At 43.7% G+C, this 72,089-nt stretch overlaps 1 protein-coding gene across 4 annotated transcripts; it reads right to left on the bottom strand.

Moving 5' to 3' along the window:
• Positions 1-8,455: 8,455 nt before the first annotated feature.
• LOC127624939 (elastin-like) lies at positions 8,456-56,711 on the bottom strand. Of its 4 annotated transcripts, XM_052099870.1 has the most exons (55): positions 56,563-56,711; positions 54,746-54,964; positions 54,378-54,419; positions 54,027-54,191; positions 53,893-53,919; positions 53,562-53,780; positions 52,842-52,868; positions 52,530-52,706; positions 52,209-52,328; positions 52,098-52,124; positions 51,801-51,995; positions 51,673-51,699; positions 51,335-51,457; positions 51,009-51,083; positions 50,749-50,901; positions 50,573-50,665; positions 50,419-50,466; positions 50,275-50,325; positions 50,146-50,178; positions 49,980-50,054; positions 49,753-49,794; positions 49,300-49,647; positions 49,170-49,196; positions 48,684-48,857; positions 48,544-48,573; positions 46,536-46,670; positions 46,239-46,271; positions 45,889-46,110; positions 44,462-44,493; positions 38,972-39,110; positions 38,842-38,874; positions 38,626-38,748; positions 38,447-38,536; positions 34,837-34,920; positions 34,697-34,729; positions 34,537-34,614; positions 34,311-34,415; positions 34,157-34,210; positions 31,438-31,461; positions 30,439-30,495; positions 30,236-30,316; positions 23,253-23,306; positions 22,865-23,092; positions 22,603-22,734; positions 22,140-22,190; positions 21,975-22,022; positions 21,750-21,881; positions 21,352-21,498; positions 19,954-20,061; positions 19,781-19,816; positions 19,457-19,522; positions 19,200-19,256; positions 18,958-19,014; positions 10,395-10,434; positions 8,456-10,260 (listed from the first exon to the last, which is right to left on the bottom strand). In XM_052099870.1, exons 1-54 carry the CDS (start codon positions 56,636-56,638, stop codon positions 10,397-10,399), a joined length of 5,070 nt encoding a protein of 1,689 aa, XP_051955830.1. In that variant the 5' UTR covers positions 56,639-56,711; the 3' UTR covers positions 8,456-10,260; positions 10,395-10,396. The 4 variants fall into 4 exon arrangements, with proteins under 4 accessions (XP_051955830.1, XP_051955829.1, XP_051955831.1 ...); XM_052099869.1 differs by lacking the exon at positions 10,395-10,434 and having other exon boundaries at positions 8,456-10,263; positions 38,972-39,106; positions 44,464-44,493; XM_052099871.1 differs by lacking the exons at positions 10,395-10,434; positions 44,462-44,493 and having other exon boundaries at positions 8,456-10,263; positions 38,972-39,106.
• Positions 56,712-72,089: the final 15,378 nt, after the last annotated feature.

Here is a 72,089-nt window from a genome sequence, read left to right on the forward strand (position 1 = left end):
TTGTGCGTGGATACCACGGAGAATAGAGTGAAGCCCCACATGCCCTAGGTATCCGTGGTAACGCGCTCAACAAGCCACATGATAAGATGCTTGGACTGACGTCTCAGACATGGAGGCAACTGAGATTCGTCCTCTGCCACCCGGATTGAAGTGAGTCACTACCCCACCACGAGGACTTAGAGTGCATTGGGAATTGGTTATGCCAAATTGGGGAGAAAAGAGGATAAAATCCCCCAAAAAAGAATGCTGCATTGAAACCTTCTGGTAATAACATGAGAAGAAAGCGAGTAATACGGAAATCAGTTAAAAGAGACAATCAAGATGAAATTGCAGATCTATAATAATTATGTAAGAGTACATTTGACAAGAAATGGTTCTTGTGTTAGTTTCTGAAACCAACCAGTATAAATTGGTATAATCATCTAGAGTGAATGAATCTCTATCCCTGATGTACATGCTGCAACTTTCACAAAGGAAACACTCTGGATGATATTTATGCTTCCCAGCCACCTGAAGGTATCAAAGGAAGAGGCAACATCAGCCTATTTATTATTTCCCAGTACAGTTTATCTTGAAATCAACACAGAGAGAATGGAGGCAGGTATTGGGGTGGGGACTGGGCGGATGACATCAGGGCAGCAGAAGTGAAGCTGCACAATGGAAGGAAGCTAGATATTAAGTGTGTGTGGCTTTTTGACCTCAGGTCAAAATAATGACAACAAAACAAAACACTCCAAACTAATCTTCACATGATATAAATGATCAGATTACTTCCAGCTAATCTATTACTTCAAAGCAATGCATGTATTCATATGAATCCATTGGGTTTACGCCCAGTGTTCAATTCAGTAACTCCTCAGAAAGCTAGACTTATAGATTTGGATGATATAATTTGCTGCTCTAGTAAATAAACCAGCATAAATGCATTTAGTTTAATGGCAACATGTTCTTCTTTATTTGTTTAAGTGCACTCAGTTTGCAACAGGTTGTCATAGAGTAGAACGTCTCGGGTTATGACTATAACCCTTGTTCCCTGAGAAGGGAACGAGACACTGCGTCGTTGAAAACAACTCTTTGGGGAACGCTCCTTAGCGTGCGCCTCTGAAGTATGAATGAAACTATTCCAATCTTGATTGGTGTTGCGTCATGACGTAACATGTGACGGCATAACCGGATGCATAAAAGTGACGCCGGCACACACACACATTAGCCTAGCGATGAAGCAAGCCACTCTCAGGCCTTGAGGGGCGTGGCAGGACGACGCAGTGTTTCATTCCCTTCTCAGGGAACAAGGGTTATAGTCATAACCCGAGACGTTCCCTTCCGAGGGAACTCGCACTGCGTCGTTGAAAACGACTCTTTGGGGAACGAATGCCCACTAGGTCACGCACCGAAAAAAGGCCTGCCCTAGGGTGAAACTGAACTCAGGCACTCAGCTAGGACGAGAGCACACGCGTCGCCAGGCGTACTAGGGAGGTGCAGACTATAAAACCTGATGAAAGTGTGCGGGGTAGCCCAACCGGCTGCCTCACAGATCTCCTGGAGGGTACTCCCGATAAGAGAGCCCTAGAGGAAGCCATGCCTCTAGTTGAATGAGCCCTTACGGCCAAAGGTGAAGGCAAATTGTGCACCTTGTAGGCCGAGATAATAGCCTGAACAATCCAATTACTAATGGTTTGTTTCGAGGCAGGAGCCCCTTCCTAGGTGACCCAAAACACACTAACAGTTGGTCCGACCTCCTCCAGGAAGAGGACCTCTCGAGGTAAACGCTCAAAGCTCTGACAGGGCAGAGCAAATGGAACCTCTCTTCTTCTGCCGACACATGAGGTGGAGGATGAAATGCCTGCAGGACCGTAGACCGTGCCGTGTTAGACGGCACCTTAGGCACATAGCCAGGTCTCGGGTGCAAAATGGCTTTAACTCCGCCAGGGGCAAACTCCAAGCAAGCTGGCGTCACTGCCAGGGCTTGAAGATCACCCACCCTCTTTAGAGAGGTAATAGCTAAGAGAAAAGCCATCTTGAACGTCAGGTCCTTGGGCTGAAGCCGACTGAAGGGGTTCGAAGGGGGCCAGGGATAACCCTTCGAGAACCACCGCCAGGTCCCAGGCAGGAACCCTGGACCTGGTTGCCGGTCTCATCCTCCATGTACCACGGAGAAAACGAATGACCAGCTGGTGCCTCCCCAGAGGCCCATCACTCAGTGGTGCATGGAACGCCGAAATGGCAGCCACTTACACCTTAAGTGTGGAAGGGAGAGACCAGCAGAGAAACAATCTTGAAGAAACTCCAGAACTGAAGCCACCGGGCAGTTAACTGGATCTAATTCATGTTCTCTACACCAAGTGGAGAACACATTCCACTTGAGGCCATATAATCTCCTAGTAGACGGAGCCCTAGAGCTAAGTATGGTTTCAACCACCCCCGCTGATAGACTAGCATTTAGGTACTGAACCCCTCAGGGGCCAGACCCACAGTTTCCACAGCTCTGGACGAGGGTGGAAGACTGTGCCCCTGCCTGAGACAACAGATCCCTCCTCAGAGGAATCTGCCATGGCGGAGCTATCAGGAGTGAAATTATGTCTGAGAACCATACTCGGGCCGGCCACATCGGGGCAACCAGAAGAAGACTGATGCCCTCTTGGCGGACCCTTTCCAGGACTCTCGGCAGCAGAGCGATCGGGGGAAATGCGTACAGGCGAAGCCTCGGCCAAGCCTGTACCATGGCGTCCAACCCCAGTGGGGCTGGATGTGAGAGGGAGAACCAAAGTGGACAATGGGACGCTCTCGAGATGCTGAATAGATCCACTTCCGATGGTCCAAATTTGTCCCACATCAACTTCACCACCTCTGGATGAAGTCTCCATTCCCGGGCCTCAGCCCCTGCCTCGACAGGATGTCTGCTCCCTGATTCTGAACCCCGGAATATATATTGCTCTGATAGACAGTATTTTCCCTTGGGACCAAAGAATTATCTGATGCGCCAGTCTGCACAGAGGGCGCGATCTGAGTCCTCCTTGTCGGTTCAGATAAGCTACCACTGATGTATTGTCCGAACGTACTAGGACATGGTAACCTTTGATGTCTGGAAGGAAGCTCCTCAGAGCCCTGAACACAGCCAACATCTCTAGACAGTTTATGTGCCAAGAATGATGATGGTCCTGCCACAGACCCCTGGCAAAGCGGCCGTCCATGACCGCGCCCCAGCCAGTGAGGGAGGCGTCTGTCAAAACGGTTTTCTGGCGACATGACGCTCCCAACACTGGCCCTTGGGACAGGAACCAAGGTTTCTTCCATATTAGCAGAGAACGAAGGCATCTGCGCGTTACTCTGATTATACGAAATGGATTCCCCTTGGGGGAAAACCCCTTGGTTTTCAGCCACCACTGGAGGGGCCTCATGTGTAGAAGGCCCAAAGGTACAATGTTGGATGCCGCTGCCATGAGGCCCAGCATTCTTTGAAATTGCTTTACAGTGATGGCCTGGCCTAGCTTTAACCCGGCCACCATCGCCATAAGGGACTCGATACGTGCAGGAGACATGCGTGCCTGCATCGTAACCGAAGTTCCACACAACGCCAGAAACGTTGTGCACTGGGATGGTTGTAACACACTCTTTTTTTGTGTTGAGTCTCAACCCCAAACTTCGAATGTGGCCAAGAACGACATCTCGATGCCGAACCGCCATTTCTCGAGACTGGGCTAGAATGAGCCAGTCGTCGATATAATTCAGTATACGGATGCCCTGAAGTCTCAGTGGAGCAAGAGCTGCATCCATACATTTGGTGAATGTGCGGGGAGATAGTGCTAGGCCGAACGGAAGAACCCGATATTGGTAAGCTTCAGCCCCGAGCGAACCTCAGGAACCTCCTGTGACATGGAAGGATGGATACATGAAAATAGGCGTCTTTTAGATCTATCGTGACAAACCAGTCCTCGGATCTGATCTGACTCACGATGACAGGAATAGTAAGCATTTTGAACCTGAACCTCCTCAGAGACCGGTTCAAAACTCTGAGATCTAAAATCGGCCTCAACCCCCCATCCTTTTTTGGAACTATAAAGTACCGGCTGTAAAAACCGGACTCCCTGAATGAGGAACACGTTCTATGGCCTCCTTCAGCAGCAGAGATTGCACTTCTTGTTCCATCACCTGAGCCTGCCCCGGAACCACTGTAGTCTGCACCACCCCAGAGAATTTGGGGGGGCGGTGCCCGAACTGCAGTCTGTACCCTGATTTTATTATATGCAGGACCCATGCAGATATGTTGGGAAGATGATTCCATGCCGCTACAAAATCTACTAAGGGAACCAGCCTCTCGGGTGTTTTTCGCGCACTGTTCTCGACCTCCTGAAGCGGGATACCGGCAGGATTTGGTCGATACAGTTCTTGTGACCACAATTGATGTGTGTTTTTTATCTTTTGACGCGAACGGCACGGTGTGCGTTCGCTGGAAATTGGTGTGGCCCGAAGCGTCAGAGACGGTGGGAAATCGACACCGATTTCCTGAGGGCTCCGCTGCGAGAACAACCTCTGTTGCTCTGCACCAGGGGGGTTGGGGGGGGGGCAGCCCTCCGAGGTTCTACCACCCCGGTTAGGACCTCTTCCCCGAAGCCCTGCTAGCCTTAAGGACGTCCCTCAGGTCGGCCCCCTGGTTGGAGGGCTTCCGCTGGGAGCGTTTCCTCTGTTGCCAAGCTCCTGGAGGAGGGGCTCTAGAGGAAACGCTCTCCTTTTGCTCTGCGTGGTGCGAGGAGCTGACTGAAGGCTGGGGCTGATCTGTTTGCCCCACCCTACTTGATTTAGACTTGGATTTACGGGGGAGAAACTGCTTGAACGCCACAGATTGTTTCCTCGTCTCCTGAAACCTGTCGACGACCGATGTAACGGCGTCGCCAAACAGGCCAGAGGGCGAGAGCGGGGCATCAAGCAAAAAAGCTCTGTCTTTTTCTTTTATTCCCGACAAATTTAGCCACAGATGCCTCTCCATGGTCACCATAGCTGCCATAGAGCGGCCAATAGCGCGGGCCGTCTCTTTAGTGGCCCGGAGAGACAGAGAGCTCTGCTCAACTCCGCGATATCTTCGGGAGTTGGCCCCTCCCCCTCGTCTAAATCTTTCAGGAGATCGGCCTGGTACGCCTGCAAAATCGCCATTGAGTGCAGGCATGAACCAGCCCGACCTGCCGCCATGTAAGCCCTGCTTATTAATGCAGATGTATCTCTGCAGGGCTTACTAGGCAGCGCCGGGGTTTTAAGGGAAGATGCCGACTCAGGAGAGAGGTAACCGGCTAAAGCCTCCTCCACACCAGGCATCTTCCCATAGCCCATATCCCATGCCCCTAAAACATAGCTGTAATCGACCACACTGGGGGTGGAGACACGGGACGAATGTGGTTTATCCCACGATCTCGAGATCTCTTTGTGGAGATCGGGAAAAAACGGCAAACCCCGCGCTGGGGTTGTGACGTGTGCTGCAGGAAACGCTCGTCTAATTTGCTTCCGACGTGCGTTCCCTACTCATTTTGTGGCCAGCTAATGTTAAGTCTGGCCACAGCACGCGTCACAACCTGAACCAGCTCCTCATAAGCCTGGCCGAAACCCGGCGTGCTTGGCTCACGGTCGTCCACATCAATGCTGAGCATTTCCACTTCCTCGGAAGCAGAGAGCTCGAGCATTGGGACCTGATCGTGGGCAAAAGAAGCCGCGACGCGGGCTTCTGCACCACTCACAGTAGGCTCGGGATCCTCAAACGAAGAATGAGAAAGTGCCGGAGCAGTCTCATTCTCGTCTGCAAGATCCCGCTGCGAACCCCACGATCTCAATCGCCACGCTGCCTCAACAGACGCGGGACCAGAACCGTGGGGAACGCGAGCCTGACCGTGCTCATCAAAGCACGCCAACCGGGAGCGCAGCACTCTCAGGGGTAGTGCTTCACAGCTTTCACAGGCAGATCCCTCGAGAGCTGCCTGTGCGTGCTGCGCTCCCAAACAGTTCACACACAAATCGTGCGTGTCCCTACCCGTAATAAAACGAGGGCAGGGGTGCACGCACTTCTTGAACTGTTCGGTGGCCATAATTCTTATAAATAGGACAAACAACACCAAATAAGACAAACAATATACATAGAGCACTTGCTGAAGAGCGAAAGCTAATGTGTGTGTGTGCCGGCGTCACTTTTATGCATCCGGTTATGCCGTCACATGTTACGTCATGACGCAACACCAATCAAGATTGGAATAGTTTCATTCATACTTCAGAGGCGCATGCTAAGGAGCGTTCCCCAAAGAGTCGTTTTCAACGACGCAGTGCGAGTTCCCTCGGAAGGGAACTAAGAGTTCTCCATTACACCAAATCACAAACATTCAGTGTTCTCATGAACTGATTTGATAGCATTATATGCTTACCATAATGAAACCAGAAGTGATGGACTCTGAGCATCCATGACACTGTTCTCCAAATCTTGACCAGTAATCTTTTTTACAGAAGAACTGTCCATCTCTTTCATAATACAAGTGAGAAAGAACACAATTACTTTCACAACAACCTAATAAAGGAAGAGAGAGAGAGAGAGAGAGAGAGAGAGAGAGAACTTTTTGTTTCATCTGATTTGTGTATGCATACATTTTATTGGATAAACTATCAATTTTATTTAAAGAGAACATCTGTTATGCCTCTCTAGTTTACAGCATACATAATTTCAATTAATAGCTTTAGATTGGAGTCTTTTAACAGGAAGAGATAGCAGGCAACCATGAAGGAAGTCATAGGGCTAATATAAAACATAATGGATAAATATTTCTAACAGTCAACTATAATTTGACCTCTGTGGAATAACACAATATGTATAACTGTGTAAGACTTTTCTCTTTACAGTCAGAGTATCCAGTTTCATTTTTGGTCATTTCAATGCAAGTGAATGGTGTCCAAACATTTGAAGCTCCAAAAAGCATATAAATGCAGCATAAACATAATCCATCAAAATCCAGTGGTTTAATCCATGTCTTCTGAAGTGATCCAGTTGGTTAATAACTCCTTTTTCACTATAAATATAAAAAAAACAGTCTCCTTGGCGATCATGATTTCAATCTCGATTACACTTCTTAGCGCCATCTAGCACTCTGTGCATGCGTCAAGCACTAGGAAGTGTAATTAAGCTTGAAATCATAATCTTGCCTGGAGACTGCAATGGCAAGATGTACAGAGAAAAAGGAAATATATTTTTGTCTGTTCTCACCCAAAAACAACTGGATTTCTTCAGAAGACATGGATTAAACCACTGAAGATTTATAGATTAACTTATGTAACGGGAGCCAGCTGGTAGATAGCTGTGCAATGTGTAAAACCTCACTCTCCTTACCTCAAGTGGTGCATTAGCGACTGAAGCTAGCGACTGTAGCCTTTATCCTCCTTGTTAGCGCACCCCCCTCCCACGCTGGAGACGCTGGTTTGAGTCCTGTTTGGAGCGGGGCGAGAAGGGCTGGTTACATTGGTGCCGTGACCCGGATGGGAGTGAGGTTTAGGGGGTGAGTGTAACGGGAACCAGCTGGTAGATAGCTGTGCAGTGTGTAAACCTCACTCTCCTGACCTCAAGAGGTGCACTAGCGACTGATGCTAGAGGCTGTAGCCTTTAGCCTCCTCTTTAGCGCACCTACCTCCCACACTGGAGACGTCGGTTCGAGTCCCGTTCGGAGCGGGGCGAGAAGGGTGGTTACATTTATGCTGTCATTATCTAATTTTGGACCTTCTGAGTTCTGGTCACCATTCACATGCATTGCGGGCTGAAATATTCTTCTAAAAATCTTGGTATGTGTTCTGCAGAAGAAATAAAGATGAGTAAATTATGAGAGACCTGTCATTTTGAACTATGGGGGGGGGGGGGACTTGAGCATAGCAGCAACGGTAGAGATGTACCAGTCTTTTACTGTCACCACTCGTTTCAGGGGAGGAGTGAAGGAGTGTAATGCAGGGAGAGGAAACCAGGATAACCATTGCAAATCGGATATAGTTTCATTTCATATATGCAAATGAAGCATAGAGCTGCACAGCATTTATTTCCTTCCAAATCTGAAAGAACTATGAAACTCTGATCGCTCCCACTCCTCCTAACTTTAGCCCACCTTCAGACTGCTTTAGTAGGCAGAATGAATGCACAGTCAGAGGATAGATTTACCCAACCAGTGTCACCTGCAGATGGCCCTCATGAACTACATGACCAGACAGGGACTTGCATTTCAATCAAACTCTTTTCATGAAGGGAGGTTTAGTGTAAGTGTATTCAAGGGGAATGTTGAAAGGATCTTCTTCCCAAACATTTGATTCTGGTCAGCCAATCCATGCAAGTAGAGTGGATACAAACAGCTATTTCTGACCCTTTTGTGTGTCATGAATTAGTGCCCCTTTTGTGCATTTAGAAGGTAGATGTACACAGTATTGTGCATGGAAACAAAAAAAGATTAAAAGATTTTGTAAGTTTTTACAAATTATTTAATGTATGATGGATAAAGGGTAAAACTGAAGGTCATACAAAAACGTGAACTGGATGAAAATTCACAAAATTCAGAGTAACAAGTGCACAAAAGTGAAGAGCAAGGTAAACAGTGCAAAAAGATTCACTTGATGCATTGCCGTTATCAAACGTTCAGGTCACATTTGAATTCATTATTATAGCACTTATACAACCACAGATACACTATTCAAAACAAACATTGCTTACAACCCGCAAAACTAGTTACTATAGGTTAAATGCAGCCTTACAAAACAACATTAAAGGAATAGTTCACCCAAAAATTAAACATTTCTCATAACATCCTGGCATCCCAGATTTGTATGACTTTCTTCTACTGAACAAAAATGAAGCTTTTATTTTGAAGAATATTTCAGGTCTGTAGATCCATACTGTGCAAGTAAATGGTGAACAAAACATTGAAGCTTCAAAAAGGTCATAAAGCCAGAATAAATGTAATTCTAAATGTCTTCAGAAGCTACTTTATACAATAGGTGTGGGTGAGAAACAGATCAATATTTAAGTCCTTTTTTTACTATTAATCTTCACTTTCACTACTTTTTTTCTTTTTGTGGGTGATTGATATTCTTTGTGAATATCGCCACTAGCTGGTCAGGGCTGGTCAAAGGTGGACATTTATAAAAAAAAAAGGACTGTAATATTGATCTGTTTCTCAAACACAGCCATCGTATTCCTTCTGAAGACACAGATTAAACCACTGGAGTCACATGCATTACTTTTAAGATGCCTTTATATGCTTTTTGTAGTTTCAAATTTTGGTCACCATTCACTTGCATTGTATGGACCTACAGAGCTGAAATATTCTTCTAAAAATCTTCATTTGTGTTCTGCAGAAGAAAGAAAATCATACACATCTGGGATGGAGTAAATTATGAGAGAGTTTTCATTTTTGTGTGAACTATCCTTTAACATAATTTAAAACATTAAACAAACAAGATTTTACTGGGGTCAGGATAAAATAAACTGCTTCAAGTTCCTGAGGTATCTTTGAAGACAGCTAGTAATCCTCAGTTCTAATAAACTGTCTCAGCCAGTACTGTCAAATGCAGCAATTACAAAAAGACTTTGCATCTAATTTCTTTGTATGACTTATTTCACTGTATGAAGAAAAAAAATATAAAACTAAATGAGGATTCATGCACTCATACACAAACAGTTGTAAAGAGAGGAGGCCTCTTTTACTTTATAATAGCAGAGAGAAATGCATAGTGTTGGCTAGAACATATACAGTACGGTAGCTTAATGACACTGCTTCCTCCACTGACACAGTTCATCCTGAATTAGCAGCGTCACGTCCCAAAATGACATATGTCTGAATATACAGCTACTGAATTGAGTGTGAGCAACTCACCCAACCATAATGTTATGCTGGGTTTAATGTGTTAGAATGCAACATTAACTGATTTGGTAAGACTTGATTAAACATGATCATCTGTAAAGGAAATTTAGAGTGACATGGTTATTAAGTAAAGTAAAGGGAGCGTAGGCAGTGCAAAGAGTGCCCTGTGAGGTTCACATCACACCTATTCAGGTCACATATAATCATAGCTAAAAAATACTTAATGTTGCAAATCTCTCTCACATATTACACAAGGCACTTTTTTAATCAACTGTAAAAAAAAAGAAAAAAAAAGTGCATTTGAGATCAGGTAGTAGCACCACTTGTTTATGAGGTCACATCTTTCCGATGGAAACTCACTTCCTTCTCCTTCCACAGTATTTGCCTTGACATCCTGCGCCCCCTACTGGAAAAAACACAGCTAAGTCACCAGCACCTCTACTAAAAAGTTATGTGTTCAAAACAACTTTTATAACTTTATAACAACTTTTTGGGATAGTTCATCCAAAAATGAAAATTCTCTCAACATTTACTCACCCTCACACCATCCCAGATGTAAATGACTGTCTTTCTTCTACTGAACACAAACAGAGATTTTTAGAGGAATATCTCAGATCTGTAGGTCCATACAATACCAAAACTTTGAAGCTCCAAAAAGCACATAAAGGCAGCATAAAAACATAAATTAATTGCGGTCGCTCGGACAACAGAACACATTCACACAACGACGTTACACCCTACGCCAATGCAGTGACATCTATTGATAGGTTTGTCATATTGGGGTGCAAATAGTTGCACTGTGTGGCAGATGCTATTCACAGCGGGGTGCAAATAGACACTGTAAAAATAATTAATATGACTCATATAAAAATGTTTTTTTTCTTTTTTTTTTTTGGATCCAAGATGGCGGCGCGGTAGCACGCAGCGGCCACATCGGATCCACAATGGTGCTATTTTTATTAAAAAAGCCCGACTTTTGCAACACATGGACATCGGATCAACCGGTGTTCGTGTCTACCATCGCCAGACACTACTGACATATAAGACTCATGCAAAAACCAAGCTGCATGATGACCTGCAGGAGGCGCTACGTGTACTCGGCTTGCTGCGGAGACCAGGCCTCCAGTCCTCGGCGTCGCCTGATGCCGGTGGCCGGGGGAGAGGACGTCGTAAGCGGCGTCGCGAAAGCGAAGCGGAAAGAGGGCGGGGGTCCATGCTAGGCTAAAAACAAACCCTAGCCGGCCGGCTCTCCGTCTATCCTGCTCTCAAATGTTTGCTCCCTGGACAATAAACTGGACTATATCCGACTCCAGCAGGCTACGCAGCGTGAGTTTAAAGACTGCTGCGTCTTTGTTTTCACGGAGACGTAGCTCAGCGACAGAGTTCCGGATGCCGCCATTCAGCTAGACGGGCTCGCCTGCGTTTCGTGCCGACAGAAATACAGCTCTCTGCGGTAAGACTCGCGGTGGTGGCTTGTGTGTTTACATCAACACGAATGGTGCAAGAACACTATGCTAGTCTCTAGTTACTGTTCATCGCTGTTGGAGCTTGTGACTGTTAGATGCAGACCTTTTATCTACCACGGAATTCACCACTGTTTGCATAACCGGAGTTTACATTCCCCCCAGCGCTAATGCTAAGGAAGCGCTCTGTGAACTGTATGGGGCTATGAGCGAACGCTCACCCCGACGGACTGTTTATTGTCGCCGGAGATTTCAACCATGCGAATCTCAAGACAGTGCTCCCTAAATTCCATCAGTATGTGGACTTTGCAACGAGAGGGGCGAAAGTGCTTGATCTTGTTTACACAAACATCCCAGGCGCGTACCGGGCGGAGTCCCGCCCCCACCTCGGCTACTCAGACCACATCTCTGTTATGTTAATTCCAGCATACAGACCGCTCGTCAGACGCACAAAACCGCTTCAGAAGCAGGTGAAAACCTGTCCAGCAGGAGCCATCTCTGCTCTTCAGGACTGTTTTGAGTGTACTGACTGGCACATGTTCAGGGAGTTTGCAACATATGGCGATTCTACCAACTTGGAGGAATACACAGCATCAGTGACCAGCTACATCAGCAAGTGCATTGATGATGTCACTTTCTCCAAGACCATCACCACACGCTCCAAAAAGAAGCCGTGGATGACTGCGGAGGTGCGCACGCTGCTGAGGTCCCGAGACTCCGCCTTCAGAGCAGGCGATAAGGCAGCCCTAAGAACAGCTAGGGCCAAACTGTCACGGGCAATCAGAGAGGCAAAGCGCGCACACACCCAGAGAATCCACAGTCATTTCCAGTACAGCGGTGACACACGGCGCATGTGGCAGGGCATTCAGGCCATCACCAACTACAGGACAACATCAGTTGCCTGTGACAAAGATGCCTCCCTTCCAGATGCGCTGAACGACTTCTACGCTCGGTTTGAAGTGCAGAATGACATGATGGCGAGGAAGACCACCCCTCCTCCCAACGACCAGGTGCTCTGTCATACCACGGCAGATGTGAGGAAAACTCTACGTAGAGTCAACCCACGGAAGGCTGCTGGACCAGACAACATTCCTGGCAGAGTGCTCAGAGGATGTGCAGACCAGCTAGCAGATGTTCTTACCGACATCTTCAACATCTCTCTGAGCAGCGCTGTCGTTCCAACGTGCTTCAAGGCCACCACCATCATCCCCATGCCAAATAAGTCTTCAGTGTCCTGCCTCAACGACTACCGTCCCGTCGCACTTACACCCATCATCATCATGAAGTGCTTCGAGAGGCTCCTCATGAGGCACATAAAGAGCCAGCTGCCCCCCTCACTAGACCCACTGCAGTTTGCGTATCGTTCAAACCGTTCAACGGACGATGCCATCGCCACAACCCTCCATCTGGCCCTCACCCACCTAGACAATAAGGACTCATACGTTCGAATGCTGTTCATAGATTTCAGCTCAGCATTCAACACAATCATTCCCCAGCACCTGATTGGAAAGCTGAACCTGCTGGGCCTGGACACCTCCCTTTACAACTGGATCGTGAACTTCCTGACTGGGAGACCTTAGTCAGTCCGGATCGTGAACAGCATCTCCACCACCACCACACTGAGCACTGGGGCCCCCCAGGGCTGTGTGCTCAGTCCACTGCTGTTCACTCTGCTGACTCATGACTGTGCAGCAATGCACAGCTCGAACCACATCGTCAAGTTCGCCGATGACACGACCGTGGTGGGTCTCATCAGCAAGAACAACGAGTCAGCATACAGAGAGGAGGTGCAGCGGCTGACGGACTGGTGTAGAGCCAACAATCTGTCTCTGAATGTGGACAAAACAAAAGAGATGGTTGTTGACTTTAGGAGAGCACAAGGTGAACACACTCCGCTGAACATCGACGGCTCCTCTGCGGAGATCGTCAAGAGCACCAAATTCCTTGGTGTTCACCTGGCGGAGAACCTCACCTGGTCCTTCAACACCAGCTCTATCACCAAGAAAGCCCAGCAGCGTCTCTACTTTCTTCTAAGGCTGAGGAAAGCACATCTCCCACCCACCATCCTCACTACATTCCATAGAGGGACTATTGAGAGCATCCTGAGCCCCACGTCCTTGTGGACGACCCCACACACCCCTCACACAAACTCTTTACCCTCCTGCCGTCTGGCAACGACAATAAAAACCACTTGACTTGACTTGACTCATGGTTTAATCCACGTCTTCAGAAGCAATATGATAGGTGTGGGTGAGAAACAGATTATATTTAAGTCATTTTTTACTACAAATGTTCACTTTCTCCTTCACTTTCACATTCTTCTTTTGTTTTTGGTGAATCACATTCTTTGTGCATATCACCACCTACTGGGCAGGGAGGAGAATTTATTGTGACATAAATATGTATCTGTTTTTCACGCACACATATAATATCGCTTCTGAAGGCATGGATTTAACCTCTAGACTCTTATGGATTACGTATATGCTGCTTTTATGTGCTTTTTGGAGCTTCAAGGGTCTGGTCACCATTCACATGCATTGTATGGATTTTTTTTTTTTTTTTGACTTTCTCTGACCCTGAAGATTGCTGTTTTTGGTTGTTCAATATATGCTGTTTTATTTTATTCCACCACTGGGTCTCTGGTATAAAGCAAATAAAAATGTATTGAGTGTGTTTTCTTTTTGCTTATTAATTTATTTTACTTATTTACTTTAAGGGATTTATTATAAATCTTGAAGCACTTAATTACGTTGCGGAAAGTAACTCAGTGGTTCTATTATCAGGGGAGTGAATGAAGACAGTTTAGTTTAATTTGTTATCTTGCTTTTGTGTGTGGATTTTTGTATTATTGTTTTGTTTTTTTTTGTTTTTGTTTTTTATTAAATGTAGGTATGGTTGAGTGTGTGCGTATATGGTGTTGGCTCTCATGTTCACCTCTTCTTCACTTTCACGATTTTTACCTCACGAGGTTAGTTAGCTTTATTTTCATTGATTACAAATATATATTTTATGGGTAAAGGTCTCCATGCTATCCATCTTAATATCCGTAGTTTACTCCCTAAAATTGATCAGTTTAGAGCTTGGCTGTCCTATAATAATCCCAATATAATTACTTTGTCTGAAACATGGCTTACTAATAGTACTACTGACGCTATTATTCACCTTGAAAATTATGTAATGTATAGGGCTGACAGAGGTTCCAGGGGAGGTGGAGTTGTTACTTATATTTCATCTAATCTGAGTTCACAGCTAATTATTCCTGAGGTGAAACCTGAGCTTTTCGAAGGTATCTTTGTTAAGATAGCTCTTCATGCAAATAAACATATGATAATAGGCAATATTTATCGACCTCCTACAGCTCCTAAACTAGAGTCTGTTAAGAACATTTTAGCTATGGTATCATTACTGGGAGACTCGAGAGAAATTATTCTGCTGGGGGATTTTAATTTAAATTGGAATGATTCTTCTACATTCAAAGAACGTAATATGGTTAATAGTGCTAATTTGACTCAAATTATCACTGAGCCCACTAGAGTCTGCTCTAACTCTAAATCTCTCATTGACTGGATTCTTGTTTCTCATCCAAACAGAATAATGACTTCTGGAGTTCTCTCTGACTGCTTTAGCGATCATTCCATTATCCATTGTATCTGGAAAATTGCTACTCCTCATCTTCCTCCTAAATATATCAAGGTACGGGAAACTAAATTATTTAATAATAATTTATTTGTTAATGACCTTCGGAGGATAAATTGGGATAGGTTCTACTTAATTCCTGATGTTGAAGCTGCATGGGATTTTTTTATACTGAAGTTGGGCTAGTTATTGACAGACATGCTCCATGGAAATCCATTAAGGTTAAAGGCCATCATCTGCCCTGGGTTAATGGTGATCTTATTAATCTTTTTAAAAAGAGGGATAGGGCCTGGGTTAAACATAAACATACACAACTGCCTGAAGACTGGGAGAAATACAAACGATTACGAAATTTATGTACAACTCAAACAAGAAACGCTAAAGCCTATTATTATCGAGATAGCCTGTCAAATGAACTAAGTAACCCAAAGCAATTCTGGATGCGAGTTAACACTCTAGTTGGTAAGTCCAATAATACTTCAAATAATATGATAATTAATAATGAAATAACTAATGATCCAGCCGTGATTTCTAATGCCTTTAGTTTGCTTTTTTCTCAAATACCGCTTGTCCAACCTCCTGTCTTTTTCGCAGACCCGTGTCTTAACAGCCAACCCTGCGGTAGTTCTTTCAAATTTAGACTGGTTAGATCAACGGAAGTTCAACAGGCTATTAATAAGCTTTCCAATAGCAGTAGTCCTGGCCCTGATGGTCTTGAGGGTAAGTTTATTAAACTTGCCTCGCATGTACTAGCACCACCATTGGCTGTGCTTTTTAATATGTCATTTGATACATATGAAGTGCCTCTTGCTTGGAAATGTACTAAAGTTATTCCTTTGCACAAAGGTGGAGACTCACAAATTCTGAATAATTATAGGCCAATATCAATAATTAATAGTGTGGTTAAAGTTTTTGAGAAAATAATTTTTAATCAATTATCTGGTTATTTATCTGATAATAATTTACTTACTCAATGCCAATCAGGTTTCAGAAAACACTTTTCCACTACCACTGCTCTCTTAAAACTCTCTAATGATATATTTTCTAGTTTTGATGACAATCTGTGTACCGGTGCCATTTTCTTAGATCTCTCCAAAGCCTTTGATTTAGTTGATCACTATATTCTATTAGATAAATTGCATGCTATTGGTCTCGCGAGATCATCTTTACTCTGGTTTAATAGCTATTTTCATCATCAGTCGTCAGGGTGTGTCCTACAGGGGTTGTCAGTCAGATTATACAGGTATAGTAAAAGGCATCCCTCAAGGTTCTTCTTTGGGACCATTATTATTTTCTATTTTTGTTAATGACATGCCCTTATGTTGTACAGACTGTAATATTCATCTTTATGCCGATGATACAGTCATTTACTGTAGTAAACCCACTATCTCCGGGATAAACCTCGCTTTACAGTATGACTTTAATTCTATACAGCAGTGGCTATTGGCAAATAAACTTCTCCTTAATAAATCAAAGTCCTACTCTTTATTATTCCATAGAAAAACCTTGGATATAGGTGAAAACAACCTTAATCTTTGTTTTCTTGATTCCTCTCCTTTAGAGTCAATATTTTAAATATCTTGGTGTTTGGTTGGAAACTGATTTATCTTTCAAAACTCATGTACAAGCATTGACAAACAAACTTTACTCTCGTCTTAAAATACTTTATCAGTCTGTTAAATGTTTTAATTTTCCGGTCAGGAAAAGAATAGTCTTACAGCTGCTTCTGCCTATTTTGGACTATGCCGACATTATTTATCAGAACTCTCCTGCTTCTTGTTTGCATTCCATTGATGTGGTCTACAACAGTCTTTGCCGTTTTGTTCTCCGTTGTCCCTTCAGGACACACCACTGTGTGTTATACAGACAGTTGTCCTGGTTGGCCCCTTCGGCCAGGAGACAGTGTCACTGGTTACAGTTTATTTTTAAAAGTTTTTACTTGAATTATCCAGTTTATCTCAAGCAACACTTGGTGCTTTATAATTCGCTATACAGCCTGCGATACAATGATCTGATTTTTTTTGTTGTTCCTAGAGTTAAAAAACAAGTAGGGAAATATGCATTTTGTTTTAAGGCTCCATATGATTGGAGCAATCTTCCTCTTTTTATCCGTTCTTTAACTTCACTTACAGCGTTTCGAAGGGCTCTCGGGGAATATCTTCAGAATATTTGTCTTTGTTTCTAGTTTTGTTTGTTTGACCATGGGCTTCATTGGTCATGTGTTTATTAATTCTAATTTTTATGTCTTAATTTTTATTCATTTATTTATTATTATTGTTATTTTTATCCTCAATTTATTTTTTATTTTTTTTTGTATTACTCTTAGTCCTTGACCTTGTGCAATGCTAGTCATGTGGTTGTTTCTCTATCATGTTATCTATAGGGATTGTGTTGGGTAGGGTGGGGTTGAGCATTGTGAGCTGGTGTGTGTGTGTTGTTGTGTTTTGTTGTGCGGTTTTTGACCGTGATATTTGCTCTGCTGTTTTGGTTCTTTTTTTGCTTTGATGTATTGGAGGACCCCCTCGAAAACGAGATGCTTCATCTCAAGGGGTTAATCCTCGTAATAAAGATATGTTTATAAATAAATAAAATAAATAAAAGTATGGACCTACAGAGCTGAGATATTACTCTAAAAATCTCTGTTTGTCTTCAGTAGAAGACAGTCATACACATCTGGAATGACATGAGGGTGATCTATTCCTTTAAGCTCTATCTGAAGTTTACAATAATGCATTTACAATGGAAGTCTATGGGGAAGGCATTTCTGAGAGTTTAAAAGAAGAAAATGCTCAGATTTTTGTTAAAGCAAAATAATTTCTCCATTCAAAAATGTATAAACTTTTAGTTACTGACATAATACTTGTCATTTCTCTATGTAAAAAGTTATTTTCTTGTATCGTTGCATTTATCGTGTAAAAGTAACATGACTTTTCAGCTTTACATGGTTATAACATGAGTTGAAATATTGGATAGACAAACAAACGTTGCACAAACAAGATTATTGAGCGATTTTAGTCATACACCGATCAGCCACAACATTAAAGCCACCTGCCTAATATCATGTAGGTCCCCCTCGGGCCACCAAAACAGCTCTGACCCATTGAATCATGGACTCCACAAGACCTCAGAAGGTGTCCTGTGGTATCTGGCAGTTGGTCCAGCACATCCCATAGATGCCAAATCAGATTGAGATCTGGGGAATTCAGAGGCCAAGTCAACTCCTTGAACTCTTTGCAGTGTGGCTGGGCTCATTATCCTGCAGAAAGAGGCCCCTGCCATCAGGGAATACCGTTGCCATGAAGGGGTGTACGTGGTCTGCAACAATCTTTAGTTAGGTGGTACGTGTCAAAGTAATATCCACATCCACCCAAGAGTTCCCAGCAGAACATTGCCCAGAGCATCACACTCCCTCCACCAGCCTGTCTTCTTCCCATGATGCATCCTGAGCCATCACTTCCTCAGGTAAATGGGAGCCCATGACCCTGTCGCCAGTTCACAGGTTGTCCTACCTTGGATCACTTTTGGTAGGTACTAACCACTGCAAACCAGGAACACCCCACAAGACCTGCTGTTTTGGAGATGCTCTGACCCAGTTGTCTAGCCATCACAATTTGGCCCCTGTCAAAGTCGCTCAGATCCTTATGCTTGCCCATTTTCCTGCTTCCAACACATTCAATTCAAGAACTGACTGTTCACTTGCTGCCTAATATATACCACCCCTTAACAGGTGCCATTGTAACAAGAAAATAAAAGTTATTCACTTCACCTGTCAGTGGTTTTAATGTTGTGGCTGATCAGTGCATGTTAACATGTATGAAAAGTAATGTGGCTATACTTTCAACAGTTCTTGTGCATTTTAACGTATATCCTGGAGCATTGCCTTGCTCTAATGTAATTGTAAACAACAGGTTGTGTTTCGAAATAATCTGTTGGTTAAATCAGATTTCTGTTAAGTGTAAGGAAAATTATGGGATTTGAGAGAAGTGCATGTATATCTGTACCTCTGTAGCCTCCTGCACCTAGAAAGCCTTGAAGAGCTGCATATTTGGCTGCTTTTGCTGTTCAAAAAAAAACCATATCATTTAAATGCAATAAATACATAGAGTAGGCATAAAAACCATAAGGATGTGGATAATAGATCACTTTATCCCAATATGTAAGTCTTTCTTTTGATTGTCTGCTATAGTAGTGTAAATATGAATTAACAATGTGTTTGCTGTGCTGTAATAGTGGCATTTCTTACATTGTTGAGGTGTTAGGGGTGCGGTTCCAGGTCCCCTCACACTACTACCTCCATAACCTACAATATAATATGAAAAGGATTATTAATCATTCTAAACCAACTACAGCAATTGATTCATTAAATTCAACAACTGATACTCTAAACTAATATTCATCCTTTGTTTTGAACTATAAGGAACAAGACATAATATTTCGCAATAGAACACTTGAATGAAAAATGTGATGAAAGTTTTGAGGATTAGGTTTTGTCTTCATTACCTGGATATGCTTGTTGATATCCACTGCCAGGACCAACACCAGTTCCATATCCTGGCACTACACCACCTGCAAGATAAACAGATGCAACTGACATCTGCGCTTTCAAAACCTCTTTAAATATGCAATCAACAGAAGGCGTAAAAGGTGCCAAAACCTTTAAAAGAGGACACAGCTCAAATCAATTAGGAAATTAGTATAATCTATCCATCAAGTCACCTAACAAATAAGGAGGGATATTACAGCTTTTATATACTAATTCAGTCAATGAGACAGATTGTCAGAATTTGACAAAAATCATGCACATCACTGATTAAATGAATATACCTGATTTAGTTCCTGCTCCTCCTGGGTACCTGAGAACTGAGAACAGCCAAAATATTTCAAAATGAAGACATTTGTCATTTTATTTTCACCTAGTGTGAAATATAATTCAGTTTAAGTGACAATGCTAAATGCAAAATGTAATAATCCACCCTTGAAACTAAACAATAGTTTACCTCCAGCTGTTCCTACTGGGCTTCCAGGACCTCCTCCTAGACTTCCTGGACCCCCACCGACTCCTCCAAAACCTCCCAAACCTCCAGCTCCACCTACACCGCCATACCCTGCGATACAGGCAACATGTCAAATACATTAGTGTTATCTTCTCCATCCTCATCTCAAATTATGTCAGTAAAGTAGCATTCCACAATGTTTCATTTTTGTAAACATTCAATCAAATTCAGAACTTACACTGTATCTGTACCATTTACCAAGACAAACGGCTGATTTTTTTCCCCCTAGTAAATTAATATGGAAATGGTATGTTTACTAAGTAAATGTCATTATGTTTGGATGACAAATTCCTTATGCTATTCCTCATCTGTAAGACGCTTGATATAATAGCATTTTCTAAATGACTAAATGTAAATGTTGATGTTTATATACAGAACCGAATTTTCCAGGCTTCCAAGCTCCAGCTCCCAGACCTGTACCTAGATATCTGGGACCTGAGCAACAAAAACATTAATATCAGCTACTTATGGCCTACTCTAAATATAAATTTAATTCATTTTATGTGAAGATGGATATGCAAAATAATTTAATGTATTTTGGCATTACTTCCTTGTCATTTATAATTACCAATAGCTGCACTCTATATTTTCTTCAGTTTCACCTTGTTATGCCAAACTATATAATTTGTGGTCTGAGGTGTTTATTTTCTATTCTAGAGTGATAAATGTTGATTTACATCCTGACCCCATTATTGGTATCCTGGGATGCTGCTGACCAAAACTAGAGTCCTACAGTCACGATCAAGTCCAGAAAATTCAATATGAAATGACGTTAGCAAAACATAAATAAAAATAAAAATAATTGTAATAAAATAAAATAAAATAAATAAAACATAAAATAATCCAAAGTTCTAGAAAAAAGAGACCGTTCCAAAATGTTTTACCTGGCTGCTGGAATTTGGTAGTGTATTTTATATGGAGAAATATAGATATGAAATGATTGAAGAACCCTAGGGTAGCTTTTTAAAATTATTTTTTAAGGTTTGGGTACCCTTCTGATTTATTTAGGTGGCCAGCAGTATTTGACTTAAGTATACTAATAGGACGTAAATAAATAACCCTCTTGCTTTCTGTATGAAGTACTGTGTGTGGTTTAAATTTTTTCTCTCTTTCTGTCATTATAAAAATAATAAAAATAATAATTATTATTGATTTATTTTATTGTGGTTGTAATGTAATGTAATGGGAATATGTAAAAATGACTTAAAAGATTATATATAAAAATACACATAATAATTACCTATCATCTAACTAAAATGTTTTTTCCAGTATAATTTTATAATCAAATTGCATTGCATTAATGTCAGATTTTTGCTTGATGTATATTAACTTATGCCATACCTCCAACTAGTCCACCGAGTCCTCCAACTCCTCCAGGACCTCCCCCAATACCTCCTGGTCCAATGCCTAGCCCACCATTAATGGCTCCAGGACCTCCACCAATACCTCCACTTCCAGCCCCACCCAGTGTTCCAGCTCCTCCATAACCTGATACCACAACAAAATTAACCAGACGTCTATTATTATTAGTTGTTTCTAGCCTACACAAGTGTTGACTGAATTTACTGTACATCATTTTATGTGGCTTTATTGTGTCAGGACCATAACCAAGTGCTTAAAACCAAAAATATTTAAATCTATAGCATCTATAGTATGTCTATAGTAAAAAAGAAATGTAATTTGTATATGTTTGAAGTTATGAGGGAAATCCAGCATTTGTAAACACTTCAGAAACGTACCACCAAGTCCGGTCCCTCCAAGTCCACCAGCACCACCTGGGCCTGCACCGTATCCACCTGTTCCAGCCCCATAGCCACCAGGTCCTGCTCCATATCCGCCTGGGACTCCAAGCCCACCTGCTGCCCCATAAACTTTCACAGAATTGATCAAGAAATTATTTTAAAACAATCTTTCATGCATTTTTATTTTAAGAGTAGTGGATTAGCAATAATGTTGTCTGACACCTTTTCCTGGTTTGCTGCCCACTGCAGCCCCACTTGGAAATCTGAAACCTGTAAAACACGAGCAGATACTCCTCTAAGCACAGAAAAACATAATTAGCTTTACTGTTGCATAAAATAAGAACATACTGGAGGGGGGGGGGGGGGGGGTTAATGAAGAAAACTTACCAGTCCCTGGCAGAATACCACCAGCTCCTAAACTTCCAACTCCAACATAACCTACAACAGATATATACATCCTTATCCACTGAGACAAGCTAATCAGTCTTATTGTAAATATTAAATTGTTTGCATTAAGTTTACAATATGTTGACTTTAGTATACAATCTAAAGTTATTTTAGTGCACTAATAAGTAAGTAATCTAAACTAATGCATTTAGCAGACTATCCTAAGCAATTTACAGTGCATTTAAGGTATACATTTTATCTGTATATTTAAAGTAGACATTTGATTAGTATATGAGTTCATTGTTAATCAAACCCATGACTTGGGTGTTGCTATTGCCGTGCCCTACCAGTTGAGCCACAGAAACTATGTTCAGTTAAGTTAAGTTTTCAAATTTTTAATTATGTTTAACTGCATTTTAAGTTAAACAATAAAATGTCTTGCACTAATCAATGCTTTAATTACCTTTGCCTGGTTTCTGTGCTCCAACCCCTGCGCCTAAACCCCCTGGTAGCAGACCACCACCTCCAGGCAGATGTCCAGCTCCACCCACTCCTCCAACACTCAGAGTTCCTGTTCCACCTGCGCCTCCATAAACTGAATAAACAGTTTGATTTTAATATATTACCTACATTCCTCATGTTTACATATATATATATACACACAGAAAAGGCTAACAAAGTACATGAGCACATTTTACAGAGTCAGGATTTTCATTGCAAATAACCTTTAGAAGGTTTAACTCCTCCTGGTCCAGCACCAACTCCTCCTGGAACTCCGCCTACTCCTCCTGGAAATCTGCCTACTTCTCCAGGAACCCCGCCTACTCCTCCAGGTACCCCGCCTACTCTTCCTGATCCACCTGGCCCTCCACCAACCCCACCTGTACTTCCAAGTCCTCCGTCAATAGTACCTGGCGTATCTCCACGTCCAGCAATGGCACCACCTCCAATGCCTACATAAAATAAAATAATAATAATAATAAAAAATAATAATAAAAGCATCCAGGGTTTTTAAAATTGTTATAAAACAAAGTTCATCAGCACCATAGTATCAGCAGCAAAGCACCTGCTTATTTGAATATATTGAGACAATCATTTTAATAGAAATATTACCTGGTGGGTTTAATGGTTTGTCCCCAGGTAATGTAATACTATCACCAATTCCACCTAAGCAAAACATATTTATTAAGCATAGTAGTTCTAACTAATTTGTAAAAAGAATTTGAAATGTATCTAAAATTCTCCTTGCTTTCTGACAAACCTTGACCAACACTATCTGTAAACACAAGCTGTTCAACACAGACTCTACTTAAAGATCTCTCTGAATGGGTACAGTGTCTGAATTTTATTCTAAAATACTTTTTTGTTTTAAAAAAATGTATTGTGCACAAAAATGTCAAGAAGTTCTAATCTGGTCTATTTGCTACATTTGTATGTGTGGGAATCTCCTCTCCTCTACAGGTACCTGCAACATCAAGATCACCTGTCCAGGTAAATAAAAAAATATTCAAGTAATCATCAACTTTCTCACTCTTTACAAACCAATTTAACAAAAGTTATTAAGCGTGTTCGCAGTAGTTTTCTGCATATCACGGCACTGTTTTGTGGTCCGTTCTGTATAACGAGGCGGCTCATTTTAGCTTATCGCTGCCCATTTGGCACGTTTCATGGCCGACCCATCGGCCCGCTCTGTTGTCCTGATGGCTTGTCCGCCCCTGAACGGCCCCAAAGTGCGTCGGCCCACTGGGAAAATGCCCAGTATGCCAGATTACCAGTCCAGTCCTGAGTGTGGGTGAGAAACAGATCAGTATTTAAGTCCTATTTTACTATAAATTCACCTCCCTTCCAAGAAGGTGGCGATATGCCCGAAGAATGTAAATCTTTAAAAACAAAAGAAGATTTACAGTAAAAAGGACTTAAATATGTATCTGTTTCTCACCCACACCTATCATATCATTTCAGAAGACACAGATTAATCCAATGGAGTCATATGGATTACTTTTATGCTGCCTAACGTAAAATTTTGCTGAAATAATCTTCTAAAAATCTTAATTTGTGTTCAGCTGATGAAAAACATATCATACATATCTGAAAAGACAGGAGGGTAAGTAAATGATGAAAGAATAAAAATGTTTGCGTGAATTATCCAGCTCTCTACATAGCGACTAAATCACTCGCATATGCTACCATATAAAGTGCTATGTGACTAACATAGCATAGGACCATTTTCACAACATTCTCAGTTTTACAGGATGGCTTCAGAGCAATAATGTGCCAGTTGGAAGTCTGTTAGAAGGTAAACTGCAAAACTCGAGAGCTTGTAGATTTGAATTTGAGAATGTGTATAATAAATTATACAACAAATTATACAAGTAAACGTTTGCTTTTGCTTCGTTCTGCGTATTTCGTTCTGCGTATTTTGCGTATTATGTCGTTCAGCGTATTTTGCTTCGTTCTGCGTATTCCATGTCTCTTTTTAAATCTTTTGTTATTTACAGTCAAATTGTGATCAAAAAGGTAAAAAGAAACATTATTTCTAATCATACATTGCACGGAAGAGCAGAACCAGCATGCGGCTTGTTAATGTGCATCCGACCATAGATTCTCTGGGTTCTTTTGCAATTCCTATTCTTACAGGGGGAAAAGCCCCCTCTGAGACCACATTCTGCCCGGACTGGGGGGAGGTTAATGCGGTGAATATGTCACATGGGCCTTCAGGCCCCATGCGGGAGAGGCGCAGTGGTAGATCCTACCTTGCGAGGGAGGAGTTGCTACAGACACAGCGACCGGGGGGCAGAGGGGGCTGCCCAAAGGAGACACGGGTCCACTGGCTGGGGGACTGTACCGCGGGAAATATGCACAGGGGGATTAATCCCTGAAGGCCAAACCATGTGGAGCACCTATTCCAGTACAGAGTAGTTAGTAACCGTAATGGCTCTGGTCGGGAATTCCTCCGCAGACCAGAGGGCTGGGGATGAAAGACATCCAGGGAGCACGAGTTTAGTGGGCTCACCTGGGAGAAAAAGTGCACGTGTTCACCTCAGTGGAGGGGAAAGGCACCAGCGCAAGCGGTACACCCGGTCAGTCGTTCCGTGTTACCGAGTTCTACATGCTCAGGTCTGACAAAACACGGAACGAAACCGATTCAACCCCAAAGATTGTAGAATCTCGCAACGGTATTGGGTGTCGCCCAGCCCGCTGCTCTACAGATGTCACACTTCTTGTAGAGTGTGCTCGAAACAGCAAAGGGTCTGATAGGCCAATGCGACGGCGTCAACTATCCAGCCTCTGTTTGGAGACAGCATTCCCTTTCCGCTGTAAGCAAAAGCAAATAAAGAGCTGCTCAGAGTGTCTAAAGCTCTGTGTGCAGTCCAAATAGGAAGGTAAAGCACATACCGGACACAGCAACGATAAGGCTGTCCTTATCCCCCGGGGCAGTGCTTGGAGGTTCACTACCTGGTCCCTGAAGGGGGTCGTAGGAACCTTGGGCATATAGCCCGGTCGAGGTCTTAGGATGACATGAGCATCTGACAGACCGAACTCCAGGCAAGTGTCGCTGACAGAGAACGCTTGCAGGTCTCCGACCCTCTAGATGGAAGCGAGCGCAATCAGGAGGGCCGTGCTTTCCTAGGGACTTACCGTCCACCGCATCACTGCATCCAACTTTCCCTGTAGGAATGAGAGCACAGACCTGACTGTGCACCTCTGCGGGGCTTCGGATCAGGAAGAACACCAATTTGCGAACAGGCACCTCTTTAGGGCGTAAAGCTGCCTGATGGAGGGAGCTCTGGATTGGTTGATGGTGTCTATGACAGCTGGTGGTAGACCACTCAGATCTTCCGCATCCCATCCAGGGGCCAGACGTGGAGGTTCCAGAGGTCTGGGCACGGATGCCAGAGGGTGCCCCATCCCTGAGAAAGAAGGGGGATCTGCCAGGGAGGTGCTGTAGCGAGGAGTGTGAGATCCGAGAACCAAGTCAGAACCAAGTCAGGGTGGGCCAGTAAGGGGCCACAAGAGTGACTTGTTCCCCATCCTCCCTGACCTTGCACAACACCTGTGCAAGTAGGCTCACTGGGGGAAATGCATACTTGCGCAGTTCCCGGGGCCAGCTGTGTGCCAACGCATCTGACCTGAGGGGACTTGCCTCCGACCTGAGGGAGTACCAGAGCGGGCAATGGGAGTTCTCCTGGGAAGTGAACAGGACTGCCTGTGCTTTGCCTTAATGGTCCCAGATCAGCTGAACCACCTGGGGGTGGAGCCTCCACTCTCCGTTGAGAGGAGCCTGTTGCAACAGCACGTCTACTGTCATGTTGAGGCTGCCCGGGATATGAGTGGTCTGCAGCGACCTCTGTCAGTGCTGACTCCAAAGTAGGAGATGGCGGGAGAGTTGTGACATATGACGAGAGCGCACGCTGCCATGGCGATGTATGCAACCGTCGCGGTGCTGTCTGAACGAATCAAGATGTGCTTGCCTGGGATCAGTGGGAGAAACCTCCGCAGGGCAAGAAGTACAGCCAGCAACTCTTGGCAGTTGATGTGCCAACGACCAGGAACCGGCGGCTGCGTGCCCGTTGCACACGGCGCCCCAACCCTGTTTGGAGGCATCTGTGGTGACCACGATACGTCTTGTCACCTGCCACAGGGGGACTCCTGTCCGCAGGAAGCAGAGGTCTGTCCAGGGGTTGAATAGCTGGCGGCAGAAGGGGGTGAAGATCACAAGATAAGTGCCACAGTGCCATGCCCATTTCACGACTCAAGTCTGAAGCCAGTGCTGAAACGGTCTCATATCAGAATCAGAATCAGAATCAGCTTTATTGCCAAGTATGCTTACACATACAAGGAATTTGTCTTGGTAACAGGAGCTTCCAGTGCACAACAATGCAAAAAACAATACAAAAACAGCAGCAAGACATATATAATATAACATTTAAAATAAACAAAATATATATAATTATACATATACGTACAGACATACACCTTCATGTAAAGTACAAAAATACAGTATGTTATGTACAGTGCAAAAAAAAATTTTTTTCCTTTGTATGTAATGGCAGAAGAGGATATGTTACATAATATAAATAGACTTAAACTGTGTATTGCACATAATTATTGCTCAATGGGGCGGCATTAACTGTTTATGAGATGGATAGCCTGAGGGAAATTTTTTTTCCTTTGCCTGACGGTTCTGGTGCTCAGAGCTCTGAAACGTCGGCCAGAAGTCAGCAGTTCAAAAAGGTAGTGGGCTGGGTGAGTGGGGTCCAGAGTGATTTTTACAGCCTTTTTCCTCACTCTGGAAGTGAATAGTTCTTGATGCTCTTGTAAAAAATGTCAAACGCTCTCCGATGAGGTGGCGACTTCATCATCCTGCTCCATGGTACCGACGGAGACATTAGACTGGCCTTAAGGTGTGTCGGTCTCACGTTGAGCCCGGACGGCAGCAATCAAGTGTGCTGGGGGGCAGGTGGTTCGTGGGGATTTATCCAGCGAAACCGGGCCACTGAACTCCCCAAATTGCCTCCATCGCCAGCCGGGTCATCCTCAATCCCGTGGGAAGAAGGAGCAATGCAGGGGGCTGCTGAAGTGGCGTTTCCTTTGAGAAAGGATAGCCTCGACCACAACGATGCCATGGTCAGGTTCTCGCAAAGAGTACATGAACCATCCACAAACGCTGCCTCAGTGTGATCGCGACCCAGAGACACAAGGCAGCGCCTATGGCTGTCAGAAGCAGAGATATCTGCCGCATCCAGGAACAATGCAAAGGCGGAAGGGCATCTTGAAAAAGATGCGTCTTTAAAAAGATGTTCAACGGCAAGTATTAACTCTTTTATTTTCTTGGAAAATAGTACTCTTATAGAGGAGTTTTGCTCTTTTAGAGGACGACTGTCGAAGCGCCCTAGGGGCGTGGACTGCACTGGCATGCAGAGGAGGGAGAAAGCCGCTGGCAATGCACCGTAGATCCAACAGGAAAGCTCTCTTAGAGGTGAGTGGAACAGAGTGAGATTTTAGCTTGCTGAACACAAACAACCGCTCAGCTCTGAAGAAACAATCTGACTGAACAGATGCTCGATTCCTGCTTTTTATACCCGTATGTCCAGCGGCGGGACATGAAAATTCTGTTCGCCAAATTAGCATTGGCCTTTTTCATATTCAGAGGTATCTGAGGCTCCCAAAAGAAGCCCCTTGTGTCACTAAAATTGACACAATGTCATGTGTGTGACAGAAGGGAAACAAAAATGTAATAGCCAATGTTGATTCTTTTGCCAGCGTGTCCGATGAGGATTGCTATCCCTTTAACTCTGTTTTGCAGCTTGTGTTACAGACCCATTTCTCGTTTATGGCAAAACATTCAAATCCATTGATAGAACACTAGACATTCTGATGCCCTTCATTACTCAGGAATTTATAATTTTATGTTATATGTTTTATTATACTTTTATATTACTAAAATGTCATCATCTGTAAATAATTTTAAGCAAACACTGAGGGCGACCCTGATGAATTTCTCTTCTCTGTTTACATCATTGAATTTCTGTTGTTTAGTTTATGTTGTTTTTCTGTTTATTTCATGTCTTTTATCTTTAGACTGGTCTAACGTGCAGAACATGTATGTTATTAATGAGAAGTATTCATATAAGCTCAACTGGGTTTCAAGTCTCTCCAGCAAGTTTCTCTCCTATTGTGTAATCTTGTATTGTTTTATTTGATTGTGCTAAACAAACAAACTAGTAAACAAGCAACTCATCGATGGGTAGTATAGCATAAATAAATATCAGTACAGACATGGAGCAGATGCAGACACTCCTAAAACATGAACAAAATATGATAATTTAATAATTATTTTCATATGTTCTGTAGCTTTCCAAAATGTACCTTTTCAACACTCTATACGTCATTACAAATCTTTCAGAACAAACACTATAACAACAGTATGTGAGTCTATGAGAACATGCAATTATTTGATTTGTTCCTCCTGCTGGCAACACATCTGTGACCCAGTATGGATGGTAAGTATTCTTACATATGGTGCTTTTGCTGTATAAAGGTGCAATAATATCAGTTTCACTATACACATATCTTTAGCTTTTTAAACCAGTTGTCCCATAAAGACACATTTATAAGCATACAAGAGACTCTCACATAAGGCAGTGTAAGTACATTCATAGACAGTGGATAGTGTAAAACAGAAGTGTGAGTATTAGAGATGGATGCGAAGCAGCACCTGGCAACTTGTGGGGCTTTTCCACTGCATGGTACAACTCCACTCGACTCTGCTCACTTTTTGGGGGTTTTCCACTGTGGATAGTACCTGGTACTTTTTTTTGTACCACCTCGGTTTAGGTTCCAAATTAGCCGATTTGTTATGTTTACTCTATACTCTGCTTGAAAGCTTCACTTTATTTAGTTGACCAGCTACTGGAAAGCTTGCTTCAAAAACAACCACGCCAATTTAACTGTTACACTTATGTAAAATCATCATGCAACAACAGCTTTATGCAGCACAATGAACTAGTAGCAAACAGCAAGCGGTCGTGTTATTGTTTATTGTTTTGTGTCGCATTTAAGATGATGTCACGGCAGTAGAGGTGGCACAACTATGACGATCAGCCTATAATCCCACCCACATTAAGCAGCACTAAACAGCAGTGGAAAAGCAAGCTCAGAAAAGTAAAGCGAGAACAGCTGAAAAGTGCCATTAGCTTTTTCAAGCACCTTCAAATCTCCTCATATAATCTATTCAGTTGTAAAGACAATGAAAGCATGATGTTATGGTACAAGATAAGCAATGCTAGAAAGGAGAAACTATGTCCTAATCAAACTAAAATATATGATACCTCAGAAGTGTGACCAGCTAGTTACTCAATGAATAGTTGGACAGTTATTATGTCTGAACAACCATAATCAATCTGATAAAATTTTAATACCTGTATTTTGTATTTTATATATGACAAAGGATGCAATGTTTTATTCTATGCAAAGTAAAAGTGAGTAGACAGAACAGAAAAGAAAAGAAATACAGTGACCAAAAGTCAATTACTTCATGCAAAGGATCAGCACAATGCCTATGAGTGCACAGAACATCATACTGTTAAGTGTACCTGGTTTTGCACCAGCTAAGATTGGTATTCCAGTCCCAGTAATTCCAAGTCTATCAACATCAATGGGCCCAACATTAACACCTTCAATGACAAAGATTAAGGCAAATAATAAGAAACCAAAAATATACAAAAATAGTAAATACCACTCAGTTTAAAAAGTGAAATACCCTTTTTATACATTAAAAAACTTGACTTGGTCATACCTTCACTCGTGCCACCTCCAGTTGACCCACCCGATCCCTCTATTGGTCCTCCAGATTCTGTTTTGTGAAAATGATCATAAAAGTGAAGGATCTTGAACAATTACTACACAGTGACAAATGTCGAATTACTGTTCTTGTGAAAGACTCAATCTTAAAGCCCTGGTCTCATTTTGCTATTTCATCGTCCTTTACTTGGATGATGTGTACAAGTTATGACTACTTTACCAGCACATTTCTATTACCTGAAAATTTGTACTAACAATATGGTTAGTTAAATTTTAATGGATTTATTCAGGGATTACAGTACTTTACATTACTGAACAAACTTGACCACTTTAACATCAGAAAGTGAAAGAGAGGCACGCAGTAGTGTTTGTGTGCACATTTAAGTTGTGGTTATGCTGAAAAGCACTTTTATGTTGTGTTATGTTGAATTAAAAGTATTTTGGTTGGATTTCGCCATCTCCCGCTTCCTCCTTTGTTGAAGAGCTACGAACCCTGTTACATTGGAGCTGAAACCCGGGACGGAGGAAGGATGCGCTGTCATGGAGTCATCCTACTCATGTTTCCAGGAGGCGGGGAAGACCTGCTGGTGGCAGAATGGCCGAAAGGGCAACTCCTCTCCTCAAGGGAGGAAGGGAGGGAGTAGGTCAGGCTGGTTGGTTCCCCAGCCTGGATCGGGCGTTGGGGGTATGTGACGAGGAGGAGGGTGTGGCAGGCCGTGAGGGTGCACGCATGGCCCTGAGTTGCCCCAAGATTTACAAATTGTTGTGTGTGCGTTTTTATGTTTTGTTAAGTCTTTTGGTTGGGTTTCATCGTCCTCCACTTCCTCCTTTGTTGAAGAGCTACAAACCCTGTTACAGGGGGTTACTGAGATAAAGTGAGTATTCGGGTGGTTATGTGATCACAAGCTATCTGCTTCCATGAGGCGACCTGCCACATGTAAAATAAAATGGAGATTGCATTGGAAGAAAAAGGAAAATGACACAGTTTTCTTACCACTCTTTGGAGCTTTTGTTCCACCTGTGAGTTCAGCAAAATATTGAAATTACAATGGGGAATAAACTAACAGCTCAGCTATTTTTATATGAATTATTATGTGTATATACACTAGTGTCCAAAAATTTTGAATAATGTGTAGATTTTGATATTATGGAAATAAATTGGTACTTCGAATCACCAAAGAGGCATTTGATCACAATGTATCATCATTAAAATCAAAATGACTATTACAATTTGAAAAAAAATAAAAAATAAAAATTATTCAGAACTTCTTAAACTACATCAAAGATTTCTTAGTAAAATCCTCCATGTGCAGCAATGAGAGCTTTGGCATTCCAGCTGTCAGTTTGTCCAGATACTCAGGTGACACGCTTCCTGTAGCACTTGCCATAGATGGGGTTAAGATCCATAACACTCTTTTCCAATGTCTGTGTGTCTTTGCCCACTGTGACAGAGCGGAGGGCGGGGCCGGGTTGTGATTCTACACACCCGGTCCCTTAACAGGCTAATCAAGCCTCAGAGAGGGATAAATGCAGACTGCGGACGGTGGTGCGAGAGAGAGAGAATGTTTACGGACAGCTGACTGTCGTGTGTTGATTTTTGTGTCTTTTTGGTTCAGTTTACCATTAAACTATTATTTATATTGTCAAGCCAGTTCTCGCCTCCTCCTTTCCATTGTTCCCTTTACACTTGTGCTGAAACCCAGGAAGGAGTAGGGATACGCCGTAGTGGAGTTCTTGCTGCTACCATCCACCCTAACGGAGCGGAAAATTGGTCGCCGACCGTGAGGGGAGAAGGGGCCCCTAGCCAACAGCCTGGAGCGGGAGAACTGCTGCCAGGGGCGGGGGAGACCCCTTCTGTTCTCCGAGAACACGGTGGCACGTTCTGTCCACCAGGGGTTGAGGACTGCCTGCGATCCGCCCGGGGAAGCGTGGCTGTGTTTCACTAGAGGGTGGAGGAGTGGCCGAGGAACAAGCTACGTTTTATCAGAGAACCGGCAAGTAAGTGTTTTTTTTTTCTCTCTCTCTTCTCTCTCTCACAATGCCACTCGATGTTGGCCTATTCCCTCTCTTTAAAATTTTGTGGGGATACTTCACTGTTACAGGAAGTACCCCCTATTTAAATTTTTTTTGTTTCCCTCCCCCTGTCCCCTCCTAGATTCAGGAAGGTAGGGATGACCTGCCGGCAGACGGGGCTTAGGGCACGCACTCCCCCAGGGAAAGGGGGGTACATCATGCTGGGGGCTCCCCGGCCTGAGAGAACGAGGGAGGAATGTGACAGGGCGGAGGGCGGTCCAGGTTGTGATTCTACACACCCGGTCCCTTATCAGGTTAATCAAGCCTACGAGAGGGATAAAGGCCGACTGCAGATGGTGGTGCAAGAGAGAGAGAATGTTTACGGACAGCTGACAGTCGTGTGTTGATGTTTGTGTCTTTTTGGTTCAGTTTAGCATTAAACTATTATTTATATTGTCAAGCCGGTTCTCGACTCCTCTTTTCCATTGTTCCCTTTACACCTAATCTAACCTTTTCTTTTTTATTTCTGTTTCAAAAGTGGCTTTTTCTTTGCAATTCTTCCCATAAGTCCTGCACCCCTGAGTCTTCTCTTTACTGTTGTACTTGAAACTGGTGTTGAGCGGGTAGAATTCAATGAAGCTGTCAGCTGTTAGCCTACATTCCTCAAAACAATAATTGACTGAGTTTCTGGAGAAAGCGGTTTCTTTTTTGCCATTTTTGACCTAATATTGACCTTACTGCATACTGTGTGCAACTCAAAAACAAACACAATGACAATGTTAAGCTTCATTTAATGAACCAAATAGCTTTCAACAGTGTTTGATTTAATGGCAAGTGAATTTCTAGTACCAAATTAGCAATTTAGCATGATTACTCAAGGGTAAGGTGTTGGAGTGATGGCTGCTAGAAATGGGGCCTGTCTAGATTTGATCAAAAATTACTTTTTTCAAATAGTGATGGTGCTGTTTTTTACATCAGAAATATCCTGACTATACTTTGTTATCAGTTGAATGCCACTTTGGTGAATTAAAGTACCAATTTCCTTCCGAAACAGCAAAATCTGTACATTATTCCAAACTTTTGGCCACCAGTGTATATAATACTGTTTATCAGATGTATATTTTAGGGGTTGCAACTAATGTAGTCAACTCTGTCAGCCTGAAGTCGGTAAGTATGACGACTATAGAAAATACAGTGGGTGTAGAGCCTGATGGCTCTCTACTGAAAAGGCAAATTGACTCATATGTAGGCTGTGATATACTGTTGGACTCACAATAAAAGACACAAACACACAGAATGCACACAGTACCAATTGTGACACATTCTAATTAAAAGGTGCTTACAATGAGATAACGTAATGGTTGATGTTTATCCGATCAATTCACATACCAATTAAAAATGGTCAGACCATCACTGATAATTTCCCCTCAGATGTCAAACTACTGCACCATTTCCATCTTAACCTATAGGACCCCAGGCAGAGTCTAGCTCAGTTTTTTCCATCCCTGGTCCTGGAGTACCCCCAACACTACACGTTTTAGATCTCACTTATATGACACACCCAATTCAGGTTATGGGGGTTGGGTGAAATGGCGTCACAACTAGTCGAATTCATCGTGACTAATGCGCTTGGATAGTCGGCTATTAAAAAAAAACAAATGCAACCCCTAATAAATATATTAGATTAATAACTAACTAACGTTGAACTTCTCCAGCACCACGAGTTCCTCCACCAATGCTGCCAGTCACTGCATCTGAACAGGTGACAGGTAAGACTGATTGTTACAACACCATTATGGAAAGTAAACTCAAGCATGTTAACAGTTAACAAGAACATATATTAAACTGCATTACCCCCATCAACTCCAGGTTTAGAACTTCCTGCACGATCTGCAGTGGCAACTGCACTACCTGGAACTGCTGTTCCTCCAAGCCCACCTCCTGTGTAGCCTGGTACCCCTAGATTTAAAATGTGAATCAGAGACATGGATCATTACATGACACAAACATTTTAGCAAATTCTTATCTGTATCTATGTACTTGTATTTAGTTTAGCCCTATTTAACCAGTTATTACCCACCAGTTCCTGTGGCCCAAATTGCACCTGTTCTTGGTACTGATCCAACTGGTATGCTTCCAGCCCCACCATCTGGCTGTCCTGTTTATGCAGATACATAAGGTTAAATCTTAGCCTGATTGTGCATGACACAAATCTCTAAGGTGTAAAAACTTTGTTTTACCATATTTAGGTGGTTTCTGTGCACCCCAATAACCTTTAGATTGAAGCATAACAAAACAGCAGGTACATCAAGTTATGTTTTGTAAAACAATTTAGTGAAAGGTATTGTACAATTGACAAACAAGATTTTAAAATATTTACCTCCATACCCCCCATATCCAGCAAGCGGCACTCCACCTGGAACTCCTCCAAGTCCAGATCCAGTCCCAAGACCTCCTCCAAGCCCTCCAGGCAGAACAGAATCAGATAAAAAAAAAAAAAAAAAAAAAAACGTTTTTTATGAATATTATATTGTAGTGAGAATCACACTGAATTGAAATAAACTGTGCCTCACACAAGACACCAAAGTATGTGGTGATTTTTGATCACTTGACAATTAAGGTGTGTATGTGTGTGTGTTTATTAATACCAGACATCCCTCCATCCTTGGGGCACCAGCTACGGAGTTTCACCTTAACAGTATAAAAATTATCCAAATGGACCATTCAACAAATTAGTAATATGTAAATTGGAGGGAGTTGGTCATTTTATTAATCTGAAGGATTCGTGAGATTCGTCCTAACCCTTTATGCTGAATTTACACTACACCATTTTAAGCCCGATATTCGCTCGCCGACAGTTTTGTGGAGATCACCGACAAAAGCCTGAAATTGTGGGCAAATCGGAGCTCGCTCCCATGGGCGACGATCGCAATGTATGAATTATCAAAGATCCGAGAGAATAGGGGGGCAGGCACGGCCTGGGTGTGATAGGCCAAAACGATGGCATCAACGACCCAGTGGGAAAGCCTCTGTTTGGAGCCAGCGTTCCCTTTCCGCTGTCCACCAAAGCAGACAAAGAGCTGCTCAGAACATGTAAAGCTCTTCATGCGGTCCACATAGCTACGCAAAGCAGCACCGAACACACCAACAAAAAGGCTGGGTCTGACTTCTCCCAGGGCAGCACTTGCAGGTTTACTGGGGTCGTAGGAACCTTGGGCACGTAGCCCGGTCGAGGTCTTAGGACGACATGGGTGTCTGCCGGACCGAACTCCAGGCAAGTGTCGCTGACAGAGAACGCTTGCAGGTCCCCAACTCTCTTGATGGATGCGAGCGTGATCAGGAGGGCCGTTTTCAAGGAGAGGGCTTTGAGCTTGACTGATTCTAGTGGCTCGAAGGGGGGTCTCTGAAGGCCTGAAAGGACCATGGAGAGATCCCACGAGGGGAACAGGCATGGCCTGGGAGGGTTAAGCCTCCGGGCGCCTCTAAGAAACCTGATAATCAGGTCGTGCTTCCCTAAGGACTTACTGTCCACTGCATCGTGGTGAGCCGATATGGCAGCTACATAAACCTTCAAGGTGGAGGGGGACAGCCTGCCCTCCAACCTCTCCTGCAGAAATGAGAGCACTGACCCGACTGCACATCTCTGAGGGTCTTCAGATTGGAAACAACACCAAACACCATTTCAGGGCATAAAGTTTCTTGGTAGAGGGAGCTGTGGCTTGGTTGATCCTGTCTATGACAGCAAGTGGTAGGCCACTTAGATCTTCCTCATGGGGAATTCACCAGGGAGGGGCTGTCGTGAGGAGCATGAGATCCGAGAACCAAGTCTGTGTGGGCCGATAGGGGGCCATTAGAGTGACTTGTTCTTTGTCCTCCCTGACCTTGCACAGCACCCGTGCAAGTAGGCTCACTGGGGGAAATGAGTACCAGCTAGGGAGTACCAGTGCGGGTAGTGGGAGGTCTCTTGGGAAGTGAACAGGTCTACCTGTGCTTTGCCGAACTGCTCCCAAATCAGCTGGACTGTCTGGGAGGGAGCCTCCACTCTCCGCTGAGCATGCCGAGATAGCTCGTCCACTGCCATGTTGAGGTTGCCCAGGATATGAGTGGCATGCAATGAGTCGCTGCTGGCTCCAAAGGAGGAGATGGCGGGCGAGTTGCGACATGTGACGAGAGCACGTGACGCCTTGGCAATTTATATATGCTATCATGGTGGTGCTGTCTGAAGTAGCAGGAGAAACCTCCTCAGGGCAAGGATTACAGCCAGCAACTCTAGGTAGTTGATGTGCCAACCCAGCCGGGCCCCCGTCCAGGAGCCGGCAGCTGCATGCCCATTGTACACGGCACCCCAACCCTGTTTGGAGGCATCTGTGATGACCAGAACACATTGGGACACCTGCTGTAGGGGGACTCCTGTCCCGCAGAAAACAGCGGTCTGTCATTGGTGAGGCGCGCTGTCATTGAGACTGAGTCTAACTCCATGCTGAGAAAAGAGATGCTCTGAACCGGGTGAGCTTGCTCTTTTCCCAGTTGACCTGAAGCCCTAGACGGCTGAGGTGCCTGAACACCTGGTCACTGTAGGCGCACAGTGACTCTCGAGAGTCGGCTAGGATGAGCCAGTTGTCGAGTTAATTGAGTATGTTGATGCCCACTTCCCTTAGCGGGGCAAGGGCTGCCTCTGCGACCTTCGTGAAGATGCGAGGGGACAGGGACATGTCGAAGGGGAGGACCTTGCACTGTTATGCCTGGCTGTCAAACGCAAACCGTAGGAAGGGTCAGTGACAAAGTAAGTTAGAGACTTGGAAGTACACATCCTTCAGGTCGAAACAATCTTGATGCCTGATGCATGTTAGAATGTGTCTTTGTGTGAGTATTTTGAACTGGAGTTTGTGCAAGGCCCGGTTGAAAACTCGCAAGTCCAAGATCGGTCGTAAGCTGCCGCGTATATTTTGGGTACGATGAAGTAAGGGCTGTAGAAACCCTTCTTCATCTAAGCAGGAGGGACAGGCTATATCGGGTCTTTGAGTAAAAGGGTTGCGATATCCACATGTAGGGTGTTGGCGTCTTCGCCTTGCACCGAGGTAAAGCGGCCGCCTCCGAATGGGGACCCGTGGGCCGTCTCAACGTCGAGGGTAGTGAGAGCGGATGAGCGAGGAGGTCTTTTGCGGGCAGTGAAAAGTTCCCTCCACGACCTCGTCAGCTCATCATGCACCTCCAGGAAGAAAGGGACTGGGGGGGGGGTGTGTGGCTGTGAGCTGCGCCTGGACCCGAGAAAACAATCGTCTAGCCATGAGGGCTGTGGGGAGGATGGAGGGTTCCTGTCCAACCCCACAAAGTGTTATAGAAGTGTATTCTGTTAATGACCCTCTGGACTGGGACTCGGGACAAAGTTGTGGCTGTTGTAAGGATGCTTTACACCTTCCAGTTTGTTTCAGGGTCATGATTGGCTGCTGACATCAAAAGGGACCCGCACAGTGTGGCTCACCCTCCCTCCCTCCTCCTAACAGTTCAATTTGTGTGAACCATTGTGCTAATTGAACAACTGCAATTGACATAAACCGTTCTGTCTTTGTGGCTTCTTTGTTTCAGCTTTTGCCACATGCCAAGTTAATGCTACTTTGAGAGGTTTTGGAGAATTTATATGGTCCCAAGTCCAGTCTTAGGTCAAACCTTAGGATGGGGGGTTTGAGAGATTGCTAAGAAACCACTCATGGACCAATGAGAAGTCCTTTCCAATGTGTTGGAAGAGCTTTTCTGCCTTGTGAGGGGTGTCTGGCAGTTGTCCAAGCAGCTTATATGATGGCTGCACTTGGCATTTGTTTGTGTGCTTCTGCCACGATCCAATCAAAATGGAGTCACTCTTCTTTACCTTGACAGTTAGTTAGGGCTCTGCCATAAACTGAGATTCCTGTAATTTAATTTTGATCCGATTGTTCACCCCAACCTTAAAAAGAAATTCTGAATGTTAGATTGCCTAAAATTGGTTCACATACCTCCAGGGACTGCTCCAACTCCTGTTCCAGCTCCTGGTACACCTCCTGCTTCTAGAGCTCCACCAGAACCAGGTAAACCACTTGCTACACCTGTCAAAATATGCATAGGTTTAGAAACTGTTCTTTTTTCAAAGCACGGCAAACATTTTTTTTGTACATTTTATAATAACTTTCAGCACCTCCAGCAGTCCCTGGACCATAACCACCAACTGGCCTTGCTCCTGTTCCAAATCCTGCAGTTGGACCTGTTCCTACCCTAGCCTGCAGACCAAGTCCTGGTGCCCCTACACTTCCACCAGGACCTACACACAAATTTGAAAAAAAAAAATTACTAACAGCTGATTTAAAATTATAGGAACAACCACAATGGCAAATACCAGTTTACAATGTCCTACCATATTTTAAAGCTTTAGGTCCACCTGGATATACTGCATTCAAAGTGAAATATAACATATATTTATATATGGAAATTAACAGATCATTTAATAAGTGAAAAGCCTAAATTGGAATAGTTTTTCAGCATGCCTCCAGAGCCATATCCATATCCAGCACTAGGTACACCTCCTGGTCCATAGCCACCGACAGGTACACCTCCTGGTCCATAACTACTGACAGGTGCCCCTCCACCAGCTCCAAAACCTGGCAATGCTGCTCCACCAGCTCCACCAGGAACAAATAAAATATAGAATATAATTTACTGTATTATTTTGTTTTTGTTCCCTTTACAAAAAGCTTCACTATGATGCTGCGCTGCTAAGCGCTACGGGGAACAACCCTAGTTGTGACCGAGCTGAATAATGTGTGCAACACGTCAATGAACATTGACCGGAATTTATAGCCTCGGCTGATGTAATCATTAGATGCACCTGCGGCCAGGCTATAAATGGATACTTCACCAGGTGTCGTCAGAAACTCTTTTTTCAGAGCGATTCTGTTTCTGTGTTTTACAAACCCTGTCAAAACTTTCTTTCCTCTGTTAGGAGTTAGAATTGGTTAGACAGTGCACAGTGAATATTTTCCTCTTTTCGCTTCTGTTTAGAAAATATTATATATATATATATTTCTAAAAAAAGAAAAGAAAAAAAAGAGGGAATGACTGAAAGCCGCAAACACTGCATAAGTTTTTGCTGTTTGTTTGGGGTAAGAGCACGCTGCTCTCGCATTGCAGCAGGGCGGGTGTGAGGACTGCGATTTGCTTTAATGAAGTGCTTCGTGCTTACCTCGCTTGCTTCCGGGAGTCAGCACTCACGAAAAAAAAAAAGATCATTCATGGGGCTCTTGCATGGATTTGGCTGAGGAGCAAGAGACGGGTTGATCCCTTTCTCTCACTCTCTCCCCAAACCCAGCTGGTCCTTCACAAGATCTCGAAGCGCGTTCCGACGCTTCTTCAGATCATGAGGAGGATCGCGATTCTCTTCCCGTCTCCGAGCTTTCCGTCCGCAATAAAAAAATCTACGGAGGAATTGCTCGATGTTGTTACTCGTGCGGTTGCCAGATTGGACTGGCCACGCGAAAAGAGACCCCCAAACGCCCAAATTAGGGGATAGATTTTATCTTCCAGTCTAAGAAAGGGAACGCCTCATGGGTCCCTTCCTTCTTTGATAACCTCCATGAAGAGCTTTTTCAGCTCATGGAGAACCCCTAAAAAAAAAAATATAATATATATATATATATATATATATATATTTTCTTCCGTGTTCACATACCCTCGACGTCGTTATATTCGACTATCGTGGGTGCTGAGGCACGGGGGTATTCAGTGATGCCGCCGGTTGAAGAGACGCTTGCGGGCTATCTCTTGCCGGGCTCGGCATCGTCACATAAGAAGCCCTCTCTCCCCTCAAAGCCTTGTAGGACAACCTCCACTTTAGTGGGAAGGGCTTATCAAGCAGCAGGTCAGGCTGGTGCTGCTATGCACACTATGCTGTTTTACAGGCGTACCAGGCTGACCTCCTGGACGACCTGAGTGTGGGTTCTGCGCTTGACGAGCAAGCCTCAGACCCGCCTCGGTCCTGACTGTAGGGAGGCTCAAAAGCAAAGTGTGGCGAGTCGTGCTCCTCCTCCCAGGGATTGGGGACAGTCTCGCCGCCCTCCCCAGCCCCCGAAGCAAGACCTCAGGACTATAAATTCTAGTAAGAGAAAACCCTGATGGTCTTGCGCCTAGATTAGGGGTAGCTCCCTCGGACGGGCGCGTGCTTCACTTCACCCCTCCCAGTACCCCCTCGAAGCCCCTCCATTCCCGCCACCTCTTGGTGTTTCGGGTTGCAGAGGCTTCCGTCAAAATTGGGTGTTTTTGCTGTTCCTGCATTTTATTCAGGACGCGAAACACTCGACAACCCCTCAACAGGAAGTGTTAAAATATAATACCCATCTCAGAGATCCTGGCAGCGTGGGAACTTCTGCCAGATATATTCTTTTCTGTGGGTCTTATAAGGGTGTCAGGATTTAATTCACTCGCCGCTTTTCCGTGTTTCAATGGCGTGTTCTCACTACCAGTAACCGGATTTCTTTTTATGTAAAAACAAAAACTCGATCTCCTGGTTAAAGGGGCCATGGTATGTGTTCCCCTTCCAGAGAGAGAGTTAGGTTATTACACTAAATACTTCCCGTTTCCCATGGAGGGTGAGGGGTGGCGTCTGGCTTAGATCTTAAAGCTTGAACTACCCGTGGGTGTTCAAGTCCAAGATGATGCCTGTCAAGACGGTCGTGTCTCAAGCCCTACAACTCGTTTGGCTGGTCACCATCGATCTTATGACGCACTTCTATACTTCATTTAGAAGTTCTGCCACAACATGGAAAGTTCCTGAGGTTCGCTTCCGGGGGCAAAGTCTTCCAGGGTCAGGTTCTTTCACTCAGCCTAGCCCTTTTTACCCACACATTCACAATGCATGATGTAGTGCTGGCTCCTTGCGACTCCAGGGCATCTGCATTCTGAATTATGTAGACGACTGGCTGATCCTCGCGCAGTTCCAGGAACTGGCAGTTCAGCACAGGGACATCGTCTTAGCTCATCTGTTTCTCTGGGGTTGAGGCTCAACGCCAAGAAAAGCGTCCTCTCTCCCACTCAGAACACTGTCTATCGGGGCATCGTATGGCGTTCAATCACAATGCGGGCACAACTGTCTCCCGCTAGGATTGAATCCATTCAGATCACCCTGAGTAAAGTCAGGCTAGGTCAAGGTTGCACTGTTATCAGTATCAACGATTTCCAGGTCTCAGGGCGACCGCGTCCACAGTGATCCCTCTGGACCTTCTGCTCATGAAACCGTTTTTGTTGTGGCGAAAAGCCAGGGGATGTCTTCCAAGGGCCAAAACCCCTAGGCTAAAAAGGGTTACGCGCCTCAGGCTTCGTTCCCTTTCTATGTGGTTCAGACCCCGGTTTTCTGCCTTGGGTCCCACTCTAGGTGCGTCTTGTTGTCGCAGGCTGCTAACGACAGATGCCTCCCTGACGGGCGCGGTAGCGGCCTTAAGTGGTCGTCCAGCTTAAGGGGATAGGAGGGTCGTCAGCTCGGTTGTCACAGTCACTGTCTCGGGTTGATGGCTGTATTTCTGGCCCTGAAATACCTCGCTCCTGAGGCTGCCATGTCTCGGTGCGGGTGGACAATACAGCGGTAGCCTCTTACATAAATCATCAAGGAGACCCACGTTCTTGTCAGCTGTATTTCTGACACGTCGGGTTCTCCTTAGGGCCCAGGGCAAGCTCCTGTCACTCAGGTCAGTTATATCCCTGGATGCCCGTGATATGGGAGCAGATTTACGGTCCAGACAGAAAATACCAACGGGGAGTTAAGAACTCCACCCTAAGGAAGTAGTTGCCCAGAGTTCAGCCAGCAAGGGTTTTTGCCTCTTACTGATAGCACCAGCTGGCCGAACAGGGCTTGGTTCTCGGAGCTAATCTCTTCCCTCGACGGCTCGCCTTGGGCGATTCCGAACTGGAAGGATCTTCTATCTCAGGCACAGGGCAATATTTCATCCCTGCCCCAAATTGTGGAATCTTTCATGTTTTGCCCCTAAGGGTACCAACTGAGGGACACAGGGCTCTCTCCTGAGGTTATCGAGACCTTTTTAAATGCCAGGCTTTTTCCACTTGGAACAAGTTTGGGTGAGATCTTAGGGCAGAAGAGGACCTCTTCGCCTCTATGAATAGCGCAATGTCTTCTCTACTTCTCCCTGAAATCACCCAGCCCCCTTGGGTCTGGACGTTAAGACACATACATGACCCAGAATGCGTCTGTATGCGTTTCTTTCCCCAGTTTCTCTGCTCCCGGGAGTCTTGGCAATGTTCACCAGCAAGGGTCTTGCCTCCTATTAATGGTGCTGTGCTGGCCTAACAGGATATGTTTCTCGGAGTTAATTTCTCTCCTCGATGGCTCGCCTTGGGCAATTCCGAACAGGGAGGACCTTCTCATCCTTGGCCCGAATTGTGAAACCTTTCATGTCTGGCCCCTAAGGGTACCAAATGAGGTTCACAGGATTTTCTCTTGAGGTTATCGAGACTATTTCAAGTGCTAGGGCTCCCTCCACTTGGAACTGATCTGGGTAGATTTTACAGGGCAAAAGAGGACCTCTTCGCCTCTGTTGATAGCGCAATGTCTCCTCTACTTCTCCCCGAGTCGCCCAGCAACCCCCCTCCCCCTCGGGAGGGGCTGATCGTAGTAATGAATTCATAGCACAAATGCACCTGCATGTGTTTCCTTCTACTAAAGTTCTTATTACAGAACCAGCAAACTGTCAGTTTGCTTCAGTTCTGGATTTTCTGTAGAAAGAACTGTCAGCGGACACTTGCCTCGCCACTGCCAGGTTCTATGTGGCCACTGCGGTTTGCCACGGCTTGGTGGGCGGGGTGCCCTCAAAGAGGCATCCTCATTATTGCCAGGGCCTACGAGGCACGCGGTCAAGCTTCGCCAGTAGGTTTTAGGGCACACTCTACCAGAGGGCTCTCCTCCTCTAAAACCTTGGCTAGAGGTCTCCCTCTGCAGCAAGTTTGTGATGCGGCAAGTTGTCCTCTCCGCACACATTCATTAGATTTTTATAGTTTGGATGTTCTGCCCTTGGCTCTTATGTCCTTGAGTCGACATCTCAGCCCATGCCTAAACAAGTTTGTGATGCGGCAGGTTATCCTCTCCGCACACATTCATTGGACTTTTCTAGTTTGGATGTTCTGCACTCCGGGCTCTTATGCCCTTGTGTCGACATCTCAGCTCATGCCTGAACAAGTTTGTGATGCGGCAGGCTGGTCCTCTCCGCTCACATTCATCAGTTTTTATGACAAGTTTGTGTTGCGATAGGGTTCTCTTCGCACACATTCATCGAACTTTATGGGTTAGATGCTTTGCTACTCTGGGCACTTATGCCCTTGAGTCGACATCTCAGCCCATGCCTAAACAAGTTTGTGATGTAGCATGCTGGTCCTCTCCGCACACATTCATCAAAATGTAACGGTTTAGATGTTTATGCTACTCCGGGCTCTTATGCCCTTGAGTCGACATCTCAAGCTCATGTCTGAGACCTCTCGCATTTTTGTGAGTACACTGCACAACCGTAGGGGTCCGGACAGCCCCAAGTGCGGCGGCGTGGGTATTGCGTTCCCCGTAGCGCTTAGCAGCGCAGCATCATAGTGAAGCTTTTTGTAAAGGGAACGTCTCGGGTTACATGTGCAACCCTTGTTCCCTGAAAAAAGCGGAATGAGATGCTGCGCTGCTTTGCCGCACTGGGACGTCCCAGGACTGCTCTTCAAAAAGAAGTATCTGACGACACCTGGTGACGTATCCATTTATAGCCTGGCCACAGCTGCATCTAATGATTACATCAGCCGAGGCTATAAATTCCGGTCAATGTTCATTGACGTGTTGCACACATTATTAAGCTCGGTCACAACTAGGGTTGTTCCCCATAGCGCTTAGCAGCGCAGCATCTCGCTTCCGCTTTTTTCAGGGAACAAGGGTTACACATGTAACCCGAGACGTTTTTACATGTATTCTAAAATTGAAAACCAAAAATATTTTACTTTCCCATACCATATTTGAGAGCTTTGGCCCCAGCGTAGCCTAGAATATAAATAGTCAATATTATTTCAATGATGCTGCAGTGCTTTAAAATTTGCATAATTGTTGCTAATTTTAAAATTTTAATCCTCGATAATTGTGAATTGGGTCCAGAAACCGTTCACTTCTGATCAACATGAAGCAACTCTTGTGTGGTTTGTAATTTTCCTTTTAATTGGGACACAAACATTTTGAATATGACCATTTACAGGGAAATTGGGTTTCTTGGGTTTATAGCCCCACTTGTGGTTCTGTTGGAACCACCACTGACACTTGCATCACTTTCTACCCTCAGTGAATAAATAAAACTATAAAACTCTTCTCATTCCAGAGAGATGCACCACAGCATGAACCTCCAAATCTTAACCTCTCTGTTTCACCTGCTAAAAAAAACATCCTATTCTTAGTCTACTGGTAAAGAAATCCATTCCAGCAATATCACAATGTCTCCTAAGAGACTTAAGGCCAGATCAAGGTGGTCATTTATGAGATTGGTTCCCAAGATTCTTGTCAGGTTGCAGCTCTGTTGGAAACCAGAGGCACACAGGTGAGCTATAGAGAAAGAAGTGTAAAGAGTAGCACAACTAGGTATGATTGGTGAATCACAAAGCCCCTAATTCAGTGCAGCAGTGATGGTTCTGAAGATGAACAGTGGATGAAGCTGAAAGAAATTTCACAGATGCCCTATGTCCTAAGTGGATTCACTTTGAGAGACTGCATATAGCAAAGTTTTCTCTTCCCACTGCAAAAAGGTGTATTGACAGGTGTTATTTTCACACAAAAAAAAGTAGACTGAAGTGTTTTAGCACTACTGGGAGAACTAGGTCCTAAATTGGGTCATAGACTGTAGGGAGCACCTTCCACCTTTGACAAACAGTGTGCTCCAAGTGCATTCCAATGACCTCCTCCTCATGACCCAGCTCAAAGAGACAAGTGCATGCATAACTGGTGGTTTATAGCAGATAATACTAGCTAGACTGTGAGCATAGGAGCTATTCTAATATTTCAGCAGGAAAGTAAACCATCTTGTAAATTAGTCATAGATTGTTTACAGCAGAAACTCGACATGCAGTTGTGAAGAGAGAGACCCTAGCTATAATATATTCAGTTGTGACAGTTCTACCATACAATTTACCTTCACCACTGGCTACACTCCTCTACAGTGGATAGCCAGCACAAAGTATAAAATACATTGGTGACTCTATGGTCCTCACACCAAACAATTCTGCTTTGTGGAAAATCTTTGCAAAGGGGCACATACAGCAATGTAAATGGGCTATCCCTCCTTTTTTAAAAGGTACTAGTCTGCAAAGATGTCTTCTGTGCATAATTCGTTTCATCTTGTCAACAGCTAAAAATATTTAGAAATATGTCAAATTTGTGAAAATACTGATTTACCTCCAGGTCCAATACCACCACCAGGCACACCTCCTGGTCCATAGCCCAAACCAGCATTACCCCCTAGTCCAGTTCCAGTTCCTTGTAGATCTCCTGTTGCTGGTCTAGAGCCTCCTACTCCAACACCTGTCCCACCTGGTCCCACACCAGCACCCGATAATCCACCTGGATTACCTGCAGCATATCCACTGCCTGGGCCTAAACCAGCACTTCCAAGTTGACCTAGATAAGGAAAAAAGTATTGCAGACAATAAGCTACAAGAAAGTATTGGATACTGCTGTTAATATCTACTCATCATTCCTTAGCAGTGCAGGATACACAAAGATTAATTGGCAAAATGTTGTTTTACCATATTTGCGAGCTTTTGCCTCTGCTCCATATCCTGCAAAGCACCAGAGAAATTGTTATTTAAAGTATTAAACTAATTTATTGATACATTTATTCTTGATAAATATTTATTGCAAATGACCTAGCAGTACAATTTACTGCTAGGTCATTTGCAATTTACATGATACATTATGTCAGTATCAACTCATACCAGTTCCAGAGCCAGGGAGCCCTCCAAAACCCCCACCACCAGGGAGACTACCAACTCCACCACCAGGTAGTGCACCAGCTCCTCTAGCAGGTAAGCCACCAATCTTACCTCCAGGTAGTCCACCAGTTCCAACTCCACCACCAGGTAGTCCACCAGTTCCAACTCCACCACCAGGTAGTCCACCTAGACCACCACTGGTTAAGCCTCCAGTACCTAAAGTCCCAACAGAACTTCCAAGCTGAGCTACAGAGGAAAGACATTCATATTCACTGATAACTTCCTTTCTATGACAGAATCTTAAATGAAATATGAAAAAATAAGCACAGAAGACACATTAAGGGTACAGTTATGCCAAATGACAATTATTATTATGAAATAAAATTATTATAATAATTTTGCTTTGTGTTTATAATATATTATTTACTAAACATGTAAAATACATAGGGCATACAATATTTGTTGGGCATATAATAGATTAACATTATTTTCTATAGAGCAAAAAACTGTAGAAGTATGTAGACATTATGGGAAATAAAATTTTCAATTCAAACTTATTAAAAAATTATTTACACAGCATTAAACCCTTAAAACTGAAATTTCACTAACACTTTACAATAAGGTTCCATTCGTTAACATTATTGTAAAGGGATATAAGGGAAAGGAGGCGAGAACCAGCTTGACAACATAAATAATAGATTTAATGATAAACTTAAACAAGACACAAATACACATGACGTCAGCTGACCGTAAACGTGCTCTCTCTCCTTGCACCACCTTCCGCAGTCGGCCTTTATCCCTCTCGGAGGCTTATTTAGCCTGATAAGGGTCCGGGTGTGTATCACGACCCGGCCTGCCCTCCGCCCTGTCACATTCCTCCATCGTTCTCTCAGGCTGGGGAGCCCCCGGCATGACGTACACCCCCCACCCCCTCTCTCTTTCCCTGGTGAGGGGTGTGCCTTCTCCCCGTCTGCCGGCAGGTCATCCCCATCTACCTGGATGAAGGAGGGGACAAGGGGAGGGAAACAGAAATCATTAAAATAGGGGGTACTTCCTGTAACAGTGTAGTACCCAAAAAAAACACTGTAAAATTTAAAAGAAAGGGAAAAGGCCAACGCAGAGCAGCAGTTAGAGAGAGAGGAGAGAGAGATGAAAAAAAACCCACTTACACGGCAGTTCTCCGATACGCCGTAGCTTGGTCCTCGGCCACTCCTCCACCCTCTAACGGATGGCAGCCACACCTCCCCAGGCAGATCAGAGGCAGTCCTCCAGCCCCTGGCGGACGGAACGCCCCGCCGCATTCTCGGGGAACAGAAGGGTTCTCCCCCGCCCCTGGCAGCGGTTCTCCCGCCCCAGGTGGTCGGCAGCGAGCCCCTCCCTGCTCGAGGTCGGCGGTCTTAGACCCCTCCCCGCACAAGGTGGTCAGTTAGGAGCCCCTGCTCCTCTCGCGGCTGCTCCGTTGGGGTGGACGGTAGTGGCGAGAACTCTACTATGATGTGTCCCTCCTCCAGTGTAAAAGGATATAAGGGAAAGTAGGAGGCGAGAAACGGCTTGACAATATAAATAATAGATTTAATGATAAAATTAAACAAGACACAAACACACATGACGTCAGCTGACCGTAAACATTCTCTCTCTCCTCGCACCACCTTCCACAGTCGGCCTTTATCCCTCTCGGAGGCTTAATTAGCCTGATAAGGAACCGGGTGTGTGCAATCACGACCCGGCCCGCTCTCCGCCCTGTCAAAATTAGTTAACTAATTAACTCCATTATCTAATATTAACAAATGGAACCTTACTGTAAAGTGTAACCATATTTTCTTATGCATGTGAAGAGCGCTTGTGCAGCTTTATGCATGTGTGGTGACTCTATTGATGATTTGAACATTCAGCCATTTTATGTGTATCTGCCCAGCCTTTTTTTTTTGTCAGTTGCAGACTGCTCTAAATGTTATTGAGCACAGTGCAGACAGATATTTACATTTATTTTACATAAATGTTAAATAAATATTTATTTATTTATCTATTTTACATATCTATACATTTATTAATACTTATTTGACTTTGCCAACAGATATTTTATATTTTATTGTAAAAATTAGAATTTTAGGTGTTTTACCATATTTTCTTGCTTTGGCTTCAGCATATCCTGAAACATTGAATAATTGTATGCATAACTATGCTGTTGATGGCAATGTTAACATTCAACAACAAAACAAAATAATTTTGAACTAATATAATAATTTATTTTCAAGATACCTCCTGTACCAGCTACAGGTCCAGCTCCAAGACCACCTGCTCCTAAACCAGAACCTAGGGGTCCACCAGTTCCAAGACCACCCACTCCCAACACAGAGCCAGGAACTCCACCAGCTCCAAGACCACCTGCTCCTAAACCAGAACCTAGGGGCCCACCAGTTCCTATCGCTAAAGCTGGAATAATAAACCAAATAGCCAAAAAAAATAATTAAAATCAGATTATTTTATTTATTTATTTTTAGTAAGAACATTTGTGAAGCTACATGATGAAGTCAGCAATTTAAATATTTTAAGTAATAGTGAAAATTCACAGGGTTTGGACCTAAGATTTGATTTGATTTCGCTACACATTTATGTTTTATTTTACCAAGAAAAAGTTAGTTGGATGCCATGTTATATATTATATATATATATATATATATAATATAATATATATATATATATATATATATATATATATATATATCCATCACTGTGTTTTCTTACCATACTTCCAAGCTTTTGCCCCAGCACCTAGTGAGAGACAGTAAGTGAATATTATAAGACTTGAGCAATTTCAGTATTTTAAATAATGCATAAATATGTCTCTCCTAAATTCAATAAATGTTATAATTACCACCAGGATAGGTACCAACTGCTCCCGGATAAAGGATTCCAGGGTTTACACCTCCAGCCCCAGGAATGACTCCAGCACCTGGTACACCACCTGCACCTGGAACACCACCTGCACCTGGCACACCACCTATGCTTGGAACACCACCTGCACCTGGTACACCACCTATGCCCGGTACACCACCTGCACCTGGTACACCACCTATGCCCGGTACACCACCTGCACCTGGTACACCACCTATGCCCGGTACACCACCTGCACCTGGTACACCACGTATGCCCGGTACACCACCTGCACCTGGTACACCACCTATGCCCGGTACACCACCTGCACCTGGTACACCGCCGGCCCCTGAAAAGAGAGTCAGCAATATTAATCATGTTCTTTAAACATTTTGAAATTCTCACTTATGAGTCTTTTAAACTAGTCTTTTAACATTTTTCCTCCATGACTTACCAAACTTGGCAGCTTTAGCCTGAGACTTTGCAGAGTTAGTACCTTAAATAAAGTAAGAAAATAAATTACCTATGGCAAATACATCTGTCTTAAATCAATGAGTGCATAACTCCACCATGCTTTTTGAAAACCAAGTACAATTATTTATTATAACTCTCAGTAAGCTGGTTGATCCTAAACTTGAATAACAAAGTATACTGTAGATGAATGGTTCATGTCTGGAATACCTCCAGACTTAGGTAATATTAGGGGATATCCACGGAATACGCCTGGTAATTGTTGACCAAAGCCTCCAAGGCCTCCTACAAGAGAAAAGTCAGCTCATTCAGTTAGACTTAGTTAGTTTTTATACCTCTTTTTGAAAACATTGGTCTTTCAATTTTGTTATCTTACCATTTGCTCCGAGTGCACCTTGACCAAGCTGACCTATAAATGAAAAAATTGTGAAAGAGAGGCTTGAGAGAAAAGTTTTATTGGTGGATATTTAACAGTTCTTTTTTACATAAACTTTGAAAACCATACCCGTTTGAGATCCTGTGGCAACACCTGGCAGAACACCTCTACCCCCAAAACCTTAAAATAAAAACAAAAATGTAGATTCATTGATTTATGTGAATAAACTTGGAACACTGTGGTAAATTATTTCAGCCACTATGATGTTCTCACCTTGTCCAGGAACAATGCCCCCTTGATTTAGCCCAGGAATCCCAATACCTTTTGATTGATTGCAGCAAGATAATGAATATAAATCAATGCTCACTTGTCAAAGATTTGTCAAACTTTCTTAAGATAAGGAGTGCTCTATCTATAGACAAATTACCTGGCACTGGTGCCTTCCCAGTCTTTCCAACTTTGCTACCAGTAGATGTCCCAGTTCCAGCACCTGATAATCCAGTTTGAGGCTGAAAAGGTGCTAGGATCCAAAAAGGTGACAAGTTATTATTAATGGCAATTTAATTAAACAGTAGAATAATAATTATGTCCTTCAGAACCCACCTCCACCAGGTCCAATTCCTACACCTCCAGGCCCAACACCCACACCCCCAGGACTGACTCTTGCACCACTTGGACCTATTCCTGCACCACCTGTACCAACTCCTACACCACCAGGACCAAATCCAGTTCCACCAGCTGCTTGTCCTCCATATCCTGATGTGGATAAAAACTAAATGTTTAGGACAATTGGTCAATATTGTCAAAAATTGCTTGGCTGGAATGGTTTTAATTAATAATCATGTACTTTAATATACTTTTACCTGGTTTTGGTGGTTTCTGACCACCCACCCCGGCTCCAGGATAAAGACCTCCCAGGCCACCATACCCAGCAAAGCCTAAAAACAAAATTAATTCAGTAACAAAGAGTATTCCTGTTTAATTTAAACACACCTTTCCCAAAATACTGTCACTTTTTTAAAAAATTCTGCTAATATTCCTTGAATGTCGTTTTTGTTTCTACCTATTAAAGTTTTTGCTATTTCGAGGAATACTATTCTCCATCAATTTCCCTAGTCGTCAGTTTTTATGTATATATTTTTTTTAACTAACCATTAGTGTAGAAGGAAAAGAAATGTAAATCAGCAACCTGTTGGGTAACCTGTTCCAGCACCTCCAGGTCTAAATAGACTAGCACCAAGCCTTGGATCTCCTGCTCCAAGACTTCCTGTTCCCAATGATGCATCACCAAAGCCACCAGGCCCACCATAACCTGAAACCAAAACCATAATTCGACAATTGGAGGTAAATACACTATGACAATCACCGACATTACATTATTTAAACTTTCTTAAAGTTCTTAGAAAACTAGTTTCTTAAAGTCTGTTTTCAGCACAAGCTAATGTACAAATCTGACCATAAAAACCATGGTCACTGAGTTTCTTAAAGGTTTACTCTAATAAATAAATAAATATCCCCTGATCACACCTGGTTTCCCGGGTTTTCTACCTGCTCCTGTGACAAGGAATAAATAATTAATGTTGCTGTGCAAAGTATGCCTAAACTGTATAAACTTTGCAACAGTTCAACTACTGATAAAAAGTAAGATGTCTTACCTGGACTCAAGACACCTGGTCCAACGCCACCTGATCCAATGCCACCAGTTCCAACTCCACCTGGTCCAACTCCACCAGATCCAATACCACCTGGTCCAACACCACCAGGTCCAATACCACCTGTTCTAACCCCTCCAGGCCCTATTCCTACAGGGCTGACACCCCATGGACCATAACCACCAAGGCCTCCATAATCTACAAATAGTACATATATGCAATGAAACTGCCTTTAAATTCTAAAATGAAGTTGTATTTTCGAAATGAAATGTATTTTCTCCTAAATAACTGATTTCCAACCTGTTTTGAGGGGCTTTCCACCTAGACCTATGAAGGAGGGAAAGTAAAAATAATGCATTTATGAATATATGTTTAAATATAAGAATAGATTAGTTTTGTTAAATTTCTGACTCCTTCCAGCACCTCCTGGACCAACTCCACCAGGGCCAAGCCCTCCAATGCCTGTGCCCACACTGGCAGGGCTTAACCTACCAGCACCCAGACCAGTGCCTAGACTTGCACCACCATATCCTAGCAAGAAAAGCCCTTATTAATTACATTTGTAGTTTAATATCCCAAATTGTCATTTGTAAGGTTTTTGAAAGTTCCTCACCTGGTTTTCCAGGTTTTCCACCAATTCATGTAAAGAAACAATGAAACACTCTGTTTTCAGAAAATAACCATTAAAGAAGGTCTAGTATAAATCTTAACTTGGGGACAGTTTCTCTCTACCTTGTCCAGGTACTCCTGTGCCTATGCCACCAGCATTCCCGGGACTAATTCCAACCCCACCACCGGGTACTAAACCTCCAAGGCCACCAGCACCTCCAGGCCTGAGTCCAAAGCCTCCAAGACCACCAGCAAGACCTCCAGTTCCAAGGGTGCCTGGAATAGCTTGACCCCCATATCCTGTTTGTGGGAAGCAAGTCGGCCTCAACTAAGCCAAAACTTTATTTTATCAAATTAAGGTCTACAGTTGTTTATCATTGTTAGAACTGCAAATATATGAGAGCACTTTAATAATGGCTGGTTTCTCCAGCTCACCTGGTTTAGGGGGTTTGCCTCCAGCACCTAGAGATAGAAAAACATGAAAGAAAAAACTCTCCAGAAAATCAAAACAAATGAATGTTTCTTGTAAATAAAACACATTGAGTCATTCTGTAATCAGAACCAGCTTGACACTAAAAAGTTTTTAAAGTTGGTCAGAGTCAAGGCTAATGTAAAACTGAAAAGATTTTGTACATGGGATCTGGGCCCTGGGTCCATCCCTGCTTTGTTTTGTTGTTTTTTCTTTGTAAATGAATGATATTCACTCATGAACATATCATGTATGTAAAAAACTCTGTACAAGAACAGGTTATTTTTATGTCTCAGACTGGCTCTAAAAATGCAACTCTAATTGCAAGATTTCAAAAAATAACAACAAAAGAAAGATTAACAAATCTAATGCTGAAGTTAAAAGAAAAGAAAAGGAAATAAGCCAGTGCCTCTCTGACATGTACATAACAGTCATAATCCCAAAAAAACAGTTGACATTGTTTGTTCATCTATTCACGGCTGCCTTCGCATTTAATTTGTGTACATTTATTTCTTTGTCATATTTTATTATACATATTGCTTTGATGAGATAAATGAGACCTTGATATTTTATAAAATTGGTAATTTGGTGCTTAAAGGCTCATGTCTTCAGATTTCTTGAGGAGAAATTATAGCCAACTCCAACTCCTCTTCATGCAAATTACATTACATTATATCTAATATTACCTGTTCCAAGGCCACCAGTTCCAAAACCAGCACCAGGACCAATCCCTCCAGGTCTGACACCTCCAGGTCCTATTCCAACAGGCCCTATACCACCAGGTCCAGTGCCTCCTGGACTTATTGGACCAATACCAGCTGGACTAACTATTCCATGTGTTCCAAGCCAGCCAGTTCCAATACCTGTACTAGCTGGTCCAATTTCAGGCTGACCTCCATATGCTCCTGTAATATGGCACAATGAAGGTCACACATGATGTCAAGGCAATGGCTCTGCCATTGACTATTCATATAATTAATTAAGCAACAAGAATTTTAGCATGGCATCATAACACACCTGTCTTAGGTGGCTTGACAATGGACCCTGTGGAAAGATCAAATTGGTTACATTTATTACGTCCTATTACTGTTTTTTTGTTGTACTTTAATTGTTTCTTTAGACACTGGTACATTAAAGGTAAAATGTGAAACCTGATCCAAGGCCTCCAGTGCCTAATCCTCCAACTCCTAGATCACCTACACCTGGACCAGCCCCATAACCTCCAGGTACAACTCCCCCTGGTACTCCAGGTCGAAGACCTCCAGCACCCAGTCCAGTACCTTGTCCCCCAGGACCTAAAAGACCACTTCCATAGCCTGTTCCAATTTAGGTAAGTATTACTTTCATCAAACTCTTAAAGTCAACATTTAAATGTTCAGAACCTGCAAACAAGGCAGTTGCATCTACTTTGACAGCTACAAGAACTGCTGTTACATCAACAATGGCAAACAAAGCACCATGAACCATACTGTTAGATAAATTAACAAGAAAAAGGCTCTCACCTCCTGTCTTTCCTGGTTTGAAACCAGGATTTCCACCGATTCCTGCATATAAAAATGAAGAGAGAGAGAGAGAGAGAGTTGCAATACTTTATTTAGCAGTGCACTTATTTATATTATGAATTATAGATTGTTATATGACCAAGCCAATTTGGCTTAACTAGAGCACACTGTACTTAACTGGAGTTGTTTTTTTAATTAGGTAAGCATAATTCAAACAAAACTCTGAATTATTTTCAAAGGATAACATGTATCTTTACACTTAAAAGTCATAGGTAAGGTTGCTAAAGCACAGATATGTAAGCTTTAGCCACTTATTGCACATTAAATAGTTCAATTTAATAGTTACAGAAATAAATGTAGACCCCCACCAGTTCCAGGTCTAATTCCAGTTCCTGGCCCTGTTCCAAGACCACTAGCAACAAGACCTAATCCTGTTCCAGCTCCACCAGGACCAACTCCTGGCCCAACACCTCCGATTCCACTAACAAGTCCACCTCCTGGACCAGTTCCAAGTGCAGCACCAGGTCCAACCCCAGCCCCTAATCCAGCTCCAGTTCCACCCCCTGCACTAGCTGGTAAGTAAACACCTGAGAGAGAAAGAACACATTAAAAATCTGCTGTTTCAATAATTCCTATGCAGTACAAAATGGCAAATGAGTACGTACATAAGGAAGCATTTAGTTTTGACGTAGCAAATTCTTATCAAAGCCAGAAAATTAATACGCAGCAGAGTTCGCAAGGACATGAAGACAGCCATGCAAAGGCAAAAAGCAGTAACTATATATTTTGTCAAAATTGAATTATGGGCCTCTTAGAATAAGATCTGTCCTGTGAGAGACAGTGTTGGCTCAACTACGCTCAGATTCAAAGAAAACAGAGTGAGACTATTGTATAATCCACATTTGCCTTGACAATAAAAACATTTAAAGTCATTTTTCTCAGCATTTTAACATGTTATTGACGTCTTGTAAAATAAGAATATTTTCTGAAAAATTATGTCTGACAAATACATAATATGTTGTGCAAATTGTAGAAATAACCAAATCTGTTGTGATTTTAGTTTTGTCAATTTATATTAGATTGTACTGTGTGACTGTGCATATAATGATCTCACTCCTGCAACACATTACCAGTTTATGAGGACCATTCTTGTCCTTCACTCTGTGAAAATGTCACATACCAAAGGGGTTATTGCTAATATCCACGTCCAGTCTTTCGTGTGAAGCACTGAATTCATTATCATATGAGTTTAAGATTGTGTCCTCTTGACTTAACCAGCACTGTTTAAGATTTGGAAGGATGGGGAGAGCAGAGAAGGGATGTGAATCATATGGGCAGTAACATCCTATATGTAACCTTGCCTAAGAGCTTTGAACTCGCTAGCTGTGCTCCTTTCTTCTAGAAAAGGGGAAAAGCTTGTAGGTTGTTAGTGTATGGTTTAATGATCTGGACCAGTGCTTCATTTCTGTTTCAGAACAGTTCAGATCTTTTTCCTTTACATGAATAAAAGATGCCAAGTAGGAAATCAAGTAATAGCTAGAAACAAACACTTAAAAATGAATGAAAATCTTTCAAAAATCGGTTTTACAGAATATGGGCAATGATTATGAAAATCCATCTGTTTTCATATTGTACTCTTTATGAATGCATCATATAAAACAAATAAAAACAAAATTACATAAAATCTTTTGAAATCTTTCGCAAAATGGATATGCATCATATTTCACTCATATAAATAAAAATGTTGCATTCATTTTTTTTTAATTAAAAAACAGACTCTTAGATCTTTTGGATGATCAATTCTCTTCTATAAGTTTCTAGTGCATTTTATTTTAATAAACAGCTTGTAACATAATTAAAAGTTTGCTATGTAACATCTCCTGCACAAAAAGCCTCTTAGAATTGAAGATCCTGTTGGAATTAGACCCGTTTCATTGATAGTAAGTGCTATAAATATAACTGCACCAACACACCAAAGCATTCCCTCACAGTGCAGCAATTTTAATGTAATTTGCTTATGTTTAATTTTAACAATTGTACCCATGTCTAAAATATTGAGAACATAGAATACGAACTGCATGGCAACATGGCTTCAGCAGTGCAAAACTGATATTAAGTTAGAGTTGCTACCATGGTGGCAGAGTACCTGGAATAAAATAAGATAGACATTTTTTAGGCACCTTACCTCCTTGAAGGGAGGGTCTACATAGAACCAGCAGGAGAAATCCATGTAAGAGCAGAGGTACCTTACTCCAGGCCATTCTGCTCTGTAATACCCCACTCCACTCTCAAACTGTGGGTTTTATCCCCCAAAAGCAAATCACTGCACACCCATGTCTTGAACAAGAAGGATAAGGGGTGGGGGGTCAGTATGAGGGAGAAAAAAAGAAAGTAAGGATGGAGAAACACTACGTAATTAGGGAACCCAACACACTTGGGTCTTGTACATAGTTTTTTTTCTGTTTGTTTGTTTATGTCCCCCCCCAACCCCTTAAATGACTGGAGCTAGTGCATTTATTTGGGTCAATTCTGCCAACAAGAGTCAAAGCATTGGCCAAACATTAGTGAAAGATATTCTTAGATGGGGAGAGAGAGAACTGAGGGAAAAAGAGAAAGGTTTAAAGAATGAAAGACACACTTATTCTCTCTGTCTCCTACAGTATGTCACCAAACGAAATGTTCTTTCCGCCAGATATCCTCATGAATTTCAACCTCACAGTTTTTTTTATTTTTTATCCCCAATCAATCTCAGCAAGTAATCACACCAGGTAAGGTTATTACGTGATCTATTGTTTCCACTTATGGGGGAGTAATTAACATTTAAGCACAAGACCCATCATTCAATCATTCAAGGGGGAGGAGAACTCACATCTGAGGTTTAAAGTCGCTTGGTCGGGTTCCAGTTATATCTCTATTGTTATTAAAGTATGGGTCCCTTTGGAACACATGAAATCATGTAAGGGATGGAAAAACATTGAATGGGTGTGTGTTGGAACACATTATTGAAAGTTGACAACACAGATTTCAGACTCTGTAGCCTCAACTTGGGTATTAACGGATAATGAAAATTGACCTTTGGAACAACGGTTCATCATTACTGCTCAGTGTGATCTCAGAATTGGAGGTTTCCAAAAGGGACAAATGCATAAAAAGCCTTTTGGTAATGAAGTTGCATATGTCTCTCCTTAGTTGGCAATAATTAATTGTTATGAACTTCAAAACTTTCTAGGCTCAATTGTATTCAGAAAAATGTTATTGCTCAGAGGTTGCTCTTTCATAGCTCAGGAGACTTAATAGAGCTCTTTATTCTTTTTTTCTCCACAATTTGGCATGCCCAATTCCCAATGTGCTCTCATCTGAGACGTCAATCCACACATCTTATCAAGTGACTTGTTGAGTGCGTTACTGCGGAGACCTAGCATGTGTGGAGGCTCATGCTATTCTCCGCGGCATCCACGCACAAATCACCACATGCACCACCGAGAGCGAGAACCACATTATAGTGACCACAAGGAGGTTAACCCAACGTGACTCTACCCACCCTAGCAACCGGACCAATCAGTTGCTTAGGAAGTCTGACTGGAGTCACTCAGCACGCCCCTGGATTCAAACTTGCGACTCCAGGTGTGGTAGTCAGCGTCTTTACTTGCTGAGCTACTCAGGCCCCTCCTTAATAGAGCTCTTAATTGTGTTTCATTGTGTTGGGGTTAGACACAAATGAGACATGTAGTAAGAGTACAGAGCTTTAAAATTAACGTGGATTCCATAGCTCAGGTAATTTTGCCTGAGCAATGTTTGAAACATTGTTGATATCAGAAATACTTCTGAAAGACATTTGGAGACATATATGAGGTTACTCTGGTCTCTGAGAAGCACTACATTTGTTTGCATTTAATCCAATTGCTTTCTAGGTAAAACAACTGAGATGATAAAGAGATCGGATTTGTGAATTTTCTGACAATACAAGCAGGAGTTATTTGTCACACACTGACTAAAATGGCTTTAAGCAGCATTTATCAGCTTGAAACCTTCTATATTCTGACTGCCATACTTAAGAGGTATAATTTTGTGTTTTATTATAGTATTTCTTCTCCAAGGTTATCACCCAGTATTTCCATATTACTGGTAACTTACGCTCATGGGTTGTTTTAATAATTGCTTACAACTGCCTGTTGGATACTTGTGTATGCATACATTCTGGCAGTTTGTGTCCAAATTTTGCAAAGAAACCAAAGGGTTTTTCTGGAAAAGCACCATATACCCCCACCCCTTGCTGAGTTTTAAACCCTGATTGTCTAGCACTCCTTGTTTGGTCTGGAGGAGCTTTGCCAAAAAGTCTGCATTCAAGCACTAGTTGTGTTTCAGGCTATTGGCAAGGAAGAACATTAGGTCATTCCTCTACTGATATAACACTTTCTTGTATTGAATGTAAAACCATGTACATAAAAACCATGAACTTCTGAGTGCATGACCCTGTTTACACCTGGCGTCTCAGGTGATCCGATCACATGTGGTCAGGTGAGACATGTTTAAACCTGGTCTCCTAAATGCATTTCCTGTGACCTCTTGTGATCAGATTTTGAGGGGTGGAACTCTCACTATGTCAGAGTGTTACTGCATAACACTAAAGCGCAAAGTCAGAAAAGACAAAGAAAGCGTGAAAACATTTTCACATTGTTTCACCCAGATGCAGCTGAAATTTTATCTAAGCACAAATACAACTTTTTGAGCAGAATTGTCCATTATTTTAGTGGAGTACCTGTGAGAGCTGAGCTTTAGATGTTCTTGCTTCTCATAAGTGTCCCTACATGTTGAAATCAGACAATCAGACAGAAGAAGATCCTCAATGTTCTCATGCTTGTGTATGTATCCACCTTTTCAAATCTGCAGTACAATCCTGTAATTGGAAATAAAATTCTGTTTTACAGCCATTTTAACAAACATAGTTGAAATAGCTTTACATTGACACTTTGATGGAGGAACATCACACAGTTATGTGTTGAAATGTGTTGACTAATAAGATCTAGAGGAAAAAAGAAGCGATGTATGTCTATACCAAGCCAGTTTGAAAAAATGCACAAGAATCAGTTTTGTTTATTATAAGCGGTGATCTAATGAGAATGAGATGCATGCTTGGCATCTGATTTATTTTGGAGAGGCACTTTGACCAAAATATCTACTAAATTGTATCAAAGAAGGATCATATAAATATCTCCAATTTAATAACATCTGTTTTTTTATTATTATTATTGTGCTCTAACAGACTGCTTATGACTGTATATTATAAACAAACCAAGCTCATCCTTGTCCACATAAAACAGTTATGCACACAATCTTGCAACTGTGTGTCCAGCACCTCGCACCCAATGCCAGTGCAGGGTCATGTCACTGTTATGAATGAAGCTGCTGACTGAAGAGTGCCCGTTTTCAGTTTACCAAATGTCTACCTTGCGTTTACCTAACGTCTGCTGTCTATATAAAGGCTGACACTGCGTGATTAAACTCCCCAGCGCCTCTCTGTGTAGCGTGGCTGCCTTGGCTTTTGAAGGCTGGAGGGGTATCAGAGGGTTCCAGAGGCCCTTCAGATAAGAGTCTTTTCTTGAGAAAAGGCCAATCAAAAATTGGCAGACAGAATTTGCATGTCCCTCCCCTGGACATAGGGGTATGAAAGGAGGGAATTGTGCATCTGTTCATTCAGAATTTTTTCTTCGGAGACGAGCGGTTGTGCGATCAGCAAGCTGAGATCACTTCTGTTCCCCTCACCTCTGCATAGCGTTTGCTGTTGGGTCTATGGCGCATATCAGCGGCTTTCTCCTTCTCTGCACACCAGTGCAGCCTTTGCCCCTGGGCGCTTCGACAGTGCTTCTGAAAGACTATATTTTCTCACAAAAAGAGTATAATTTCTCTAAAAGAGCATTCACAGCAGGTGTTGAACATCCTTTTCTGAACGCGTCTTTGTAAAGATGCCCATCCGCCTCTGTAGTTCCTGGATGCGTTCGATATCTCTGCTCCTCATGGTCATAGACGCTGCCTTGTGTGTCTGAGCCGCGATCACACTGAGGCGGCATTTGTGGATGGTTCTTGTTCTCACTGTGAGAACTTAACCATGGCAACGTTGCGGCTTTCCTTCCTGAAAAGGAACGCCACTCCAGCTGCCCCGTGTCGTTCCTTCTTCCCACGGGATTGAGGACGACTCGGCTGGCAAGGGAGGCGATTTGGGGATAGCAGCATGCTCGGTTTCACTGGGTAAATCCCACAAACCTTCCGCCCCTCGGCACACTCGTTGACTTCCGTCCAGGCTCAAGGTGAGAGCAGCTTGCCTCATGGCCAGTCCAACTACTCCCACTGACCCGCAGAGACGGATGACGAATTCGGCCGACATGCTTGGCCAGGCCGCCGTGAGCGTGGGGCTGGACTAGAACCCTCCTTCCTCCCCGCAGCCCTCACGGCTAGATGATTGGTTCCGTGGGTTTAGGTGCCAATCACAGCCACGAGTCATGCTTTCCTCCTGTAGGTGCACGATGAGCTGACAAGATCGTGGAGGGCACCTTTCACTGCCCATAATCGACCTCCTTGCTCGTTCGTTCTCACTACCCTCTACATCGGGGCGGCCCACAGGTACTCGGAGGTCCTCCAGGTGGATAGAGCGGTTGCAATCCACCTGTGCCAGGTACTCCCCTCCAAGGCCTGTAGGATGACGTCGTCACTGACCGCCAAAGCCTACAGCACCACTGGACATGCCCCCCGGTCGCTGTGTTTATAGTAACTCCTCCCTCGCTAGGTAGGATCTAACACCGTGACACATCCACATGTGGCTTGAAAACCCATGTGACATATTCGCCACATTTAACCTCAACCCAGCCTGGGCAGGATGTGGTCTCCTCGGGGTCTTTTCTCCCTGAAAGTATAGGAGTTGGAAAAGAAAGCCTTCCCCGATGTGTGTTATAGCTGTAAATGTCCCCAGCCACTTCTCTATGCGAGAATCATAGAGAGAGAAAAGGCGCGGCTGGCACGGCCTGCTCCTATGCTTGGTACGTCGCCCCCAACGTCGAACGTAAAAAGTTTATGACATTTTTATGGGGCATTGGGGAAGCTGCCTGCCTGCCCGCACCTGCATCAGCAGTTCACGTACACGGTTCAGCACATGGTGTGATTGAATAGGGACCCCTAGTTCACTTCAATTGACACAATGTCGAGTGAGCGACAGAAGGGGAACGTCTAGGTTAATATTGTAACCCCCATTCCCTGATGGATGGAACGAAACGTTGTGTCCCCCTGGCCAAAACGCTGTACCGATCCACTGTAACGGCCGAACCTCATTCTCAGCTCCTCAGTGCAAAACCTGAATGAACAGATGCACGATTCCCTCATTTTATACCTGTATGTTGGGGGAGGGACATGCAAATTCTGTCTGCCAATTTCTCTTGGACCTTTTCTCAAGTTCAGAGGTAACCGAGGCCTTCAAGAAAGACCCCTAGTGTCGCTTCAATTGACGCAACATCTGGGACGTCCATCAGGGAACGGGGGTTACAATAGTAACCTAGACGTTTATTTACATCAGTGATATTAAAAAACATGAGCAAGAACAAAACCTAAACATGAACTTGACTAGTCTTGATGAAAATAGACTTGACTTGACTTGACCTTACACCAACAATACCTGACAAAAAACCATGGCAAACATGAGGGTTTAAATACATGGACAAGTGTAATAAGACAACCAATGAACAGACAGAACTATAAACAAAATAATAAGACTAATAAACTTAAACCAATGACAAACTAGAACTGATAACAAGTTAACAAAACAATAAACCAATGAAAATAAGACACATGAACATGGAGGGAAACAGGATATCTCATATCTAGGAAGCACATGGCTATAAAACAGGAAATCACATGACATCAAACACATGACTATAGAAAAGGAAATAGACTTCCAAAATAAAAGACATTAACACAAAATATGAACAAAAACACATTAAACGTGACATTGCTATTTACCTTCTTACTAAATACAAATCTGAATATGATCAAGATATTTAGCATTCCCTGTAGCCTGTAGCCTATAAAAGGCTGGAATAAATATATGTAATTACATACAGTATATTTATAACAGATGGGATAAAAAATGTGTGAGGAAAAAAACAAAGAAACCTTAATTGAGGTGTTCATTAAATGTCTTTGAGAGACAAAGAGACTTGAGACAAGTATAGCAAAAAAGTTTGGGGGAAAAAAACATAATTTTTTATCCATTCGCAGTTTGGGGTTAAACAAACAAACAAAATACCCCTCGCACACCTCGGTGGTTGTTGACAGGTGCATATGAAAAAAGTTGTAAAGAATAGAAAAAATCCTGCAAATGCCTGAATAAATTCTTTGGCTGAAACTGCTATTTTGGAAATAAAAAATACAGTATAACCTGTATACACACACACTCTCTATCTATCTATCTATCTATCTCTATCTATCTATCTATCTATCTATCTATCTATCTATCTATCTATCTATCTATCTATCTATCTATCCATCCATCCATCCATCCATCCATCCATCCATCCTCAAAATTCTACAAACAATACCCCATAATGACAACGTGAAAGAAGTTTGTTTGAAATCTTTGCAAATTTATTAAAAATGAAAACCGACAGCCTTTGCCATGACACTCAAAATTGAGCTCAGGTGCATCCTGTTTCCACTGATCATGCTTGAGATGTTTCTACAACTTGATTGGAGTGCACCTGTGGTAAATTCAGTTGATTGGACATGATTTGGAAAGGCACTGACCTGTCTACATAAGGTCCCACAGTTAACAGTGCATGGCAGAGCACAAACCAAGCCATGAAGTTCAAGGAATTGTCTGTAGACCTACATTTCTGCAGCATTGAAGGTCCCAATGAGCACAGTGGCCTCCATCATCCGTAAATGGTAGCAGTTTGGAACCATCAGGACTCTTTCTAGAGCTGGCCGCCCGGCCAAACTGAACGATCGGGCAGAAGGGTCTTAGTCAGGGAGGTGACCAAGAACCCGTTGATCACTCTGACAGAGCTCCAGCATGGAGAGAGGGGAACCTTCCAGAAGAACAACCATCTCTGCAGATAAACTATATCTCCTCAGTAAAAGGCACATGACAGCATGCCTGGAGTTTGCCAAAAGGCACGTGAAGGACTCTCAGACCATGAGAAACTAAATTCTCTGGTCTGATGAAACAATGATTGAACTCTTTGGCCTGAATGACAAGTGTCATGTCTGGAGGAAACCAGGCACTGCTCATCACCTGGCCAATACCATCTCTACAGTGAAGCATGGAGGTGGCAGCATCATGCTTTGGGGATGTTTTTCAGCAGCAGGAAATGGAAGTGGAGCGTAGTTCTAGCGGGAAGACCAGCAGGTGTACATCACATCATTAGCTGGATAACTCCTAGCCAATTGCATGTAAGCCATTGCTTTATAAGTCCGCTCACAATCTATCACATTGCTGTTTCGGTGTGCTAACACTGCAACCTCCACCTCCCCACCACCACCAGTTGAGCCCTGTCCCGCAGGGGGGTAGGCTCCTTGCCCCTGCCTCCTATCTCCGGCAGGACATGACGGTTCCGGGTACAACTCCCTCGGACTGCCGGACGGGGCCTACACCAAAGAGAGAGACATCACCTCCCGTTTTACATCTATCAAATAAATGGCAGCTTAAACTTCACTCAAGCCTGCGTGTCTTCCCGATAGAACTGGGAGACTAGTCAGGATTGAGGGAAAGATGAATGCAGCAATGTAGAGACATACTTGATGAAAACCTGCTCCAGAGCGCTCTGGATCTCAGACTGGGGCGAAGGTTCATCTTCCAACAGGACAACAACCCTAAGCACACAGCCAAGATAACAAAGGAGTGGCTACGGGACAACTCTGTGAATGTCCTTGAGTGGCCCAGCCAGTGGCCAGACTTGAACCCGATTGAATATCTCCGGAGAGATCTGAAAACGGCTGTGCACCGACACTCCCCATCCAACCTGATGGAGCTTGAGAGGTCCTGCAAAGAAGAATGGGAGAAACTGCCCAAAAATTGGTGTGCCAAGCTTGTGGCATCATACCCAAAAAGACTTGTGGCTGTAATTGGTGCCAAATGTGCTTCAACAAGGTATTAAGCAAAGGCTGTGAATACTTATGTATGTGATTTTTTTCGGGTTTTATTTTTAATAAATTTGCAAAGATTTCAAACAAACTTCTTTCATGTTGTCATTATGGGGTATTGCTTGTAGAATTAAGGATAATAATGATTTTAATCAATTTTGGAATAAGGTATAACAACAATGTAACATTATGTAACATAACAAAATGTGGAAAAAGTGAAGCGCTGTGAATACTTTCCGAATGCACTGTGTATATATATATATATATATATTACTGACCAAGATTTGAGATGGTGACAGGAATGCTGTGAGAACCCGACTAGACGGAGCAAACACCCACTATGATTTTTATGAGGTAGAGTCTGCTTAATTTTTTACTTCACAGCCAGGGTCGGTGCCAGGATTTTTCACAGGGGGGCCGGCCAGGGTACCACTTAAACGAGTGTTATATCGCCTGACAAACCCCCCTCTAGAACCGCCCCTGTTCAAAGCAATGCAAGTGTATACAAATGTAACATAAAACATAGACATGTAAAACTGGCCAAATTCAAAAGTCAAACAAAAGTTGTAAAATGAGTCATAAGAGTTGTAAGAGGTTGGCAAAAAGATTAGAATGCACAATGTAATACTGTTATAGAGTCTCCAGAAAATGACTGATCTGTAGAAATATCTTAAGAGGTGTCATTAAAAGTAGAGGTCAAATGCTTAGAAATGTATACTCCTAACCCTTATTCAACTAAAATGATCACGCTGCAATTACTTTAACGCAGCTTTAAAAACAATGTTAAGTGTCAAACGTCTTATGAGTTATGCTGGATGATGTCGTCTGCCATGTCAAGCCCTCTTCCCATGAGTCAATGTGCTGAACTGGCTGTTGAAAACAATAACACAACAATAACATTGTCTTAGGAAAACTATTAAAAGAAGTGCAGTGCAAGGGGTTCATTAATCAAAATGTCAAGTAGCCGGACCAAGAGGATAGTGAGAAAGCAAATCTTATCCTGAAATCCTCATGTTACTGTTGGTTTTCTCAAGGGATGTCAGAGTGAAAGGTAAACCGGTTTGAATAACATGCAATATTGTCATTCCATTCTCAGATGGAGTGTTGAAGGAGACAAATAGTTTTATATAACAAGCTAACAATGTATGACCAAATTCCAATATCTACAACTAGATGTTTCCTGAAGAACTGAATGTTTTTCCCAGTCCCACCCCGGATCGAAGATTATGATCTTAAAGGATAGAGTTCTGTTCATATCGTTCCAAACCTGTATGACTTTCTTTCTTATGCAGAACACAAAAGGAAAGTTTTTATTAATATTCCGGTTTGCTTTTTCAATGCAATGGGAGTGTATAGTTGTCACTGTTATGGATGAAGGCAGACACAGGACGAGGCTCTATCTGCAGCGGCGGTTTATTATACACAAAGGGGTAATACAAAAACAGGAACAAAGGAAAACATCCACGATGGGAAAAAGGTAAACAAAAACACGGAAGGCACACAAGGAGTTAACAGGAACACGGAACAACGACGGAAACATGGGCATCAAGCATCTACATACAACACCTAAAGACCGACAGGGGAATGGAGAAATAAACAGGGTTATATACACAAACACAATGAAGACTAAACGAGACACAGGTGAGAACAATGAAGAGTGCAGGCAGTGAGAGAGGCCAGGAATTGTGGGAATTGTAGTTTATCACACGGACAGTAAGACTCAGGGTGGACAACGGGAAAACGTGACATGGAACGGGATCGGTGACGAGTGAACTGGAAAACACGGACCAGACAACACGGAAATATGACATAAACGTGATGGGTGAAACAGAGAACATAGGGCAGACAAGACAGGAACGTGACAATAGTGCCTCACTTTAAAGCTTAAAAAATTACCCAGAAGTATCATAAATCATATCATGTATCATGTGATTCATGCATCATATTCCAAGTCTTATGAAGGCATAAATAATAATAATAAATAAGGTTCCCCATCTGTTGCTCACTTCGACGTTGTGTCGAAGAAGCGACACTAGGGGTCTCTCTTGAGCGCCGAATATGCCTCTAATCTATGAAAAAAGGCCAATGAGAAGTAGGCAGACAGTATTTGCATACCACACCCCCGGACATACAGATATAAAAGCGGGGAACTATGTCGAGTTCATTCAGAAATTTTCTTCGGAGCTGATGGTCGTGTATGGTCGGCGTTGAATGTCCTTTTCAGGACGCTTCTTTTAAAAGATGCCTTTCCGCCCCTGTGTAGTTCCTGGATGCGGTAGAGTGCTCTCCGCTTCAGACGGCCACAGGTGTTGTCTCGTGTGTCTGGGCTGCGATCACACTGAGGCAGCGTTTGTGGATGATTCATGTTCTCACTGCGAGAGCATGACCATGGCAACTTTGTGGTTGCGGCTCGCTTTCAACAGAAAGCATGCCACTCCAGCCATCCCTCGCATTGCTCCTTCTTCCCACGGTCCCGTTTTTCCCGGAAGTGCATGATGTGCTGATGTCTTCATGGAGGGCACCCCTCTCCACACGTCACAAAACAACCCAATCATCCGCTCCCGCTACACCTGACGGCGGAGCGGCCCACGGGTACAAGGCCATTGCCCAGGTGGACAGGGCTGTTGCGCTCCACCTGTGCCCTGAGAACACTACCACCTGGCCGGATCGCCCTGTGCTCCCCTCCAAGGCCTGTAGGACAACGTCTTCACTGACTGCCAAAGCCTACAGTGCCACCGGACATGCCGCTTCCACCCTGCATGCCATGGCCCTCCTGCAAGTCCACCAGGCCAAGGCACTTAAAGATCTGCACTGGGGTAGCCCTGATCCCGACGTGCTGCTGGAGCTGCGCTCAGCGACCGACCTCCTCAGAGCCACGAATGTCACAGCGCAGTCACTCGGGCAGGCGATGGCCACACTCGTGGTCCAGGAACGTCATCTGTGGCTGAACTTGGTCGAGATGGGTGAGACCGACAAAGTGCGCTTCCTCAACGCCCCTGTCTCCCAGTTCGGCCTCTTCAGCGACACTGTCGAGGACTTTGCCCAGCAGTTCTTTGTGGTGAAGAAACAGACGGAGGGCATCTCGCACATCCTTCCCTGCCGCAAACCTGCCAACATGGGTCATGCCCCATCTGCTCACCGAGGGCGTCCTCATGCGGCGAAGAAACGCCCCTGCTCCGCCTCAACCGGGGCCCAGCTCTCAGCCCGTGCATTGAGCTCCCCGCCAGAACCAGGAGCCCCATGCCTCACGGACCCCCTCGAGGACCCAGGCGCTCCTGAGATGGTCGACCCAGGGACCAAGACGTTAGCTCTGGAGCAGGTAAGCAGGCCACTCCATTCTGGAGCAGGTAAGCAGGCCACTCCATTCTGCGGTGGAGCGGAATGGAGTGACGGGGATGCGGTACCCACATTCTCAGTAAAAGAGCTATTTCCTTTGTCTCTGGGTCACCTGGACCGCAAATGCCGTACTCACGGCACTCTGCCGCCACACCTAAACAGTCCCGTCATGCTGGACACGGACCCTCCACCCTCAGCCCCACGACTGTTCCCCGGCCGGCCGGTTCTGACAAGTCCAGAGGATGCCTCTACTGGACCCCCTCCTCAGTCACTAACCCGCACCCTGCCGGGAGTGCTGATCAAGGTAAGTGCTTTGAGTCCTTTCTCAGCACCAGAGCTTCCGGATGCGTCCTCGCCTCCCGACGCCTTACTACCTGCTCCGCCCTGCTGTGAAGCCCCGCCAGGTCTAGGTTACGTATGTAACCTCTGTTCCCTGATGGAGGAAATGAGACGTTGTGTCCTCCCGGCCACATCGCTGAGCCGAGCCACTGTGGTGGCCGGACCATATCTGGCTCCTCAGGAAAATCCTGAATGAACTCGACGTATTTCCCCGCTTTTATACCCGTATGTCCGGGGGCGGGGTATGCAAATACTGTCTGCCTACTTCTCATTGGCCTTTTTTCATAGATCAGAGGCATATTCGGCACTCAAGAGAAACCCCTAGTGTTGCTTCTTCGACACAACATCTCGTTCCCTCCATCAGGGAATGGAGACGTAACCTAGACGTTTTGGTAAGAAACATCCCAAAATGTAAGTCATTAAGTGAAATGTCCATTCATGTCCATTCATGGAGAGAAGCTTGTTCACTGTGGCACTCGTTCACGTGAGATCTTGCATTGTTTATTTACATTTATGCAGTTGCTAGACGCTTTTATTCAAAGCGACTTACAGTGCAATTATTACAGGGCCAATCCCCCCAGAACAACCTGGAGTTAAGTGCCTTGCTCAATGACACAATGGTGGTGGCTGTGGGGTTCGAACCAGCGACCTTCTGATTAACAGCCCTGTGCTACAGCCCTGTGCTTTAGCCACTACGCCACCAACACACATGAACACGCATGCAAATGTAAACAATGCAAGTTCTCGTGCCACAGTACATTAACTTCTCTCATGCACACTCATGGTTTCAGCATTGTTTAACATACAATGGGCTTCATTTTTATACAAAAAAAAAATACCTACATTTCGGGATAATTCTAATCAAAACCTTTTATAAGCTTTGGAATATGACACAAGATGACAATATGGCGCAAGTGGCATGGACCAATTTTATGACATTTTGCGTGATTTTGTATGCGTTAAAATGAGGCACTATCAGTTACTGTTGTATCAAATTGTTGTATTAATTAAAACTAATTCATTAATTGTGTTCTGCATAAGAAAGAAAGTCATAAAGGTTTGAAAGCCAATGATGACAGAATTTTCTCTTTTGAGTGAACTATTCCTTAAAGTGCTTTCCTTTGATTCTTTGGTTTAACCATTTCACTTGGCATTGAGGTGAACTTGTGTTTAATCACAAGTCTTTTTGTTTTTTACTCTTTAACATTTAAATTCATATGTATTATGTTTTCTGAAATGGAAGTCCGACAAGGTTATTGACAGTAATTGGTGCCAAGTTGGAGAAGTGAAGTCTAGTCATAAAAGTTTAATTGACTGAGTTCTGTGAGTCACTTAAAAAAAATTAAAAAAATACATTTTGGACCGGGTTGAGCAGGAACATTGTTCACCAGCATAAACAAATAGATTTGCTTTCTAACAGTAGGAAATGAGGTTGAGAACACTACAGCTTTACGTGTGCCAATGTTCTGCCGTAATTTAGCAAATAGAAGGAACATTTCTTCAATGGATTGCAAATGTTTTACATTCCATGTCTCTGAAAATGACTGAGGTAAGAACTTGATTTCTGGTCTGTCTCAAATGAGGCTTGTTCATTAGACTGGGCAAAGACAGGATAAAAAACAAATCTGTGTAAATCAAGCATAGTGTGAGATCATTCTACTAGGAGCCAATGTCGCCAGCAAACACAAGGTCATCTTTGCTGGGAAACTACTGCTTTGAAAAATTTACCTGGGATTGTATAATCATTTTGATTAATATTTTAATATTAAATGTTTCCACAGCACACAAGGACCTGTGCAGTTACTTTGCCCAAATGTTTTTTGTAAGAAATTACATATAATCCAAAAAGGGTTTCATATTTTCTGCAGTAAATGTGAGTGGTTGGAAAACGTCTAGGTTACTAGTGTAACCCCCATTCCCTGATGGAGGGAAGGAGACATTGTGTCATTGTAGTGTCACAAGGGGCTTCTTTCGGGAGCCTCGGATACCTCTGAATATGAAAAAGGCCAAAGCCAAATTGGCGAACAGAATTTACCCACCCCCGGACATACAGGAATAAAAGGTGGGGATCGTGCATCTGTTCAGTCAGGTTCATCACAGCGGCTTGGTACAGTGTTGTGGCAAGGGGGACACAATGTCTCGTTCCCTCCATCAGGGAATGGGGATTACACTAGTAACCGAGACGTTCCCCTTCTCTCACTCACTCAATGTTGTGTCGATTGTAGTAACACAAGGTAGAGCCCTGCATTCAGCCCAAAGCCTGACGGGCCCTGACTTATTTATGCACCTAGGATCGGGCTTCGGTCCATTTTTCACGTCATAGTTCACACGCGGGCCGGGCATCGGGCCTGTTTTATATTTTAGACATTCATTAATTAAAAGAAACTAAGAGAAGTTGATGATGGTAAAACAAAGATAGAAAGACGTTTTATAACGGGCTTGGGCCTAGATTTGAGGCCCGTGCAGGGCTTTAACATAATGGGTCACTATTCAATAGCATCACCTACACTGAACAGTGTTACGTGATCTGCTGATGCTGGTGCAGCAAGCTGTAGTGTGCCAAAGGAGCATGGGCATCAGACTGCACATAACCTTCCCCAACGCCCCACTAAGACATCATACGAGGGGAACAGGCATGGCCTGGCATGGCCTGGGAGGGTTCAACCTCCGGGTGCCTCTTAGAATCCTGATGATCAGGTCGTACTTCCCTAGGGACTTTCCATCCACTGCATCATGGCGGCAACATACAACTTTATGGTGGAGGGGGACAGCCGCTCCATTAACTTTCCCTGCAGGAATGAGAGCACTGACCCGACTGTACACCTCTACGGGTCTTCAGATTGGGAAGAACACCAATTTGCGAACAAACGCCACTTTAGGGCGTAAAGCCCTAGGAGGAGCTCTGGCTCTGGCCAGACGTGGAGGTTCCAGAGGTCTGGGCATGGATGCCAGAGGGTGCCTAGTCCCTGAGAAAAAAGGTCCTTCCTCAGGGGAATTTGCCAGGGAGGTGCTGTCGCAAGGAGCTTTAGATCTGAGAACCAAGTCTGTGTAGGCTAGTAAGGGGCCACTAGAATGACTTGTTCCTTGTCCTCCCTGACATTTGCACAGCACCTGTGCAAGTAGGCTCACTGGGGGAAATGCGTACTCAAGCAGCCCCCAGGGCCAGCTGTGTACCAGCACATCTGTCCCGAGGGGACTTGCCTCCGACCTGAGGGAGTACCAGAGTGGGCAATGGGAGTTCTCTTGGGAAGCTAACAAGTCTACCTGTGCTTTGCCATAATGGTCCCAGATCAGCTGAACCACCTAGGGGTGGAGCCTCCACTCTCCGTTGAGTGGAGGCTGTCGCGACAGTGCATCCGCTGTCATGTTGAGGCTACCCGGGATATGAGGGGCATGCAGCGACCTCAGTGCAGCAACTCCAAAGGAGGAGATGGTGGGCGAGTTGTGACATATGACGAGAGCACACGATGCCTTGGCGATTTGTGTACGCTGCCATCACAGTGCTGTCTGAACGGATCAAGACGTGCTTGCCTTGGATCAGCGGGAGAAACATCCGCAGGGCAAGAAATACAGCCAACAACTCTAGGCAGTTGATATGCCAATGTGACCCGACCATGAACTGGTGGCTGCGTGCCCGTTGCACACGCCAACCCAACCCTGTTTGGAGGCATCTGGATTCCTGCTGCAGGGGGACTCCTGTCTACACATACTACACTTTAGTCTGTGTAGTCTCATGTGGTTCTGTGTTTGTGCTATGTTGTTTTATGTAGCACCATGGTCCTGGAGGAACGTTGTCTCGTTTCACTGTGTACTGTAATAACTGTATATGGTTGAACGACAATAAAAACCACTTGACTTGACAGGACTTGAGAATACAGAGGTCTGTCCAGGGGTTGAATAACTGATGGCAGA

The sequence above is a fragment of the Xyrauchen texanus genome, chromosome 31, assembly GCF_025860055.1.
Source record: "Xyrauchen texanus isolate HMW12.3.18 chromosome 31, RBS_HiC_50CHRs, whole genome shotgun sequence".
Lineage (NCBI taxonomy): Eukaryota > Metazoa > Chordata > Actinopteri > Cypriniformes > Catostomidae > Xyrauchen > Xyrauchen texanus.

Excerpts from the sequence above, each read along its gene's own strand:
- LOC127624939 (XM_052099869.1), bottom strand. The coding sequence starts at position 56,638 with ATGGCCTGGAGTAAGGTACCTCTGCTCTTACATGGATTTCTCCTGCTG. Across the intron at positions 51,700-51,800 it reads ACCAGGTGTCTTGAGTCCAG|GAGCAGGTAGAAAACCCGGG; the intron begins GTAAGACATCTT and ends TCCTTGTCACAG. Across the intron at positions 46,272-46,535 it reads AACTGGTGGACTACCTGGAG|GATATGGAGCAGAGGCAAAA; the intron begins GTAAGATTGGTG and ends GGTGCTTTGCAG.